This window comes from Toxorhynchites rutilus, chromosome 1 (assembly GCF_029784135.1).
Source record: "Toxorhynchites rutilus septentrionalis strain SRP chromosome 1, ASM2978413v1, whole genome shotgun sequence".
Classification (NCBI taxonomy): Eukaryota; Metazoa; Arthropoda; class Insecta; order Diptera; family Culicidae; genus Toxorhynchites; species Toxorhynchites rutilus.
The window spans coordinates 137680576-137736851 of NC_073744.1; the positions used below are offsets into that span (position 1 = coordinate 137680576).

The following is a 56276-nucleotide window of genomic DNA, read 5'->3' on the forward strand; positions in this document are numbered from 1 at the left end:
ATTTCGCGCAGTATATGAGACTCTGAATGTCTAGGAAAATGTTCGTTCAGTTTGTTCCGCTTATTAGTTTCAAACTAATCATGTTTACATTTTTGTAGCTAACTTTTAAAGGGTACAATTTGACCCGGTGAAATAATTTGCCTTCAATTCGTTGGTTGAAGTAATTTCATATGAAATGGAGATGGATTCTGTTGTGCACATTAGGTTTGATTCTGTTAGAATCGGAAATCACTGTTCAATTTATGACAGCGGTCTTAGTAGGCTTATCAGGAATCTTTTGACAGCAAATTGTTTGGAAAACCTGTATTTTTCGATGGTAGAAAATTTACGTTGATCCGTCTTGTTTTGAAAAAGTTGTGCAGGATGGAAGCCGGGAGAAGAAATTTATTTCCAAATCAAAATCATCACCCGGTGTGATCAGGCACTAAAATCACGAAATCTCTGAAGGTAGCTAAATCTGGATTTTTGAAAATGTACCAGATCTGATTTGCTTCAATTTCCAGAAAGCTGATTTCTCTGCATTACATCAAGCAATAGCTGTAGTAGACGAAGAATTCCTGGAGACCATCGAGGATATGGATGCTGCCTTTACCAGGCTTACCGGTGTCATGACTCGTCAGCCATTCCATGCCATACCGATATAGTGGTTCTTTGATTTTTGTTACAATTGGTAGTTTTATTCCTTACTAGCTGACCGGCAAACTTCGTCCCGCCCAAAATTTATTTTTCGTTATCACATTCACGTTTCTTACTAAGCGCTCGTTCATGGGTCCAATCGCAGAACTATTCATTGATTGATCTTCTAATTCACTCTTTCAAATAACCTTTCACTATAAAATTCCTAGTACCAAAACTCGTCGTTATAATATGAGATTATTTTCAGATGCAATTCTCGTTCAAGATTTTTCAACCACTTGCAAATAACATGTTTCTCCGTTACATGGAATAAATGTTTGATACAGAAAATATGATAGAATAAAGACAGCCCTAAATCGGACAATTCCTTTCTTGCGTTTTGCTCATATCAACACATTCGGTGATCCTTTTTTATTTATATAGATAGAAGAAGATACAGTCAACCCTCCTATAACGCGGTGGGTGCGTACCGCGCTATAAGAAACTCGGATTTTGCATACAAACCAGGCTAATCCTTAGCGCGTTGTAAGGAAACCATCTACCGTGTTGTATGGAAACCGCGCTATAAGAAACTCAGAATGTGTACAAATCACATCATTCGTACCGCGTAGTATGGAGACCAATAAGAGATCATAAAAGGAAATGATAAATAAATAAAACGAAAAGTAGATGGGTCTGAACCTAGGGGCACGGTCGGAAGTTTGACGTAGGACTCCAATTGTTTAGAACAGTTTTTTTTTTAAATGTAATTCTTTTCATTATTCATAAATCTGTTACTTTAATTCTTTTGAAACTCTATCCCTGAAAAGTAGCTTTTTCAGTGAAATAATGTTCGTTTGCAGACTCACAATCAACAAACTCACAATCAAGTCGTATTGGTTCTACTTCTTCAGCTGTCATAGAAGGAATTGATTCATTGAGAATTATGAATATGAGTCATGAAGATTAATATTTCATTTCGTTTCATTTTTGTGATGCGATGTAATGCCGATCTCAATAGGTCCTCGCATGATAATCGCTGCCATCCTCCTAGTATTGATATCATTTTTCGCTGTACAATTGCCCATGTTGCCGCAGCCCGGAAGACACTCGCTTATGGTGTCCATCACCCCGTCATATACAGAAGTCATTCCCTAACTGAACTTATCTATAACAGGGTATACGTGAACTGAGATGCAAAGCAGTTATGTTTCAATAATAGATGTTATCTTCAATTCGAAGTATTGCTTTTGCTGTTTTGCCGCCCAGTTAGCTAGTAAAATTCGATAAGTGTATTGATTTTTCGGCCCAACCAACGAATCTCTTTTTTTGTTAAATTGTACACTTGTTGAAGTCTCAGGCGAAAAAATTGCTGGATAAATTTGCTGTCAAATGGTATATATTATAACAAGAAAGATTCTGCGTAATATGCATTTGAAAACTCTTAATAAACGTTACATTTTTCGTAGAGTGACCCTCCTACATAGAAAACAAAGACGTAGTTCTACGTCAAAACTAAACTAAAAATTTTCATTTGAAATTTCAAAATAGCATTCGGGTGTTCTTCTCTGATAAAAACGTTGATGATGCTGAAGTTAAAGAAGTGGCTTCACACATTCAATCTGCATTTCTGTAACCATTTTTAAAGTATACCGATTTTTTGAGAACAAAACAAAATACGCTTGTGCACATTTGTGAACTCTACAACATATCTTCGAATAAAATACTAGTAGCAGCTGAATACTACTTAACTAATGAGAAAGTGCCGAATTCATTCAAACTCTTGTGATCATCCTGTCTCTTTAACAATTCAGATAAACCCTCTTCCGCTTTCTGCCTTACTGTTTTCTACCGCTCCTCTAACCCAGCTTAATAACCAAATGGGCGCACTTTTTCCATAGATCTGCCTTGAACTCACCGAGTAGTTCGATAGGTTTGGCAATGACAGCTAATTTTGCTGCACATCTTGACTTGCGAATCATATCCTCTAAGCCGGAGCTTGTCTGAAACCGATGTCGTAAATGGCTAAGGAATTATCTTGAATGTTCATATAAACATATTCAGTTAAAATCATACATTGGTTGCACGAAAAGAACAGATAAGACGTGGTTGAACGGAAACCGCGCTATAAGAGTACCGCGTTATAGGAGGGCTGTCGCAATTTCATCACCGCGTTATATGGAAACCGCGTTCTCAGAGTACCGCGTTATAAGAGGGTTGACTGTATAGGAGTGCGTTTTATCACATTAAAATCGAAACAAAATTAATTCAAACAAAGATCAATTTCGTTAGCGCAAAGATCAAATGGACTAACAACGCTTGTCACTATGAAATTGTAACACATATGGGAATTGAATTTATGCAAAATTTCCCATTTTTTCAGAGTTTTCTGAAAATTTTCAGTTGTCATGTTTGATTGGAATATGCTTGATTGAAATATGTGTATTATTTTTATGGGACCCCCCTTCCATTCCAGAGGAGGAAGGGGTGTCATACCATCATAGAAACATTTCTCGTACCCAAAAACCCTCACATCCCAAATTTGGTTCCATTTGCTTGATTAGTTCTTGAGTTATGCAGAAGTTTGTGTTTATGTGGCAGTAGAGAGAGGATAGGTGTGTCGAACCACCATAGAAACATTTATTGCCCCCTACAACCTCCATACACCGAAATCGGTTCCATTTGCTTGATTAGTTCTTGAGTTATGCAGAAACTTATGCTTCATCTGTATGGTAGCCCACACACCACCACGACCCTCCACCCTCCCCCTTAGAGAGAGAGGAGGAGTGTTGATTCACCATAGAAGCCTCCACATGCCAAATTTGGCTCGATTTGCTTTATTAGTTCTCGAGTTTTACAGAAATGTGTGTTTCATTTTTGTGGCAGCCTCCCCTTAGAGAGGGAAGAGGAGTGTCGAACCACTATAGAATCGTTTATTGATCCCCAAAACCTCTATATGCCAAGTTTGATTCCATTTTCTTGATTAGTTCTTGAGTTATGCAGAAATTTATGCTTCATTTGTATGGTAGATAAGGCGGGGTAAGAAGGACCACCCGCGGGGTAAAACGGACCATTACGAGATAAGACGGAGCGATGCTATTTTCAAACAGTTTAGTCTAATACCTGTTTGAAAATAGCTCCATACACCGAAATCGGTTCCATTTGCTTGATTAGTTCTTGAGTTATGCAGAAACTTATGCTTCATCTCTATGGTAGCCCACACACCACCACGACCCTCCACCCTCCCCCTTAGAGAGAGAGGAGGAGTGTTGATTCACCATAGAAGCCTCCACATGCCAAATTTGGCTCGATTTGCTTTATTAGTTCTCGAGTTTTACAGAAATGTGTGTTTCATTTGTGTGGCAGCCTTCCCTTAGAGAGGGAAGAGGAGTGTCGAACCACTATAGAATCGTTTATTGATCCCCAAAACCTCTATATGCCAAGTTTGATTCCATTTTCTTGATTAGTTCTTGAGTTATGCAGAAATTTATGCTTCATTTGTATGGTAGATAAGGCGGGGTAAGAAGGACCACCCGCGGGGTAAAACGGACCATTACGAGATAAGACGGAGCGATGCTATTTTCAAACAGTTTAGTCTAATAAAAATAACAGGAACAGTGTAGGGTTCTTCATAACCTACACACAAACTTCTGAAAAGGCCATCCATAACCCACATGCAGAGTTTTGAAAATATTCGTGAAAAAATTACCAAATTTTCGAAATCTATAAGGACGATTATCTACGTGGATCTAAAATCTCTCAAAATCTGTTCACGTGAAGTCTGAATGACCCCGAAGTAGGCATTTCTAGTTCCGATTCGATATGCTGTTTCGTTCAGCCAGCTCGAATGTCAGTTCCTTGACATCTCGCATCGATTCTCCAGCTGCAGCTAATGCTCCACCAGTTCTTGTTCCTGAGTAGTGGTAAAAACTGGATCAATGGATCCGAGCTTCATCGTAGGTGATTTATTGCTTTTGATTTGTTGTTGGTTCTAGGAATTCCAAAACTGACTGAAGCTGTCCCGATGGACATGCCGTTATCCACTGCCGCTGTAGCCATATTCAGCTTATCCAACGTCCATTGCATTCGTGACGACTTCTTCATGTACTTTCGAGGCATTTGTGTGTAAAGAGACGAGCGAAAAGATGGTATTTTATTTGATATGAAAATCATTCAATATCACATCGTGTGGCGCTTTCACCCCGTCGAAAATGGTGCGTCTTCCCCCCAGAGCACTTTTTGCTTTATTTTGCACTTTACACGCATTTTATATTACATTTTATATACCTTTTCACGCAGGCAGAACCGGAACTGAAGGACTGAAGGACTACTGGCAACTAACGGAATATACAGTTTTCGCTGGAGAAATCCTTATTTTGGTTACCTTGAAAATTAGATCGTTTGCAACCAATTGACGAACACTTTATTTTTTTTTATTTTATTTTATATGTCGTGCGCTCAAGTGTTACAAGGTGTTTCGAAATGACAAAAATATGCTATTAATGCTTCTTGCGTGGCATTATTGCCAAAATACTGAGGATCTATATATATATATATATATATATATATATATATATATATATATATATATATATATATATATATATATATATATATATATATATATATATAAATGGAGTGATGTCTGTCTGTCTTTCTATCTGTCTGATTCTTATGGACTCGAAAACTACTGAACCTATCGACATGAAAATTGGTATGTAGCGGTTTTTGGGGTCGGGGACGGTTCTTATGATAGTTTGAGAACTCTCCACCCTCTCTAAGGGGGGCTGCCATACAAATGATACACAAATTTCTGCATTACTTGAGAATTAATCAAGCAAACGAAACCAAATTTGGCATGTGAAGGTTCTAGGGGGCAGGAAACGTTTCTATGGTAGATAGACACTCATCTCCTCTCATCGTCGGATCAATTTTTTTAGACGAGTTCCCTCGGTTACCTTCTTAGGTTTCCCAATATTTTTCTCCACCGTCGCGATTTAATATATAAAGGTTTGAGCGGAACGAGTTAACTTATTGATAATAATTATATTACGGTATTTACATTTTTTTTTCATCAACTAACCAGTAGGCAAGCTAGATTGAAAAAAAAAACGGACTGGTTATCTCGCAGGCATAGATTACTAGTCGAAAGAACAATTTAAGCCATTATATGAACGTATTTATTCCATGGCATGTCGAGGGAATTTCCAACCCGGGAAGACCATAGACCGATCGGGAATTGAACCCAATACCTATGTCAGTATTAGCCAAGAATTTACAAGGGAATTCCCGCTTTATTAGATCCCCGGCCACGATGCGATCGTTTCCGAGTTCAAACAGCTGAGCAAACCCAAGCCCAACTCTAGCCGATACTTCAGGCCCATGTCAAGGCATGTCAAGGAAATTTCCTACCCGAAAAAATCCTTGACCGATCAGGAATTAAACCCAATACCTATGTCAGCATTAGCCTTGAATTTACAAAGGAATTCCCGCTTCACTAGATACCCGACAACATTCTGCAAATGTGATCGAAACCAGACAGTTGAGCAAACCTAAGCCTAATTCCAACCAATACTGGAGTATAAACTTATCAACCAACGTATCAATATATAGATGGTTCAATGAATTTTACGGGTTTTCCTTTTCAAGATACATAAAAATAATCTAAGCGGCAGTGATACAGGGTATTTTCGGATTTTCGTTCTGTCGAGAGGTTGATAGTTTGTATTTACATAATCACATCACTTACCACAGTGAATCCTGATTCTTAACCTGTCCCACTAACAACTACCCCATCCATGATAATCGTAAGCGAACCATGCTATAGAGGCGACGCTTCTGGCCGCGAATATCATACTAGTATTCCTTCCCTTCCCCTGGTGACTGTAAGGACGTGGCCGGCGTCGTTATTGACCATTTAAAGCTCAATTCACTGAAAATTGCACAACGAGAATGATTTGCTAGTCTCAAGCGTCATTATGTGTGTTCTTTGTGAATTGCAATTGGTTGGTTCAAGTCAATCACGGAGAGCAACTACGAAATATACAGTCTACTAGAGATGGGCAAACCGTTCACGAACGGTACGAACGAACTAGTTCGCCGAAAAGAGTGAACGAACGGTCGTTCTTTTTCAAAAAACGGTAATTCTCACCACGAACTGATTGCGAGCGAACGGTTTGTGAACGAACTGATTCCGAAAGAACGGTTTGCGAGTGAACTGTTTGAGAGTGAACTGATGGAGAGTAAACTGCTTGTGAACGAACTGTTTGGCGAGTGAACTGTATGGGAAAGAACTGGTTGAGAGTGAACTGTTTGGGAACGAACTGTTTGAGAACGAAGTGTTTGCGGGCGAACGAGTGCAGCTGGACTGATTTGCGCTGGACGGAATGGACAAATATAACGAGAACGTTTATAAGGAAAATAAAACGATATTGTCATGATGAGCAAAATGCATCTAACGCAGGGTTTGTTTTGTTAATGTATACTCAATTTTGTGTTAAGAATTAAATTAGATTTTCGTAGTTTTAAAAGCAAAACTATGTATTTCCTATTACATGTATTCTTTCAATTCCGCGTAACATTCATATATTTCCTGATTATCAGAAAAAAAAATCTGGGGGAAGCTGGGGCGATTCATGAATTAGGTAAACATAAAATCTCATAGTGAGGGCAAAGTTTTTTCGTTGCTTTCAATTCATTGTTTGGCCTATTGCGTATACGTGTTATCGTGATTGTTTGTATGATTTATTGTTAGTGAAAATCGCTGCTGATTTTTCCCCTGAATGAACATTATGAAATATGATCTTACATGGAACCTGTGTGTTGTCCAAAAAGAGAATATGAAAAATTGCACATATTTTGTGCACATCAAATTATTACATAAACTTTTGTCGACCGACAAACATATTTTCACATACAGTTTGCGACTTTTAAAGAAGAAGCAGCTTATCTTTCCCCACTAAATTTCAAAAATATAAATCCCATACGTACACTATCCAATCCAACGATATCAATTAATAGCTGTCTATTGATGTTGGGTTCCAGCTAACATTCTATGTTGTTCTTAATACCGCTCAAGGCGCTTATATCAATGTATAACAGGTGAAGCAACATCATCACTTCAATAAAAAGGGGATTGCGGTTTGTGGAGCGGGGGTTGTTTGTTTTGACGTAGGACTACGTCTAACCGGAAGATATAGGGGGTGAAATGGAAATCTAGGCACTGAACAAGTAGGAAAAAATGCAAGATTTGGAACGCTTATAACTCGAGCATTTCTCAATAGATCGCAAAGGTTTTTGCATCAATTGATAGGAAATATATCTACGCATCTATCATAACGAATAACATTTCATTTTTCTTGAGATAAATAATTGAATAATTGTGAAATATCAAGCATTGTCAAAATGCACTATGTGCCCATTTTTGATTGGTCCATTTTGTGCTCCTCAAATCGTACCGACCAAAACGGGCAACCAGAGCAACAGCGAAATAGAATGAAGCACGATTGGAAAGGAAAAAGAAAAAAATGAACGAAACATTGGTCGCAGTCTCACACATGCGTAATTCTCGAGCCAGCCAGTCAGCTTAAAAATCCCCGCTCCGCTGCCGTAACGATCATTCTCATTCAAACCGTACACCACATCGGTTCGCATCACAACACATCAACAAACCAACCCGAGCAGCCATGTCTGGACATGGTAAAGGAGGAAAAGTGAAGGGAAAGGCAAAATCCCGCTCGAACCGTGTTGATCTGGAGTTCCCCGCAAGGGTAGCTAGGGCGAGCACGTTAGTACCAGTGCACCAGTCCACCTAGCCGGCGTTATATAGTTTCTGCCGCCGAAGTGATCGAGTTAGCTGGCAAAGCTGCTCGCGACGATAAGAAAACCCACATTCGGAACAGAACACATTCGGTTCGGTGGACATCAAGACAACAACAGGCAGTTGCAGCGAGTGGCGAGTGGCAAACGCAATCTCAAAACGACAGCAGGTAGCGGAAGAAAAGAGTTTGTTCTTTATACAAACTGCTTTGGTGGCAAATCCAGAACAAGGCGGCATCGAGGGCGTTCGAAATGGTTTTTTTTTCAAAACCACGAGTACTAAGTTTTCTAAATTGGAACAACCATTCCATAAAACAAGGCGCTTTTCAGGGCCATTAAACCTTTCGTAAAAGAGTTAAGGAAATACAGTTCAATGCTTTCTAAAACAATATCCAAAATAATAATAAAACACAAATTGATTTTTTCATAATTTGTTTGCCAGGATATGATGAGTATGTGAATTTGGCAGTTGTTCTGAGCTTATTGATAGTTGGGGACTTTCCTGATTATTCAATTTTCACCAATTCTTAAATTGTTTCCAGATTGAAAGTAGAGTAATTTACACTTATCTCGACATTTAGCTAATTGGACGGACCTGTAATTCGACATATTTAGTTGGACGTTTTTGTAAACATAGAGTTCGGGGTCCAAATTATGACCCCACATTGAAAGTCGACACTGTACCACTGTCATCGCAAATGCAATCGAAAGGTTTAGCCGAACAAGATGGGGATATCGAGTGATAACAAAACAATAAACTCTTTAGATTGAAGATAATTTTGTGATCCTGAAAAGGACCCTTTTTAGCCTGCATGTGAATCCAACGAGCGAACAAATCGTAATGAATGTATTTTTTTGCAATCGCTCCCTTTTAACGCTCATTCGTTCGTCTCGTTGGACTCGCCCCTCTGGCTGAGTCTGCCGATTTGTCTCTATCCTGTGAGTGTGTACCGCTAGAGTATAAAACACGCGGTCCCCAAAAAAATATCTTATTTTCTTTCAAACCGTAAACCCGTGTGGTTGTACGGCATCGGCATCGTGGACGTAACAAAGGAGGACAAGTTAAGGGAAAGGCAAAGTCTCACTCGAACCGTGCAGGTCTCCAGTTCCCTGTTGGTCGCATTCACTGATTGCTCCGCAAGGGTAACTAGGCCGAACGGATTGGTGCCGGAGCACCAGTATACCTAACAGCGATTACAGAGTTTCGGCCATCGGAGTGCTCGAGTTGGCTTGCAAAGCTGCTCACAACAATCAGAAAACCCGCATCAAGAACAGAGCAGCTCCGGTTCGGCGCTCATCATGGCAACAATTAGTTTCAGTGAGTGGCAAAGTGTTTCTCCGGCACGTCGCATTAAATGTAATTTACTGAACAATATGTCACAAGCTGGATGGGAAGAACTGTGAAAGCTGTTGCGAGTGGCAAACGCAATAGCTAAACAGGAAGGTTTGACCGAACAAGATGGGAATATCGAGTGATAACAAAAACACAACACTAAAGGTTCTTTTCAGAACCATCAACATATTCATAAAGAGTAAACAGTAAACTAATCCATTTTTCAGGTAGATAGGTAGGTATTCACGTAGGAGAAGAAAATAAAACAATATATTTAAAATATATATTTAACAAAAGCTGTCCCCTTTGTATAGTCCTACGTCACTCCGGTTATGTCCCCGACATTACCCACCCGTCTTTTTATTATTGCTAGGATAAGCCATTTTGCATTTTCACATGCGAGAGTAGTGGAAATGAGAATGAAATTCTACAAAATCATCTCTTGTTTTTCACATAAATTCGCGAAAGCCGAATACAGTAGACATCATTCGAATAAGCGTCGTAGAGGTTTGTAGAGAGTCGCCTGCAGCGTTCTGTTGCTGTTTGTAAACAATGCCGACAGCAATTCCAATATGGCTGAAAGTGCATTTCATATGATTGTTTCACCTGGTATATATAGAGGCGCCTTGATACCGCTGAACGAAAGAGCGAAAGAACGATTCAAAAGAACTGATTCACTTAGATGAACGGTTAATGAGTGAACCGTTCATCGAAGTGAACTGTTTTGCCCATCTCTACAGTCTACCCAAGCTCAAGCTCAAGCTCAAGATAGACACTCCTCCCCTCTCTCTGACGGAGAGGGGGCTGATAGTGTGATAAAACACACTCCTATATCTTCTTCTATCTATATAAATAAAAATGGATCACCGAATGTGTTGATAAGAGCAAAACTCGAGAAAGAAATTGTCCGATTTAGGGCTGTCTTTGTTCTATCATATTTTCTGTATCAAACATTTATTTCATGTAACGGATAAACATATTATTTGCAAGTGGTTGAAAAATTTTAAACCGGAGTTCAGACCGGTAGTTGGTAGGTTCAGCGCCTATGCGCAAACCAACGAAAACGGCCTAAGACTTATCGACTTCGCTGCCTCCAAGTACATGGCCATACGTAGCACCTTCTTCCAGCAGAGCCTCCAATACCGATAATAGATTTTTTTTAAAATAATATTTTTTTTAAACCGTTACACCTGGAGATGACCTCAGCAAACAGGAACCCAAATTGACCACGTTTCAATCGACGGTCGGTACTTCCCAGAATCGTTAGAACCTATCGTGGCGCTAACATCGATTCAGACCACTACCTGGTGATGGTCAAACTGCGTTCTAAACTGTCAGTCGTCAATGACATAAGACACCAGCGCTCAACACGGTACCACCTACTTCGACTGCAGGAGCCGAACCTTTCTACAATATGGGCCCTATTCCAGAAAACGAGACGAGCGCTCGTCTCGTTTGTTTTCATATTCCAGAAGCAGAGCTCGACTAAAAACAGACGGGTAGCTCGTCTGGTTCGACGATCGTTTGGCCGCGCTCGTCGATGAATCAGTCGAATCGTCTAGTTTGTTTGATGTGTTTGTTCACCTTGTTGATTAAAAGCATCGGTATTCTTCTGCTCCGCCTTTATCTTCAAAAATTATTTCACGTCTAAACTAGTATTGCATAAGCAATGTATGTTTTCAACTGCAACCATCAAATTCAATTCAGTAATTGCAAGATTTTACAGATTTTCAAATGGGCCTCTTCCAAACAACACAACCAAATGTAAACATTGAACTCATATCCAGGGATGCTAGATGACTGTTTTGAATATATTAACACGGCTCTAAATGCGTCTTCACATATTGAACGAAAATAAGTAATTCATAACAACTACTTTATTGGAAATACATATATACAGTTGAAAATTTTCTTGATAAATCGTTGATTAGGTGAACAAACATTGCCCCCAATAAATCCATAATAACAAAACGTCTGAGTGTTGAAACCATACGCTCGAGGAAAAATATCGATGAAACCAAAAGATATATGAAACTAATTCCTTTTTGTTATGTTTTTTTTTTATATTTTGGCACTGAGAAAAGAGTATCGATTGATCAATTTTAAAACTGTTTGATGCTTTTCTCAAAACAAAAACATGTCTTCTCATCTGACATCACTGATCATAACGAGAAAAACTGACTGAAGTCTCTCCAGTCTACCAAATAAAACATTTCAATGAAACTCGTGTACTGGAATGGGATATTTTGCTCGTCTCGACAGTGACTGAAGCCAAGACGAGACGAGACGAATTGCTCGTCTCATTTTCTGGAATAGGGCCCTATATTCGCAGCGTTTTGAAGCTGCGTTACCGGAGATAGACGAACTGCATGCTGCTCCTCTCGATGAATGCTGGAACACCTTGAAAGCAGCAAATAGCAACACAGCAGAGACCGTAATCGGGTATGAACAACGTGGGCAACGAAACGAATGGTTTGACGACAAGTGCCGAGCGCTCCTGAACGAGAAGGATGTAGCACGCGCAGCCATACTGCAACGAGTGACTCGACAAAACGTGGGACGACACAGACTGGAGCGAAGGCAGCAAACACATCTATTTCGGGAAAAAAGCGCCGCCTGGAAGAGAAAAAGTGTGAGGAGATGGAGGTAATTTGTCATTCTCGACAAACGCGGGAACTCTTCAAGAAACTAAACGCCTTTGTGCCGCGGGACGAAATGTGTAGGAACAAGGAAGAGGCATCTTGACGAACGAACGCTAAGTGATCGAAAGGTGAAAGCAGCACTACGATGAACAACTGAACTGCGAGTAGACAGGAGGGCAAGACGACGTTGAGAAGAACTACAGCGGTTCAATGAACAACGACGACGTATCACTCCCGCCGATGGATGAAGTTAAGGTCGCCATTAGTCAACTAAAGAACCATAATGCAGCTGGTAAGGATGGTCCTGTAGCGGAGGGAGGTTCGGGAAAACTTGTAGAGTGTATGAACGGGTGATAGTCAAGATCTGGGACAAAGAAAATCTATATACCTAGCTGGATTGTGGGAACTATCGTCCCATAACAATCCTGAATGGTGCCTACAAAATTCTGTCTCAGATTCTCTTTCACTGTCTATCGCCGATAGTAAGTAGATTTGTGGGAAGTTATCAGGCCGGATTCATTGCTCGACGACGGACGAGATTTTTACATGGCGGCAGATCCCCCAAAAGTGCCGCGAGTATCACGTTCCTACGCACTACATCTGCGTTAACTTCAAGGCCACCTATGGTACAATCGATCGACGACAGTTATGGAGGATCATGGACGAACACGGCTTTCCCCGGAAGCTGACATGACTGATTCAGTCAACGATGAACGGTGTGCGGTGCAGTGTGCGAATCTCAGGTGAGCTGTCGGAATCTTTTGAGACTCACAGGGGACTTCGACAAGGCGATGGACTCTCCTGTCTGCTCTTCAACGTGGCGGTATTACGCGGCGATCGGGCTTCAACACGTGGGGCACGATTTTCAACAAATATAGTCAGTTTATCTGCTTCGTCGACGACGTGGAAATAGTCGGAAGAACACATGCGGCGGTAGCCGACTAGTATACCCGAATGAAACACGAAGCAGGGCTGATTAGGCTTGGGATCAATGCGTCCAAGACTAAATACATGCTAGCAGGAAGGACTGATCGCAACAGAATTCTTCTTGGTAGTAGTGTTGTGATCGATGGCGACGAGCTCGAGGTGGTAGAAGAGTTTGTCTACCTTAGCTCGTTGATAACAACTGACAACAACGACAAATCCTTAAGGTCCATCAAACTCCGACCCCGTACGAAGTGTACAATGTACAAATCCCTAATTAAATTTCAATTTCAATTTCAATTTATTTATACAAATGCTACAGTGTAAGGAAAAATCCTTTTAAATTACTGCAACGCGCGATATAATCAACATAATCTGTTCTGAATGCAAACTAAACATTTACTTACATATGAAAACTACTACTCAGATGTGCTAATTCCTCCCGTTGAACCACTCAATGCTGTCTTTGCGAAAACCGTTAGATGAAACATTAATGTCGATATAGTTAGGAAGTCGATTCCAAATTGCTATTCCCCTTACAAAAAAAGTATTACCATAATGGGACGTGCTGTGGTTCGGTAAAACATAATTCCGTACACGATTACTTTTGAAAGGTACAAGCTTTTCGTGTAAATATGTTGGTGTCGAAGAGTTAATTATTTTGTGTAATAAAAGACATGGTCTTAGCTTGAAAAACTCATAGAAAGGACAACCTAGTAATCGCTGTTAAAGATGTGTTACTCTAGAAAAGCGTGTTAGATTAAAAGCGAACAAACGAATTTAGAGCTACCCGTAGTCTATCTAATGCTCTAGTCGAAGCGTTTAGAAGCAAGACCGCTACGTACATAAAATGTGGTAGTAACAGACTTTTGAAAAGTTTAATTTTAGTATTCGAATTCAACATATTTGCTGTTAACCTTAGTTGACGAAGCCCGTTAAAAATGTTTGTACATTGAGAGCTTACATGTTTGTCCCACTCAAGATCGTTTTGAATGATAAATCCAAGAACAGTCGCTGACTGCACATATTCGATAGCATCTTGTCCAAGAACTAGCGGTGGTAGGATGTAGTCTACTCTAGATCTTGAAAGAAACATCGCCTTTGTTTTTCTAACATTAATCGGAAGCATATTTGTCTGAGTCCAATGAGCCTAGCCATTATATAAATAGGCAATGTAGAAGTACTCTAATAAAGTTGCACATTATCAGCAAACATGTGAATTTTACATGATTGCAAGATTGTGGGTAAATCATTTATAAATAGAGCAAATAATAGAGGACCAAGCACAGATTCTTGTGGTATTCCGGATAGGATATCGATTGACTGCGAATTGATGCCGTTGACTGATACTATCTGTTTTCGACCTCTTAGGTAAGTTTGGATTAACTTAACAGAGATCCTCGCGAGAATGAGAACAGCGAAAAGAGTGTCTCCAATAACCTCACATGCGATACCCGATCAAATGCCTTCGAAAAATCAATAAATAACAAAAACGCAACCCCCTTTTTGTCGATTTCCCTATGAATATCATCATGAACCTTCAAAATTGCACTTGTTGTTCTATGACCCGGTCTAAAACCTGATTGAAACTCACTCAGAAGATTGTTGAGGTTTAAGAAACTTTGAATCTAAGTTTGTAAAATATAAATTGTATCGTCATTATCCACAGCATGAGTTTCTGTAAAATGTCCGGAAGTTGATACTTATAATCTGTGTGCATTATCAAGCTTGAATTTGAATTTATGAATTTAAATAGAAATTAATTTTTATAATCACGATCGAATCTCGCTTTAAAGCGCGTAGAAATGCAAACATCATCACTTTTGTGGTTCTAAACTCAAATGTGTACTGATACAGCTTTGCTTTGCAGTCCTGAGAACCACGGGTAATCGGCCCCCTTAATACTAACATTTGTTGATCTATAGTAAAGAACATTGGTTACAGAAGAAAAGATGTTATAAAGTTTGAATTTAAAGACTTCACTGTATATTAGTCTACCCTAGTTGCGAAACTCATGAGCTACATCTCTTGTGTCAGTCCTGTCAAACATAAAATCATTCACGTGTAGAAACAGAAAGGAAAAGATGATTATTTTTCTCTAAATTTACATTGTTTCATCATTAGACAGTTTTTCGATTAAATTAATTGTCTCATTCCCAGATGAAGACCAAAGAAAAATTCAGCAAATCAATTAAGGGTGGACCCCGGTCTGGAAAGTCGAAAAAATAGAATTTTTGCTTTTTGCATTTTTGGGAAGTTGTGGCCGAAAAGAAGTGAAAGGCTGAACGAATTATTAAATGCGTTTTCTCAAAACCATGTTTTTCCAACTGGTGGTATCGTTATTTCAGGATTTACTCGACTGATTTGGCTGAAATCTTTGTCAGCATGTACAAATAATTTATCCAAGGCGTTCCATGACCGTTTTTTAATATCTCATTTTTATATTTTTATGAGCTTCTAAACAGCATTTTTTTTAATAAAAAATAACAATTTTTTGGAAATTTTTCGAAAACTCAAAAACCCCTATGTAACGCTCTAGGTATTATCTTAAAGTTTCAAAATATTCATTGGAATTCGTTGTGCGATACCCCGTTGCTTTAGAATCGATACCACCGGCAAGGTACCGATTTTAAGATGGTATCTACGCATCCACCTGCCAGCAGCGTAGTAATCATTATTCTAGCATTCAAAAAATGAAAAGATTGAACACTTCACTTTATTCTTAACATCCGAAAAATCATTATTTTTCGACCTTCCAGGCGAGGGGTCCCCCCTTAAACGGTTTGTCCTAAACTGTAACTCTATTCTAAACAACGATTATTCTCACCAAAACGAGCACTTGTGAACAATTCAAAAATATTATAATCGTCTATACACGACTGAATGTATAATGACTTCCATCAAATGAAAACCTGTCAGTTTTACGTTTCGGAACATGTTCTTTGCTTTTCATGTCAAGAATGGTGACAAAAGCACCATTTAGGAATAAAATTCGAAATTGTTACAATTTGTGTAAATGTATATGAACGGTAATTACTCTCAATTGTTGTGTAGGAAACAACATTCGACTATTAGTTTCAACTGAACAATATTACCACGTTCATAAACTTCGATCCTGAATCACAAATTCACAGAAATGATAATGAAAACAAAGACACAAAAATCACATTGGTTTAATCTACAATAGTTTGCACTTTATTATCACCTTATCACTAAAATGTCATGAATGTATGAGGGAATGTCGATGATGGATTCGAGATTCGCGCGAAAGGAACACATTACAACGAGTATTACAGCTAACGATAGAAGCGATGTCCTACACTCCTCCTCCTAGTAGGGACAAAACGGTGCTCCCGGAAATGGTATACTGCCCGGCAGTGCGTACGGTGTCGGATTCACCACCCGGCAGATGTCCTTGTACGAACGACCCTTTGGTTTCCTCTTCTGTGTCGGGGCATAGCTTCCCCCGCCGGTTCCATAGTATCCGTACTGATTTCCACCGTAACCACCCGGGTTCGCTGGCTGATAGGCGGCGAATCCGAACAATTTATCGAGCAACACTGGCGTCGCTGGAACCAGTTCCGTAAGTAGCAGCAGACTCAGTAGGACTGATAGCAGCAGCGAGAGCGACTTCATCTCGATCTAGTGTTTGGAGTGTTTATTTTTAGCACCAATCAATCGCTAATTGACAAACGTGTGCTCAAGCGAAGGCACACAACTCTTCGAGGGCTACCTTTAAATAGTCGTTCAAGATCACACACGCGTATGCGCCACCACAAACCGTACACAAAAGTTGCGCTAAGGCAAACTTTAATCTATTCGATCACTCATTAACAGTTATTCGGTAAGCTGTCGCTTTTCACACCATCCGGCGATCCTTATAGCTGAATACGGAGATAAAATGCGCGATTCACGTGTCTGGTTTGAATACTTCTTATTTTGCCCGCTAGTTTTGGGCTACAATTAACTTAGAAAAGAGCGCGAGCAAGTTTAGCTTCGATGCGTCCGATTGAGTGGCAAACGTTCGATGTTCTATTGGATGGACAAGCGCAAACCAATGCTTTTATAAGGACTTTTTGCAGCAGCCAATCTTTCGCGTCCGCTTGTCTTGTCGTTGAATGTTGCTTCGTGTTGGTAGCGTTCTCTGTGTGGCTTAGAACTTTACGGTCGTTCAGGCTTTCCACGAAATTCGGCGCGTATGAACTGTCAGCTGTGCGGGGGAAAAATGATAATCGGTTAGTCAGATCATTGGTTAAAAGTTATGCGAGCGGTAGAATGTATTTTGCGGTAATTAATTTTTAACAGCGTGCATGTGCCATGCATGTCACACGCGCGGCGGCACTTCTCTTATGGTACATACTCAAATCTGAAGCTTGGATAAAAATCCACATAAATTTAATTGGTTCTATTCTGTACAATAAGCAAGTGAGGCTTTGCTGATTCTTATCGACTCGTGGGATTCCCGATAACAACCAGGGATTGACAGGATTGAGTCTGGCTGTGCGGTGAGTGGCATCGTTGGGATTTTCTGAGAAGTCAGTCCATCTTCAGAAGAGAAGTGAAGTGTTCTACCCCGCACGTGTTTTGATACCTTATATGATACTAGCTGACCCGGCAAACTTCGTCCTGCCCAACATTTGTTTTTTGTTATCAATACCTTCAAACATTCACGTTTAGGGTAACACGGGGTGATTTGGACCACCCCTTTATCTAAAAAATTACGGCTCAACTTGGATTTTTTATAATGTCATTTCCTTCTATTGTTGAACTGTATGTACCTAAAGTAAAAAAACTTCAGTAAAACTTCACAAGTAGAGGGAAACGGTAGCATAAACACAGCAAGCACTTTGATCGTCAAGAAATGTGAGTTTTCCGACAGTAGTTTTAAGGTTTTTCCCGCTAATTAAACAAACTTTTCGTGTATTGTGCAGTAATTTTCTGTTCGCCTACAGAAGAGAAACAATTTGATGTAGCGAAACTGTAAGTTTGATAACAATAAATGAAATTAATTGCATTTTGATTTTTGCGTGTTGTGTGGGGTGACATGGACACGTTTCTGTGGGGTGAATTGGTCCTACAGGTTTGAGACTTTTCTTTGGTCTAATTGACTCCAGATGCCGCTGAATTACAAAAAGAGGAAGGGCTGACAACGTTGGAAGAAGGAGGAGCTTGAAAGAGCAACGCAGGCCATCGAGAACAGATTTTCTTTGACCAAGCATCAAAAGTGTTTGAAAATGCTCGACCAACAGTGAAAAGATTCATGCAGAATTCGAGATGGTGTCAATCCAACTTTTCTGGACTGGAATCTGGCGAAGACACCTGGTATCGATCCCAAAACATTGTTACTGATTGTAACATTATCCCAAAATACTTTACATAAACATAAGTATGTTTTTTTAGATGAAACACACACTGGACCAAATTACCCCGCATCAAATTTTAATGTCCAAAAATCATCTCTTTTATTTTATGATATATTTGGTAGATTGAAGCTTCATACAATGATTAAACATTATTTATTGAGAGAAAACAAGTGTAGCTCAGTATACAATGTGACATTTTTTATTTAGACCGTATTGGTTTGGAAATATTAGGCAATTCGCTTAAGTGGTCTAAATTCCCCCTTACTATGAGCAAGTTCATGGGTCCAATCGCAGAACTGTTCATTGATTGATCTTCTAATAGACCCCGTTGAATCTACCTTTAACTATAAAATTCCTAGTATTTTTAACAAAACTCCTCGTTATAATATCAAATTATTATCAGACACAATTCTCGTTCAAGATTTTACAACCATTTGCAAATAACATGTTTCTCCGTTACATGGAATAAATGTTTTATACAGGAAATATGATAGAATTAAGACAGCCATAAATCGGGCAATTCCTTCCTCGAGTTCTGCTCTTATCAATACATCCGGCGATCCTTTTTTGCTCCCTCCCCCCTTCTTCTTTGAGAGGGAGGGAGGGGGAGGGGGTTGTAGACTCTAAACCTCAACATGCTTACTTTGGTTTCAATTTATTTATTCATTTTCGTCAAACAAATGTAGACCACACACTTATACACTAATGTTACAATGTTTTCTTAGGTTAAATATTATTTTTGCGGTACATGTTTTTTTTAGCTGTTTTTTATTCATTGTTGTGTCAATTATTTCGCAGTGCTGATTGTATATACGCATCATGCGATTGATAGGGGCGTTATTTGCATAATTTGTTCTGGATGTTTTGGTTAGAAACAAATTTCGCGTTCTTAGTTGACGCCCAGGTACATAGAAATTTAGTTTTTCTAGTAATTCAGCTGACTGTACTCGTTGCGAAATTAGGTCATTAACAAAAGAAAGCATTGCAAATTCACGGCGTTCTTTTAGTGTTTGGATGTTTATGAGCATGCAACGTGCTTCATATGAAGGAAGTGGAAATGAGGTCCAGTTGAGTTTACGAAGTGCAAATAGAAGAAACTGTTTCTGGACAGACTCAATGCGTTCTTCATGTACGACCATATACGGGTTCCAAACGATGTTACAGTATTCCAGAATAGGCCTTACATATGTAATATATAAAAGCTTTATTGTGTATGGGTCCTGGAAGTTATGTGAGAAGCGTTTGACAAAACTTAACACACTATTCGCCTTATTTATTACAGAGTTGTAGTGTTCTATGAATGTGAGTTTACAGTCCAGGACGACGCCTAGATCTCTAACTATTTCACATTTTTCTACATTTTGATTTCCAAGACATATTACAATATTTGGTACATGTCTTTTTCTGCTAAATGTTATAGAGTTGCACTTTTTCACATTCAGTGTTAGTAGATTTTTATCACACCAAGTATGGAATACATGTATTTCGTTTCGAAATGCTTCGATGTCGTTTTCATTTCCAATTTCCGCGAAAAGCTTCATGTCGTCGGCATACACAAGTACATTGATACGCTTGAGAACGAAAGAGATGTCATTAACGTACAGAATGAAAAGAAGAGGACCAAGATGAGAGCCTTGTGGGACTCCCGATGTGACTTTTACTGGATTTGAAAGAGAATTTTGAAAATGAACAATTTGTTCACGGTTTGTTAGATAAGAATTGAGCCAGTTTAAGAGTCTTTGTTCCATTCCTATTTTCTGCAATTTGAAGAGTAGTAATGGAATGTCGATGCGGTCAAATGCTTTACTGAAGTCAGTGTAAAGAGTTTCTACGTGTTTGCCATTTTCCATTGCATTCAAAATAAAAGTCACAAAAGCCAACAGATTAGTTGCAGTTGAACGGCCTTTGAAGAAGCCATGTTGCATACACGTAATTCTATTCTTTACTTGTTGGAAGACTTTTTCGTTGACTATTGCTTCGAATAGTTTAGGAATGCAAGAGATAATGGCAATTCCACGATAATTACGTACGTCAGATTTAGCACCTGATTTAAAGATAGGTACCAAAAAAGATTGTTTCCATTTTTCTGGGAATATTCCAGTTTGTAGTGACATATTGAAAATGCAATGTAAGGGAAGGGTGAGTTCCTCAGCCAGGTTCTTTAGGAATATAGGTGCTATTCCGTCAGGTCCTGGTCCTTTTGTTCCGTCTAATTTTTTTAGTGCATGGCATATTTCCTGTTGTGAAAGATAGTTCACCGATATGTCATTTGGATAATCCGGTAAAAATGAAAAGTAGTTCCGATCGCGATTTTCTTCGGAAAATGTGGTATATACTTCCTGAAAGAAATTTGCAAAGAGATTACAAATTTCGTTCGAAGAATTCCTCACATCCTCATCGAGATGCATCTGGGATGGGAAGTTATTGCTTTTGAGCTTAGACTTTACGTAATTAAAGAATTTCTTCGGGCATGATTTGACTTCAGTTTCGACCTTTCTATTGTACTCTTCGTGTGCACTTTTAATTGCAAAATTGATTTCTTGGGAAATATTTTGATATTCAAGCAAATTTTGATGACTTTTGTCCATTTTGTATTTTTTATGTGCTTTTTGTTTTTTATTCTTTAGATTTCTTATTTGAACGTTAAACCAAATAGGATATTTGCTGGTTAAATTTCTTCGTCTTCTTTTCTTCGGCACAAGTTCTGATATTATGAATTTACTTGAATAATTCTCGAGTAATGCAAAAATTTGTGTTTCATTTGTATGGCAGAACCCCCCCCCCCCCCTCCCCGTCCCTCCTTAGAGAGGGGGGAGGAGAGTCTAACTATCATAGAAACATTTATTGTACCCTAAAATTTCAATATGCCTAAATTGGTTTCATCTGCTTTATTAATTTCTGTGTAATGCAGAAATTAGTGTTCATTTGTATGGCCATATTTGGTTTCATTTGCTTGATTAGTTCTCGAGTTGTGCAGAAAGTTGAGTTTCATTTCTATGGCAGACCCCCAGAGCGGTGTTGAACCACCTTAGAATTGTTTCTTGTCTCCTAAAAATTCCACATGCCAAATTTGGTTTCGTTTGCTTGATTAGTTCTTGAATTATGCAGTAATGTATGCTTCATTTGTATGGCAATTCCTTCCCCCTCTCAGAGAGAGGAGAGGAGTGTCTATTGACTATAGAAACGTTTCGTGTCCCCTAGAACCTTCGCATGCCAAATTTGGCCCCATTTGCATGACTAGTTTTCGAGTTATGTAGAAATTTGTATTTCATTTGTATGGCAGGTCCCCCTTATTGGAGTTGGATTGTCTAACCACCATATAAACATTTATTGCACCCTAACACCTCCATATGCCACATTTGGTCGTTTTCGTTGGGCACTGAACCTACCAACTACCGGTCTGAACTTCTCCTCTTGGCCGCCCTGAGAGTTCAAATCACCGTTGACGATTTTGATGTCGTGTTTTGGGCAGCCATCGTATTCACGCTCCAACTGCGCGTTGAATTGTTCTTTGTCGTCATCGGTGCTAGCTAGATGGGGGCTGTGGACGTTGATAATACTGATGTTGAAGAAGTAGCCTCGCATCCTCAGTCTGCATATTCTTTCGTTGATCGTCCACCGGCCAATGACCCGTTTCTGCATCTCTCCCATCACGATGACAGCTGTACCCAGCTCGTGTGTGATGCCGCTATTATTCTGGGTCTAGTCCGATTGTCCTGTCTCGAATTTCTTTCAGCATTTTCCCCGCTGGCACGAAGACAGTGATCAACCGCCCCTAACATGGAGAACAGACGCTGTTTTGAGCCGCATCTCCATGGTGAACAGATGCTCGGATAGACTGTCGGCAAACGACCAAAATCTCACCGGGGTTGATTACCCGATCTTCACTATGGGTACTCGTACCCCAGTCGGCACCGTGAGTAGGTAGGGATAGGAGTTATTGGACAAGAAGCTAAGAACCACGAATGGGATCTATTTTATGCCTGCAGGTACTCGAAGTGCCGATGGTACACTTAGTCCAGACGTTTACCAACCAGTATAATATACGGTTTCGCCGAAAAAATGTTAATTGTTACAATATTCTAACAAATGTGAAATTTTACATAAAACTTGGTAAAACAATTAGATTTAATTTTTTTTTCACTGATTTCACTGAAAAATGTCATATATTTAGAAAAATAATGTTTTATACAAACAAAAAATATTACATTAATTAATTAATTTTTAATTTTTAATTAATTTTTCAAAGAAAACATGAAAAAGTTGTTGTTTAAAAAACTCTTTCCCCGTAACAGTGCTTTTTTCCTTTATATGGGTAACTTGTTGGTAATAGAATGGACAATCTATATATTTTTCGTTTAGTTTTTAAAAAAATTGAGAAAAATTAATCTTGACTTTCAAGATATTTTTTTTTCAAATAAAAGCGTTCATTTATAAATATCAAACAATTTTTTTTGATAAAAATGTCACTAAAAAAAATATTTTGAAAATCAAACAATTTTCTACACTTCATTCTTTGACCAAAATTTAGCCGGTACTATAGTTTTTGAGCTAGAAATATTTGTGAAAAATTCGGAAAAACAAAAAGTAGTTTAATTTTTTTTTTTTAGTTTTTAAGCACATTTGCATACTGCTTGAATGACCAATTTCTTCACACCCACTAGAATCTGAGATGGTGCTGCCAATGGTCAGTTGGCATGAAGTTCTTCCATAGCCGAAGCAGGAGCGCGAAAGGTGTACTCTACACTGTTAACATAGATTTATTGCATAATGAACGATGAAACATATATCGAAGCGGATACACGCAGCTTATAGGTCAAGAGTTTTACACGGCTAAACTTAAGCAATAAATGCGTCAAAAATTCCCGAGAAAATATTTGGTTTGGCAGAATAAGGACACGAAATCACTCCAAACTCACCGGAGCTCCGCTCAATAGAAAAACATCGGACAATCATTAAGCGGAGCCTCAATGAAATTCAGAAAACAGCTGGTTATGGTGAAAAGTTTGGACTTTCAGCTTCAAATAAGGTGGGTACAACAGCGGTACAAAATCTGATGGAAAGTGTGGAAAATAAAGCCTCGCAATTCTCACTTAAAAAATATATAGCCTAATTAAGGGAACTTCCTGTATTTTGTAGTCATTGAACTTCAGAAACAAATACAGTTTGATCATTTATATAATAACAGATTCAGTGTGCAGTTGTGCAGTGTGCCTTTCACGGTCAACCTAATGCGACGAATTCGAATCATTGCGAATCCGGTGCCACATCCAAGTCTATTTTTGAATAGAACTTAATTAAAAAGGTTTGTATTGTATTATTATCATGTGTTGATCACCTTATTATCGGTATGACGATTTATAATGCTAGCACTCGTTTTCTATTGGCAGCCGCCAATTTTATAATTACGCAATTCAACTCTTTAAATAATTTGCTCTTCAAACATAAACGAGACTTACCATCGAATGATTAGCCGACAAACAATCGGAAAAGACTTTCCTCTTCACACGTATAACACGATATGCGGAGATCCGATGCACACGCATGGTAACGAAATAATGACCGTCGCGTTACAATTTCATGTTGGCGGATGCAAGACAATTTTGGATGGGGTTGTCTCATTATTGTTTGAATGTTTACGCACTCGTTTTCCGGGTTTAAATATGGGTAACAGAATAATTTGAACAATTAGCCGCATCCGTATTGAAATTTAGACAATAAGAGTTTGTCAAATAACTTTGAGACGAATTTTGTATTCTTATATACAGCCACAAAATAGGGTGAAGAATGAGGCTATATTTGGTGCTATCTACAGGATGTTTTTTAGAGGCATAAAACTATAAATTGAAACGAAACGCAGATAAATCAGATAAATGGCAGTTATTGATATTGATTTTGGCTTCTTTCGAAAAATAATTCTATACCATTTTTATTTCAATGTGATTTACGACTGGCTCGGAGGAAATCCAATATTCGATCAACTTGTTGAAGAAATTGACGCCGTATACGAGTGATAACGAAGCGAATATTTTCTTCTAAGGGCGTCGATTGCATGGGGCTTATCCAAAGACTTCATAAATCCCCACAAAAAATGCAACAGTATCAAATCGCATGATCTGCGTCGTTTTTTTAAATGCTATTTAAGAATATCGCTCATCATGCAGTACCAAATAATGTTGTATACATATAAACATAGTGGATGAGTAACCGCGGGACAGCTCAAATTGCTACTATCAACGTGCGATATTAGCCTAACAAGTGTTCACGGTTAATAGACGGGTTTTTGATAGTTTAACAGTATTTTTTTCATTGTTTGGTCTCCCGATACAGTATCGTCACCTTTAATTTCAACACAGCATCAAGAGTTCGGTAAACTGCATCATCACACCCATTCTGAAAATCATGCCTCTCTCTCTCTTGTTTTGACCTTTCGAAATACCTGTATTGCAACCTCCAAAATAGTTTCTAAAAAGGGTTCCACCCAACATAGGTATTTTTCATCGTCATGCGATACGAAATACGTTCACATGATTCTATGTTTATTTATGCGCACTACAGAGAAAGAAAAAAAAGGGGTTGCCGGTTGCCGCGTGGAATAAATGGCAGCGATTGTTCGATATGCTGCAGCATGCTAGCAGTTCAGTCTTAACGATTTCATTGAGCTTAATCTGTGCGGCTGATCGTAACATAATGCCTGCAGTTTAAACCACCTTCCAGCGATTGGAAGTTTGAATTATTGTGAGCACAATTCAGTTTTTTTTTTCGGTAGGAGTCGGCTGTTATTTAAAAGCGAACAGAGTTTATACTAATCACTGCACCCTGAGGAAAAGTTGAATGCATACCTACATCCTATAGGTACATTTTTTGTGTTACACTAGAACCAGTCTAGCCGGCAATAATCGATTTTAAGAAGAAAATGTATGGCGATGGATTGTTTCGTTACTGATATTTCTGGAAGTAATAGTCTACATAATAGATGTATCGATAACGAAAACATTGCATAAGGAATATTATAAGCGTCACCTGTCAATTTGATATACAGGTCGGGCTCGATTATCCGGAGTATTGATTTTTTTTCACTTCGGATAATCGAATCCTCCGGATAATCGAGTCAAATCATTTTTTTTTTTCTTTATTTGTTTTTTTTGCATGTATTTTTCGTGTTTTGAAAATAAAAGAGGAATTTGATTTTTGATTCATCCCTTTAAAGTCAGAAGGGATGAAAAAACACATGAAAAAAAAAATTATGCAGATTCTCTCAGGAGGTGATAGATGATCATATTTGATGAAAAAAATCCTCCTACGCATATGTCTGAATTTCAACAATGACAGAGTTACAGAACTTTTTTTTTGTTTCGGACTCTGTTGCTTCATACAGGCTCAACATTAAAAAATACGTTACGGAAGACGTTTCTGATACTTTCATTTGAAAGATGAGAAAAGTAAGTACTGGATATAGTAGTGGAACAACTAAATTAGTGAATTTTAATAACATTTTGGAAGTGAAACACTTAAAAGTTAATAATTTTTAATGTGTTCTTATTAATTTTATCCTAAAAATTTATATTAAACTAGATTGTTTCTATCAATTGAAATGAAGTTTTTTAACCGCTTCACAATTTGTTCTTTGACGCACAACTTCTATCTTTCTTAATTTGGCTGCAATATTCCTGGTGAAAATTCAAGTAAAATCTTCAAAAATCACGATTTTTACGCCACTGTACATGTAATAGCCACTTAAACTTCACCTCAACGTTGAAAGGTTACATTTCTTCATGCAGTAAGTCATATTTGAAATATAAAAAAAAAATTCCAAACTGAGTATAATCGAGTCTGTATATAATCAAGTCCGACATGTACTGTATTCTATTAGTCAAATCATTTTATTTGATACCAATATGAAGGGTATTGCAAAAAATACATAGTCGACCATTTGGCGGCGAACTTCTCGAATTTATGTTGTTCATAGTGTAGTGTATTCTTCAAATCAAGCCATTCAACCATTTTTTTTTTGCGGTGGCCAAATTGAATTTTTCAAGATCATGGAATACGCAGTTTTATAATGACAGTAGAATTAAATGTATGTTCCAAATTTCAGATCAATCATTCGACATGAACGGGGTCAATTTTCTATTAATGTGGGACAACCCAACAAACATTCAAACATACATAGAAACAGGTCAAGCTGAATGAAACCATTCAAAAAGTAATTAGTTTTTTGGGGGCTGCGGCCATCTTGAAATTGGATTTTTCATTATCTGCTATGTTCTTCTAGTCGAGAACTTTCTTTTGATACATTTTTGGGCATTTTTCATAATAAACTGTGTTCTACTAGTCAAGCCTTTTGATTTGATACCCATATTGATGGGGTTCTGAGAAAATAGGTAATCCGCCATTTTGTAGTGGCCACCATTTTAGATTTGCATTTTTCATAAATAACTGTTTTCTTTTTAGCCCTTTCATTTGATACCCATATTGATGAGGTTGTGAAAAAATATATATGGCGCCATATTGCGGTGGCGGGCATTTTGGATTTGCATTTTTCATGAATAACTGTGTTCTACTAGCTAAGCCCTTTCATTTGATACCCATATTGATGGGGTTCTGAGAAAATATGAAATCCACCATTTTGTAGTGGCCGCCATCTTGGATTGGCATTTTTCATAAATAACTGTATTCTACTAGTCAAGCCCTTTCGTTTGATACCCATATTGATGGGTTCTAAGAAAATATAAAATCCGCCATTTTGTAGTGGCCGCCATCATGGATTTGCATTTTTCATTAATAACTGCATTCTACTAAGCCCTTTCTTTTGATACCCATATTAGCTATTCAATATACAATTATTACACAAATTATTCAAAATTTCCGAAAATCAAAAATAAAATACTCCGGATAATCGAGTCTAAAATTCCGGATAATCGAATCCCGGATAATCGAGTCTTCGGATAATCGAGTCCGACCTGTATTACCAACGTCAAAATGACTTCAAAATACAAAATTCTCCGGCAGAGCTAGGGAACCGAATAAAAAACCGATATTCATAAATGCTGGGAAACCGATTACATACTCTTAACAGAAAATGTGAAAAGTGGATGAATATTATTTAATGGATCAACTCGCGTAAACGGATTGAAATGACCACACATAGCACATAGTTCCGGAAATCAGATTCTAACAGTATCTACAATCACATCAGTTCGATTGGTGATGTACTATCTCGACTAGAACAGAATGACTTAGCTCTGGTACTTGGTGATTACAATCAATCTGGGCTGATTTGGAACGTTTCTGCTAATGATCATCCTACCATTGATGTTATTCGGTCGAACATCCCAGCTTCCTGCTGTACACTCTTGGATGGTTTCAGCCTGCATAATTTAATGCAAATCAACAAAGTTACTAATATTAACTCACGGATCCTCGATTTTGTGCTGGTGAATGAAGCGGCAGTCACGGAATGTTCTGTTATAGAAGCTCTCGAATCCTTAATCGGTCTTGACAACTACCATCCTGCTTTGGAAATTCATATTAATCTGTCGATACCCGTCCGCTTCGACAATACCACTGAAGTGCGCGAGCTCGACTTCCGAAGAACCGACTTTGTTGCATTAAGGCTTTCACTCGCCCAGGCAGATTGGCAGTTCCTGGATACCTGTCCATCGATAGATGAAGCCGTTAACTACTTTAAGGAAGTCGTGAGCCGAGTAATTTCTGACTGTGTACCGTTGAGCAGACCTGCTCCGAAGCCTGCCTGGTCCAATGCTCGACTACGTCATTTGAAGCGATTGAGATCAAGAGCGCTTCGCAAGTATTGTAACACCCGTAATTCTATTGCCAAATATTTGCTGTCAGTAGCCAGCAAGGAATACCGAACGTACAATCGTTTCCTTTACAAAAGGTATACACGGCGCATTCAGGACAATCTACGGCGTAATCCAAGACAGTTCTGGTCGTTTGTGAAAACAAAACGGAAGGAGGATGGGCTACCATTGGAAATTCACCTGGGCAACAGAATTGCCTGCAGCTCATTTGAAAAATGCAAGCTCCTGGCTGAGCACTTCAGAAGTGTTTTTAACGATATCCAAGGCCAATAAGCTTTTCGGATTCATCTTCAAAATTTCGGATCAATTTCGCGATCCCATTTGCCTGAAAGCACTATTCTGTACGCTTGTTCGATCGGTGCTGGAATTCGGCGTGGTGGTTTGGTGCCCCTATCAAACATTGTGGGTGGAAAGAATCGAATCAATTCAAAGAAAATTCGTCCGTTATGCTCTACGTACTCTTCCATTAAATGATCCAATTAATCTCCCACCCTACGAGGCTCGCTGCCAATTACTGGGACTCGATACACTCCAGAATAGAAGGAAGGTAAGCCAGGCATTGTTTGCAGCCAAAGTGCTTTTGGGAGAAATTGATAGTCCTGGTATTCTTGCGGAGATATACATCTATGCACCTGAGAGAGCTCTTCGCACAAGAAGCTTCCTTCATCTTGGACCACGTTTGGCGAACTACAGCTTACACGACCCTATTCGCTTTATGTCAGCACGATTCAATGTGTTTTATGAATTCTTCGACTTCAACCAATCTGCCGAAGCTTTCCGTTGCCGGATTCAACATGGACCACTGAATCAATAATGAATACTGGACGAAGACGCTTCCAACGATGAGTTGTGCTAAATGATTATGTTTATATTAATGTTTATATTTTTACCATGATATGTTTTTATGTGATCCTTTCAATGTATGATGTAAAGATGTGGGGTTTTTACGCCATTTTGGCTTTTCCCCGCCAATTTTTCAATATGACAATATATAGTCATGTCGCCGCTAGCTGAAATCAGCTGTTAGCGTTCGTTCAATTTTCCTTCCACCAGCTGTAAAGCGACAATATGAGCGCGCTGCCGTGCCACTGACCGAGCGGGGGATCAGATTACAAAGAGCTGATTTATTACGCGCACGCGTTCGCGAGTATGGATATAGGTCAGTTGTGCTAGGATCAGCAATTAGATTTCGTCGCGGTTTAACCTAACCAGCGACTGGAAGAGAACATACTGTATAAAAAGTATAGCATGGACACATATTCCCGATTCGAAAGGGATACCGAATTTGAACGCCCTTTTCTTCCCGGGTGGCAAAATATTATTGAATGAAATTGTAACTCCTTTCACACTGGGAAGCAAGGGGCATCAAAATTGCTGACAATCCATTATCTTAGTATTTAAGAACCCACAAAGCATGTAAATAATCAGTATCAATAAGGTATCCAAAGAATATTCAAGTAGTACGTTCGGGTCCTCTACATCCGAAAAAGGTTTTCCTCCGGCGTGAGGAAGTTTACTAAGTTGCATCTTTCACTTCGCTACAAATCCTGAGTTACTCTGTTTCACTTGTGCTGCAAGTGGAACATAGAAACTTACAAACAAACTTGGAATTAGAATTGGCCTGTACTGCAGGACGGTTCTAACCAAACCTCTCCCTTGCAAGGAAGTTATCATTGGAGTTCTCGTTACGCGGGATTTTCATTGTCTAACTTCTGGTTAAGTCTTGGACGGTCTGTTCAGCAGAACGTCGAATACTGACCAGCAACCCAACTCGCGTCGTAAGGTCGCAGTGTATCGATCGCCGACAAGTCAGATGAAATAAATAAATAGTTGTGAATTGAGCTGCAACACGTTCTGTTATACATGTACCACATGTGATCAACTTCAAAGATTTATGTGGTTTAATCGATATTTCCAACGTCTGGTCTACCTATGATGGGTGCATCTTGAATGCACCCAGCATAGGTAGACCAGTCGTCGTTTAATGCAAATACATGAACAACATCGACGAAACCGAAATCGCACATAATTGGCTACTATTGTGTCGGAACCATAAACACTATCCATAGTTTTGGGCGCCAGATATTTTCGCCCATATTAACACGTTCACGCTGGCGCTGTAATTCATGCTCCTCGCCCACTTAATGCTTTTCGCTCTATCGGATGGAACCTATTCCAAGCAGTGTTTGCCGATTGAACGTTTTTCTGAATAATTCACTTTCATTTGTTCAAATATGTAGCTCTTAGGACTCGGGAATGGGGTATTCAGGGTCGCTTATTCCTTAGCCGGCTACCCTCAAATACCTTCTCTTTCGCAAACAGGAGCACTTCTGTATTTAAGCCCCCCTTCTGAACACGCTCAAAGGTCGTGCCGTGCTAACACACATCCTTCCGACCGATTGAGGACGAGGGCTGATGACTCCTTTAAAGTCCGGAGAACGATTGCAAAGTAGGGATAGTGGTAGTAGAAGAGCACAATTATAAAGGGTGTGTCACATCAAATTGCATCACGGAAAAAACGCTGTAGAAATTCGCCCAGTAGACCGATCCTTTTGAAAATTTTAGACAGTAAAATAAAAACTATTAAACAACTTTTGGCATTTTCTTTTTATTCATGCTTCGAGCCCAAGCCCGTATGCTCGCACCTTCCTCTTTACCCCGTCCATGAGGTTCTGTACAACGCCAGGTTGTAGTTTTTTTTTGAACAGAAATCCATTTTCTCTTGAAGTCCGCCTCCGATTTGACAACTTTTGGGTTCTTCCGGAGGGCCTGCTTCATAATCGCCCTATATTTCTGTATTGGGCGAAGCTCCGGCGCGTTGAGCGGGTTCATCTCCTTTGGCACGAAGGTGACCCCGTTGGCTTCGTACCACTCCAACACGTCCTTTGAATAGTGGCACGAAGCGAGATCCGGCCAGAAGATGGTCGGGCCCTCGTGCTGCTTCAATAGTGGTAGTAAGTGCTTCTGTAGGCACTCCTTAAGGTAAACCTGCCCGTTTACCGTGCCGGTCATCACGAAGGGGGCGCTCCGCTTTCCGCAAGAGCAGATCGCTTGCCACACCATGTACTTTTTGGCAAACTTGGATAGTTTCTGCTAGCGAATCTCCTCCGGAACGCTGAATTTGTCCTCTGCGGAGAAGAACAACAGGCCCGGCAGCTGACGAAAGTCCGCTTTGACGCTTCGGTGTACAGCTTCCGGGCTCGCGTCTTCCCCACTATGTTTTGCCTTTCGTCGCGGTTAGGAGCCTTCTGAACTTTGTATGTACGCAGGCCCTCCCGCTGCTTGGTCCGCTGGACTAATGAACTTGACAAGTTCAGCTTATTGGCGACATCCCGGACCGAATTTCTCGGATCACGTCTAAACTGCTTAACTACGCGCTTGTGATATTTTTCACTGACGGAGCATCCATTTTTGCCGTTCTTCACCTTCCGGTCGATGGTTAGGTTCTCGAAGTATCGTTTTAGTACTCTGCTGACCGTGGATTGGACGATTCCCAGCATCTTACTGATGTCCCGATGTGACAACTCCGAATTAATTCACGACGCTCTTTTTCGTTCGACGACATTTTTCCAAATTTACGAAAAATTGACAGTGAAGCATGGCCAACGTGATCTATACACCCATATCTGATTATAAGCGAAAGCTGAAGATATAATTCCTAAAAATTAAATTTCTACAGCGTTTTTTCCGTGATGCAATTTGATGTGACACACCCTTTATGTTCTTTTTGTTATTTACAATGTTTCTTTTCATTTTATTATTTCCACCTTCTCTTTCCTCTCCACCTGTCCCTATTTTCTCATTCCTATCCTTTCCTGTTCCTTTATCCTGTTTGCGACGTCACATATTTTCATGCATGTACTATACTTGCCGTAAAGGTTGTGTGGGCTTTTCTGTTTCTCTCTCCTTCCGTCACTAGGTCAATGGTTCCCAAATTGGACTATGCGGCTGTCTCGTGAACGGGTTACGCAAAGTTCACCCTTTGCAGACCTGTATCTACGTTGGCTCGCAATGGCGGCTGCTGTCGGAGCACAGCCCAATGAAGGTACCCGTGCTATAGTGTTCAAATGATTCTTCTAAACAGCTTGCTAAGCTGTGGGAAAACCACAAAGTTAATGTATGGACTAGGTTCAACCGGGAGATAAAACCACACGTTACCTTTTTCTGTTTCTTCTTTTTTTCACCTCTCTCTTTTGTCGACCTTTCTTTTCCTTTATAAACCTTTTCTTTTTCTTAATTTCTGTAAAATATGCTTATAAATAATAAAATCTTTCAGGGGGTCTTCGTAGCCACTTGGTTACGCGTTCGCTTACTAAGCGATCGGTCGTGAGTTCAAACTCAGGACCCTCAATTTGACTATCTTTGTGTTGTTATAGAATAACTACGTCCACGCAAACATCATCAGCGATGGAGATCGATCCACGGTCGAAATTACATCGATTCATCCAAACAACTGCTCTGCTCTGCAAGAAACATCGGGCTGCTGTTCTATAAATAACCCAACAATGATCAATATCAACTGTCTCCGCTGTCCGGTCTGCTGAACAATGGAAGAACAGAAAGAATACCCTTACGCCGAAATGGCTACTACTGTGTAATTTACCATAATGTAATGGAACAGAAAACTTAACGCCTAAATGGCTACTACTAACTACTATGTAATTTACAGTTTATAGAAACATAAACATATGTACATGTACACGATTAAAACTCGGCTCTTGTACAGCTAAAATGCTAATGAGCCTAATAAATAAATAAATGGGATAAAAAAAACAAAGTCTTTCATTTTTTTCATTGTGACTAACCTGTTATCTTCCTATTATTCTACCACCGCTATTCACAAATCTCTATACTTTTCAAATTTTTCAATTTAATTTGTTCCGGCGCGCACTTCTTACTTCCTTAATGGTTTGAAGTCGTTTGCCGGCACTGCCTTTTTACCGAGCTTTCTGTATTTTTTGTATGTGTGGGGAAACAATTATTTTTTTCTGCTCAGTTGGCAACACCCTTCGTTGACGGTTGGTACACTGAATAATGAATCGCGGTGGGCATTGTTACCCAGGACTCAAACCGTTTGTGACTTGTACAATATTATCCAGCAACCGGCGGCTAGGAATGAATTTATTTGAAAATTCATAAATCTTTATATATATATATTTTTTTAATTTGGGTGGAGCTCAAACTGCGCTTGGAACCAATGGTTATAAATATGATCTTGCAGAAGGCATTTCCCCCAGTGGCATTCGTTTGCAGTTGCACGCTACGAATCATTACACAATGACACAATAACGATTTTGATATCAGAACAGGGGCGTTGTACTGCCTTCATCTCAACTTTGCGAATGCATCTCTTGATTCTACCGATCAACTGTTAGGGAGGATTGTGTTTTTTTTTGCGCATGCGATGACGCTTTTCCGGCCAAAACGCATATTGTCCATCTACATGATGTTTTTTCTTCAACCATTCGTTTTGGTACATATCTTGATTGAAAGCTAAATTAGAGGGCTTGAACCATGACTTAGAAATACCTCTCTCGGAAATGGCAATGTACATCAGCACTTTCTGTTCAAACTTATATTTAAACTCATATTTTATGTTCGAAGATGCAATAGAATTATCTTGATTTGTCCACTTTTTGAATATTCTAGTTCAGCACACCTGTGTCAAATCAGGTATTCGAATGTTTCAAAACATATAAATAAAATTGTCTTTTTATTATTTACAGTAGTTTTATAGCATATTATTACGGATTCACATATTTTAACAATTTATAGAATCCACCTTCTATTGGTGTCACAATGCGCCCCCAGTTAACTTTAATCAACCACCAGATGATTATTTGGTACGTATTCAGACCTTTTCTGGATTATAACACTTACGAATAATGTAAACATCATTCTTGCATACCATTTGTATCAGATTTATATATCTGAATCATGTATGCATCTCAAAGACCTCAATTCTAATCATGATGTTGATATGTCCACATGATTACTATGGCAACCGCTTGGCGCGCTGTTTGTTTTGTTTTAATGTCCTTCACGCGAAGCAGAAATAATGTTGCTTTATGTTGAGTGCTGTTCACCTTTAAAATGTCCAAAAAAAGGCAATATTCTGGGAAAAAATCGTTTTTTTCATTCAAAAATGGTGATTTCTGAAACCGGGCGAACCATGATAATTTTTCGGACAGACCATGATCAGAGGTGGACAAATCATGATCATAATTTTGTTTTGAAGAAAATCGTTGAAAAACACAAAAAAATGAACTATTTGAACGCCTTATAGTATTATTAGCAACTAGAGATTTAGGGCTTCTCAATAAACCCAAACCCGTCTTGATAACATGTGATTTCCATGAAGAAAAATCGATTTGCATTTGCTAGTTGCGTGAATACACAGAAAATCCGACAAATCAACATCATTTACCTTATTATGTTGATCTTTCACAGCATGTGATTCAAAATAACACCACTTGGACAAAAAGCTTGAATCGTTTTTCAAACCCGTCGCAGGCGAAACGTACATCAGCACTTCGTCTCACATTCGGAGGATCACTACCTTGATTGGACCAAAGTAGATACCTTTTGCTCGTTTACCCTCGACAATATGTATGACCATACGAAGTAATCCAAAGGGTTTCGATCAGGTGAACCAGAAGACCATTCATCTTTGATCAGAAAGTCGGTCAAATTTCTCACCGAATTCGCAGTATGAGAAGGCGTTTCCATTCGAAAATCTTGTTCCCCGGCTAGATTCCGGGGAATGAGAAAGCAGGCTTCAGAAGTCACACTTTTGAAAGGCAAATTGCTTATAATGATTTTTTCGCTATTCCTCGTCAGCACACACTCGTAAGTTGGTAGTACGTCAACAGTGCGGTCGTGTTTTGAACATCAGCCTTCTAATTTTTGATAACAAACGTACGAGAGAATATATCTGGGGTAGCCTCCCAAGCAAATAGCTTAAATTACCATGCGACTAGCGAGTTCAAGTTAGTTATAACTGATGAATTCGTTAGAAAACTCTAAATCTGATTCTATTTAAAACTAGCTGACCCGGCGGACTTCGTCCCACCAACAATTGATGTTTTCATTTAAATAATTTCGAGCACTCAAGTCCCCACAGAAATTATTTTTCTGTACGTGATCTATATTCGTGGTATATAATTTCTTTTTAAGTATAGAAACCTGAGGCAGACTAAGACACATCAATCCTGATACGTTCTTGAGTTAAATCGTGAGCAACGAATACCAAATCATTTTTATTTGTACAGACTATCGAAACAAAAATGGCTAACCATGAGTCAGCTTTGTTTATAACAGTAGTTTTTATGGGTTATTGATCCAACAAGTGTAGCAAGGTTAATAACGATGTTTTCTTTCGATTAGGGGAAGACGAGGTAAGACGGCCACCCTAAGCATAGAGTACAATTAAACACTATGCATACAAAATTGAGGCATTTCATTATGTCAGCATCGATTTTTAGAATGTTTTCCGCAATCACGTTAACTTCCAAAAGTTTTTCTGTTTTATTTCATAATGTTATATGATAAATTAAAAAAGGTATGAAAAGTATGCTACTTAAATCATGACGGATCAAATTGGCCATCACTAAAGGTGGCCGTACACTGTTTGCCCGGAGGTCAAATATTTGATATTTTTTGGCAGATAAGGTTTGATTTGATATTTGTACAAACACTATTTTGTTTGCCACTCTTCAATTTTAAACAGTAGTAAACAATATCAAACACCGAACATGGAAAAAAAATCAACTGAAATATCCAAGGTAACCTAACCATGTACAGACAGGTTCGAAGAACAGACTGAAATAATATTTTAGGCATCCAATAATTGAATATTTGCTTGTCGTGTTGTTGTCACGTTGACCAAATTTTATCTGTCAAAAAGAGTCAAATATTTGGCTTCGGTCAAACAGTGTATGGGCACCCTAAGGGTGAGATTGCAAACAAGGCGCCGAGAAGTATACCCTAAGGTGGGCCAGCTTGCTAAAATTACTCTTCAGCCATCTTGGAAGTCTACTGTGTATTGTTTGTAAACAAAACACAATACGCTAATGCCGAAGCTCGCTCGTGATCAGTCTGTCTCTTTTACGCTTCAAGGAAATAATTCCCCTATTGCTTTCTTCCGTGTTGTTTTCATATACCGCTCCCCTAACCATCTTACTGACGAAACGGCCTCACCTTAGGATATACTTCTAGGCGCCTTGATGGCAACATGAAATGACTCGTGAATCTTGGCGTATATAGGATTATTGTATCCGGCAAAATTGTGCTACATATCAAGATCGTTGTATTTTAGATTAAGCGTATCAAGAGTGGGAGGTGTTATTTTTTCTGAAGTACCTATAACATGCTTAATGTGCAACCCTTGCGAAATTATCATAATTAAAAATTATTATATTTGGTATCTGAAAAAAACATCAAATTTATCCCGAATGCGCCTTGAGTTATTCAACCAACAATTCAAGTGGTGTGCTGTTCTCATTCAATTCGTCAATTAGGCTCATTCATAGGTGCGTTTATGGCAAATCACGGCTCTTACAATAGTGGCCACCTTGCCCCCGCTATGAGTCAAGCAAAAGTGTCTCAATAATTCTATGAAATGCTTTAAAAACATACCGTTTTCTATACAAACATATTAGGCTGTCAAAAAAGTCCTGCGGTATTTCCGCGAGGTGTCGTTGTAAGCGCGTAGTTCTAGTTGTATTCATTGTATCTAGTCGTACTATAGCTTGTTGGAAAGGTATTTTTGCGCGCTATAATATAGTCCTTGACAGTGTTTTGTTTGGTTAAGTCGTTCGTGAGTTATAGTGTCGCAAATATGGAGCAAAATAAAGAGAAAATCCGACATATTTTACAGTACTACTATGACAAAGGCAAAAATGCATCTCAAGCTGCCGATAAAATTTGTGCAGTTTATGTACCCGATACAGTTTTCATTTCTACCGCACAACGATGGTTTCAACGTTTTCGTTCTGGTGTAGAGGTCGTCGAAGATGCGCCACGCTCCGGAAGGCCTGTCGTCGAAAATTGCGACAAAATCGCTGAATTAGCCGAGAAAGACCGGCATAGTAGCAGCCGTAGCATCGGCCAAGAGCTGGGGATAAGTCATCAAACCGTTATTAACCACTTGAAGAAGCTTGGATTCACAAAGAAGCTCGATGTATGGGTGCCACACACGTTGACGCAAAAAAACATCTTTGACCGTATCGACGCATGTGAATCGCTGCTGAATCGCAACAAAATCGACCCGTTCCTGAAGCGGATGGTGACTGGCGATGAAAAGTGGGTCACTTACGACAACGTGAAGCGCAAACGGTCGTGGTCGAAGCCCGCTGAAGCGGCTCAGACGGTGGCCAAGCCCCCATTAACGGCCAGGAAGGTTCTGCTGTGTGTTTGGTGGGATTGTCAAGGAATAATCTATTATGAGCTGCTTCCCTATGGCCAAACGCTCAATTCGGACCTGTACTGGACCAACTGGACAACAACTGGACCGCTTGAAGGTAGCACTCACGAAGAAGAGGCCATCTTTGATAAACAGAGGCCGCTAGGTAGTCAGAAGTTAGCCACAAAAGAGGCCTGTGAAAATTGGCTATCCGAGTTTTTTGCCAATAAGGAAGCGAGCTTCTATAACAGGGGTATTATGAAGTTGGCATCTCGTTGGGAACAAGTCATCGAATAAAACGGCGCATATTTGACTTAAAACAGAAGATTGTAACTAATTTTATGAACAAATGAAAATTCAAAAAAAATACCGCAGGACTTTTTTGACAGCCTAATACTTAACAGGTCTGTGTGTTTTCTATTGTAACATTGGTTACACAGGACATGTCCATATACACCACTAAACACTAAATTTCTTGCATGCAAAATAACAAATCGGTGCTCGTCGCCATCTGAAAAGTTTATTTTTATTGTTTATCATGATGTTTCACCTATACACACACAAAAATGGGTATACATGATTGATTGTAATGCAATGCACCAAACTAATGTATTATAATTGTCCAATAGTTGATTGTTTCAATAATCTAGAGGGTGGCCATCTTACCCCGGGTGGCCGCCTTCCCCCGTCCTCCCCTACTACCAATTTTACGTTGACCCGCCAGCCGTGACTGCGTCGTAGACTAGCATTATCCCCAGTATACATGCCTATCTAAATTCACGCTTTTAATTTCAGTCTAATTATCGTCAACACAAGCATTAAAGAAAACTTGTTCTTCGAATCGTCTAATGAAATTACCGATATCACGTGTCCTGTACGCGATCTCTGAAATAGTTCATAAAAAGATCTAACCCTAGTTAGTATCAAAATAATAGCAACAGTATGAAGGTTAATCTCCAGCCACCAACCGCTCAAAAAATCGGGCGATTTAACCGAATTTTCTCAACACTCATGTTCGTTCAACATCTTCAAAAATCCGAACCAGCTATCAATGATCAATATCAAAAAATTACCAAACTATAAATCCTCTTCTTAGTTAGTGTCAAAATAATTGCAATGATATGAAGTTTGTCTGAAGGAAAATAGTTTCATTGACCAGCATCCACCGCCAAGAACAAACCGTTCGCCTTAGCTTTCGAATAAATCGAAATTTTTGTTTTGGCACTGAACTTTTTCGATCTCCCGATCTCCATTCTTCTCCATTCTTCGTCAAATTTCTAGAGCAATTAACCGGTGAAAGATAATCGAAAATGTCGATTGCTATGGAAATGAATTCACTTTTCCTGTTTCTGTTTTCCAATACTGTTATTGAAAAACAATGGCTAAAATGCAAATAGGAATTGAAACGGGTCCGCATCTGTTTTCCCATAGATTACAATCCGGACGACCTTGATGGGCAATGACTCGCTGGCGCGCACTTGTTCCCGCACAAGATCGTCATTACAACGAACAAAAATACATAGTGGCATATCTGGTATGGGAAGTAATTACGAGGGAGAACTTGAACTTCAACCGTCTTTACTTACGGATTCGATTCGCTCATTCGTAGCCAACCCGCCAGTGAACACACCTTCGATTGCGGCTGCGCTGATGACGCACTCGCCCCGTTATTGCATCTTTGAAGTCGCGTAATGAACGGTTCTTAGTGTTTCCCACAAAGAGACTGCATTGCCATATTTTTTGGCGGAGTTCACTGCAGTTGTCCTTGCTCGGGTCGAAGCACTGAACCCTGTGTGCGCTTCCCGGATGAACGGATGACTATCACGAAAAAGTTCTTGACTCGGGGTGCACCCTCACTATCAGCTTGTTTTTATTTTTTGTTTTCATTCATAATTATTATTATGATACCGCACACTTTCATCCACCACTCCGAACCAACCAAATCCAGACCGATCTATGCGGTTTGAATTTCGTGCGCCAACTGTTGGCGGTGCACGGAGTTCCACTGTGGTGCAGTGGAAAACCTGTCCGCGGGTTTGTTGATGCAATGCGGCACACCCGCCCGAATCAGTCGGGAAGGAACGATTATGGTTTGAGTTTTGGTAGAGTGCACACCGCCGCCCGAGACGACGCTTAGAGCCGCTGGAAACTGCGGAAACTGAAAGTGTGCGGTTTCGAAATAGGTTTCATGACTGAAAATATAGTTTTGTGGGTAAATAAAAACAAAACATGGGAGCACGAGGGCAGAGCAATTCAACCAGTAGTGCCATAGGGGATGCGGTACAACCGGTGGAACCATGTGGCAACCATTCGTTTGAAGATGCTATCATCGGTATGCGGACTATTGTATAGCGAGCACGTGTTCGTTTATTTTTATCTGCATAGAAACATATTAATGGCAGATTCTTGCGATATGTTATTACATAAGCGAAGCTGAGAACAATCGAGACATGAGATTATTGTTCGTGGCTATTATTTGATGATTTGATTGCCCGGCACGTAAATCTTTTTGGTTATTGGTTAATATAATCATGCAACGAAAAATTACATTCTTTGGAACCATTCCGTTGGGTCTACACTGGTGACTTAGACTTCTAGCTACGTTGGGATATATTCCTTTGGGCGTATGTACAGTATTCGACAAAACATTTGCAACTGAAATCGAAATTAACACTAAACCTGCCATCATTTTATATATACCAATTTCTTTAGTCGGCGGTCAAATGATCGCTTTTCGAATAAATGTTTTGTTTAATAAAGTGATTATGAATAATACAAAATTAAGCATAGACAATGAAACATAAAATAATTGTTGTGTAATAATATAAAAAAATATTTTTTCGGGTTTTATAAAATTCTTCTACAGATGAAGGGGAGAGGGAGGCAAGTTGGCGACGTTAAGTGTTTTTAATGTTGATGCTGATTCATATAGCCTGAAGTGTTTTCTATCATATGTAACCAGTGCCACAAATTAACAAAATTTATTCACGAATGAAGAAATTAGATTTTTCCCAGTATTGGATGAATTCTCTTCTGTTGAAACTCAACATCATATCTGTCATAATGAGTATAACACAAGAGTCGAGACGCATAAGCTTTGTCTGGTATATTGATCGAAAACAGCATGAACGAATTTCGAAAAGCCTGCATTCAGGCACTTCCATTACTGTCAATAATTTCAGATGATTATCACGAGCGTTAAGTTGATCTTCATCGCTTGCAGTGAATTTTCATTGAAAACGTGTCACCCATTGCACATATAAATGGTGGTGTATGCCATTTCCGGGCAATCGTGAGTAGATTCATAAAACGTAGCAAGAGTTATTCTATATATTCCATTGCCGAACTCGCCAAAAACAAGAATTTTGTGTGATGAATTGCCATCCTTTACCACTAATCGATTTTACTCTCAATTGGTGACGTTGAATTTTATGTTTTGATTTTCACTAACACGCAATGATCTTCATTTTCGATCTTACGAATACCATGACGAAAAAGAAGGTGCAAATGAAAAATGAACTTCATGGCAAGCTGATGTTGATGTTCATTCCACTGGGGTTCATTGACAGTGTTGTTTCATATTTATCGACTCTCGCTTGAGCAGTACGTTATCAATACAAGGAAGGCAGAAATTCGCCGAATTTGAATGTCGTGAACGTGAATATTTTCAGCACTGTATGTAACACAGGGCTTGCTACGCCCAGCTGCCCGCATGTACTCCTTCTTTTCCCTCCCAGGGTCGGCTCAATTCCAGCCAAATTAGGTTTCTCAGAAAAGGGAAAACACCGATTATAGTTTCCTAAAGAGACGGTCTTTATTCGGTTTATTGTCTGCCCTAATTCCCTAACTCCTACTCAGATTTATAAGTACTCACAGGTGTGTATTGTGTCGTGTCAGGGCCCGCCGCTGATACTACCTCGTTCCTGCGTTGACTCCACTTTCGGCGTAGATTGTGACTGCCGCTGATACTCCCTCGTTCCTGCGTTGGTTCTCCTGTTTGGCGGAGATTCGGATCGTTGCCGCCTTGTCCTCTCGTTCGTAGTTCAGGGTGCCGGTACGGATCCTCGGCCACGCCACACCGCGCTCTGGTTATATGACGGTAATCACCGATCTTGTAGTTCACTTCACGTTACTGCGCGACCGCTACAACCCGCTAGATGGGTTTTGTACGGAAGGTAACTCCTTCTTCGACTTCGTAAAAGAATGTCTTTCCGTTCCAATTTAACTCGATATTATATTATTCGCTCCAATCGAGAACACGTCTAGTCTCTGAAGCGTGGCTCGGACAAGTCCCGACTCGCTCCAACCGGAACCTCTACGACTCGCCAAATCCGGGTTGGTTTTCATCGCCTTCAGCACTACCAACCGCAGCGATGTTTTAATGTGTCGTGTAATGTTGTTTGTGCTGTATATAATCCTTAACTCGTGTTGTGTATGACTATGTGCCGTCTTTCTTTTAACCCTTAAATACATATTTTTTTAATCTGTCATTTCAATATTGTTTTAGGTTTTATTTATCTAAATATAGTTTAGGAAACAGGTATATGTTTTTTAATGTTATGCGAAGGACCCTATTTAGCTATTTTTTCTATAAATGTGTGTTTTATCCTTTTTTTTTGTTCTTAATAAATACCAAGGGCGGGGCAAGCTTCAACAGGCAGCAAGACCCAACAAGTGACTTGTCACACATATTATCTATTGGATGGGCAAAAAAACTAAAAAACTTGTCCACCCAAAAGCTTTGAACAAAAAGCGTCGAATTCACCATCTTGCCTCCACGTGGAAGCAACAAAATGTAAAACAATTATTTATTTATCCTTGGTTGGAGCAGTGGAAATGCCATTCTCATCAACACTGTAAATGTCACACGCAGGAAAACGATACTGAGCTCGTATATCTCCCAAAGTTCGAAAAAATAAGTCACCATTTTCTGTATTGAACGCCATGAATCGAGCCGCTGAGGTATTTTCTGGCTTTCTCAAAGATAGCTTATGAGCCTTCATAAACATTTCAACCCATGTCCGTCCAGCGCATGTTCCTTTGAAAGGGTGCTCTATGCCATTTTTAACCGCAAACGAATAGGCAGTTCTTCGAAGCTGGACCTAAATGTGGCTTTAGAGCGGCCTTTATTGGACGACGTATCCTGAAATTGATACAGATTTAATATTTCTTACATAAAGAACATGGAAACGCAAATGCTGAATTGAAAATCTAACCTCCATGTCTGGATATTTTCGTCAATAGCGTCTCAAAGTTGGTTCTGGCACACCGAACTGTTTTGAAGCACCCAGAACAGACAAACATTCTTCTACAGCTTTCTTAACATTCTTAACTCTTTTTCACTTATAAGTTCTAACCATCTGCAATAAAAAACCAAAAATTAACATAATGTTGCAGTTCGCCAACTTGCCCCCAAGCGACTTTTTCAATAAAAAAAAATTAGCTGAAAAAAAAATGATTGAAACTCGCCGGAAACAAACAGATTATGTACAATAGAGTACCTTTATCATGTATAAAATTATTTTGAAATTTTAACTTTTCTCATGAAATGGATAATGAGATTTGAAAAAACGTAAAAAAATAACAAAATCACGATATTTCTCATTTTTATTTTTCACTTTTTTGTGATACCGTTTTCGGCAGAGTTACCGAGTACAAAGTTTGGCCTTGTTATGATGCATCTTCAATAAAAAGTAGGTGGCGCTACCTTCATTACAACGGATCAAATTACCGATTCGTCATCTTGCCTCCCTCGCCAACTTGCCTCCCTCTCCCCTAAGGTTTTTCCCGTAAACATTTTTCAGAAACATAGTTTTTGCATGTAGAACATATGTTTATTATATACTTTTTGCAATACTCATTATGACATGTTTTCCGTCTCTCTGAAATTGTGCTTGATTCAACTGAAATTTTCTCCATAATTTTTCATTTCTCGTTCCTGAAAATCTTGGTGGCAAGTGCCTTCTGCCAACTGAAATAGAAATTCTAGTAGCGATATGTTTTCTCCGGTTGTTTGCTTGTATAAAATACAAGCATTTATGCCAGCCAAATCCAAAATGTTGAAAGACACATGGACAGGCCATCTTTGAGATTTTGATTTTGTGCTCTACTTTTTAGGCATTTGGACCGTCATATCAACACCATATTTAGTGTTGTTATAATATGAAATAGGGCCTGATCACGAACGTCACTTCATAGAGCCTGGGAAAATCGGCTTTGCAAATACAGGTCGGACTCGATTATCCGGAGTATTGATTTTTCACTCCGGATAATCGAGTCATAAAAAAAATAACTTTGTAACTTTGTATGAAGCGCTGTACCACATTAATAGAAATTTAACCCCCTTCCTGTTAACCGATTGATCTAAAATTCAGAACACATCTTTTTTTTATCCCATTTATTTTTTTATTAGGCCCATTAGCATTTTATTTGTAACAGAGCCGGGTTTTCATCGTGTACATGTACATATGTTTATATTTCTATAAATTGTAAATTACACACATGGCTACGAAGACCCCTAGAACACATCTTTATCTCTGGTGTCATTATAAAAGTGCGTATTCCATGGTCTTGAAAATCCAAGATTGCGGCCGCTACAAAATGGCGGATTACATATTTTCTCAGAACCGCTTCAATGTGGGTAGCAAATGAAGGGGCTTGACTAGTAGAACACAATTTTTTTTATGAAAAATGTAAATCCAATATTAACCTGTTTGTATGTATGTTTGAATGTTTGTAGGGTTGTCTCAAATTACCTCTTTTAATTCTACTGTCATCATCAAATTACGTATTCCATGATCTTGAAAAAATCAATTTGGCCATCGCTAAAAAATGGCTGAATGACTTGACATGGAGAACACGAAACATAATAAACAACATAAATGAGGGGCTTAGAATGCAAGGGGTGTAAATAACTTGATCGATTTCTTTTCATCAACATTTTCTTTAGTTAATAACTCAACTGCAAAAACGTTCCAATTTGAGTTTGCTATAGAATCCGATAAATCAGGCTCTGACCTGCCTTCCGCATTGTCAAATACAGCTGGGAATGTATTTGCAGCTAAGTTATGACCAAAAGAGAGAGTCGATGTAGAGAAATCGATGAAATCACTTACACCCCTTTCATTCTAAGCCCCTCAAATTCAAAAAGGTCTCCGCCATCAAATGGTCGACTATGTATTTTTTATAATTCCCTCAATATCGGTATCAAATGAAATGATTTGACTAATAGAATACAGTACATCATTAAAATATTCCGAAGACTATTAGGTAAGAAATAAACGTTGGATTTTCAATCAGTCAATCAGTCAACAGGAACGGTCAATTTTCTATTAACGTGGGATAACCCTACAAACATACATACAAACAGGGCAAGCTGAATGGAACCATTAAAAAGTATCATCTTGGATTTGGATTTTTCATGATCTACTGTGTCCTACCAGTCGAGCACTTTCGTTTGATACCCATATTGGTGGGTCTTTGAAAAAAAAGGGCGCCATTTTATGATGACGGCCATTTTGGATTTGCATTTTTCACAATTTTTCATAAACTACTGAAAATATGTAATCCACCATTTTGTAGTGGCCACCATCTTGAATTTGCATTTTTCATATATAAGTGTCAAATCCTTTCATTTGATGTCAGCTATTCAATATGGAATTATTATACAAATTATTCAAGGTTTCCGAAAATCAAAAATAAAATACTCCGGATAATTAAATCCCGGATAAACAAGTCTCCGGATAATCGAGTCCGACATATGTATATGCAAGTAGTGATCTCCGATTTTTAAAATTAATCGTTCATCAACTAATCGAATACTTTTCAGCAGTTTGTTATTCGATACGATTAATTGTCCCAAATAATCGATTAAGCGATTAATCGTCACGCTAAGAGAACTTAGATGAGCGTCAAAGATAATGATTGATTTTCAGGATAAAAGTGCACCGGCCGTTTTTGGCTCTGGATTTGAATCGATTAGTCGACGTAAGTTATTCGTTCACTTCGATTATTGGTTGCACAGTATTCGTTCGATTAATAATCGATTTCTGTAAGAGGTATTCGATTAATCGGTTAATCGACCGATTATCGGGGATCGCTATGTGCAAGCTGCGAGTATTTCAGTATTCGATTGCCTTTGTGCAGATATGTTCTGTAACTTCTAAATTGGGGAGCCTGGAAAAATCGGCACTTCAGACACTCTAAGTGAATAAAGTTTCAAGTTGACAGTTGTTGATTCATTATTCAAGAACTTCGTTTGCATTGGACGATATGCTTTCATATCTTCTGGTCACTGAATCTCTACGCATACCGTTTGATGATTAGGCAAAATATTGATAACGGTTTGCTGCGATAACGTCAAGAAAATTCGTGGTTCGAGAAGTACGCACACTCGAGATATCCAATAACTTCAGAGGGAAATGTAAAATACAATGATCGTTTGACAATGCTTCCATTCACATGCCTCATCATACCAAACGTTAAAGGACGGTAATCAAATTTGTTTGTTATGAAGAATATAATCTATCACAATGCATGAATTGATCTAACATGGTATTTTAGATTTATTAATAGTTTCATTCAATCAATAATTTCATCAATACACACAAATAACTACTAAGCCAATGGTAGTCCCACGTCAACATTGCGGTTATATCATAGATATAATTCACCCATTGTTTGTGCTTTTTATGCGATTCTTTTGTTTGCGGTATATGGAAAAGTACATACTTGACGAAGTTATCGACCGTTTAACTTTCTTCTATTCTTGATATGTATCTCAATGCACCACATACAGTATTGGACAAAACAATAAAACAACTTCAATGCAAAATATTCTAATTAACCGACAATTCAAATAAAGCATGTGCAACACCCAGCGGCGAACACTTGCACCAGCATGACAACATGTCACGCAAAGCTTGACACAGCAGAAGTAAACAGTTCTAGCAAGATGCACTGGACATTCGAGTTTTGCCGCTGATTGCGTTCGGACGAAATTTTGCTGGATATATACTATGAAGTGATTGTTGTGGTTTGTTAAGTGCGCGTCGAATTGAGTAACGTTCTTTTCTTTTGATTTTTTTTTCCATACTAATTTTTCAGTTCCAAAGGTTATTTAAATTAATATTCCAGGATTCAATTTAACGGTAAGCTGTAAATTGTTCCTTCAGGTTTACTTTTTTCAAAATAGGCTAGCGTTCATTTTTTTTTTTTGCAAATATAGTGAAAGTATCTAGGAAAACAAAAGATAGGTTAGGTCTTACACGCCGCTCCGTTGGAGCGAGGAGACGAAATATGAACGAAGACAGTGACGAGGACGTAAAAATGGTTGACGACTCGGACGATAGAAATATTTTGACGGACATTACACAAACAAAGACGGGACGGAAAATGATATACAGTAGCGAAGAGGAATCCCCGAATCGGAAAAAAAGTTAAACAACATACAGGTGCCACCCCAAAAAACATAAAAACAACAAACACTGAAACTATTACTCAAGAAAAAAAATAAAAAAGAACGAAAAAAGAAACAAACAACCAGAAAACTGGATTAAAAACAAAGTATATACAACGTTCTTTATAGAACCGGAAAAGCCCGACCTCGGAAAAAGTATCCATCCTATGATAATTGCGAAAACCTTAAATAATGCTGAAATCAAACAATACAAAGAACTGAAAAGAGCAGGGAAAGATAGATACAGAATTACCTTTGAAAAACCACAACATGCTGAAGATCTAATTAATTCTAAATTATTGAAAGAAGAATTTCATTACAAAATTTATGTTCCAAACATGTTCAAAGAATCGATCGGTGTGATTAGAAGTATCCCACCATGTATCACGGAGTCGGAAATAGTCAATAACATTAACTGCGGAAAGTTCAAGGTCACGAAGGTAGAAAGGATTAAAAGAAAAATAGAGGACAAACTGGTAGAAACATATTCGGTGAAAATCTACTTCGAGGGTGATAAATTGCCAGAACAAGTTTCGATTTATGGAATTCAAGCAAAATTAGAACATTACATCTTCCCGCTAAGGTTGTGTCAAAAGTGTTACAGGTTTGGTCACAAAACTGTAGCGTGCAAAGCTACCAAACCACGATGCGGAAATTGTAGTCTAGACCACATGACAGCAGAGTGTGTTCCTAATACTCCACCGAAATGTATCAACTGTTCACAAGAACATAATGCAAATGACAGTAAATGCCCTGAAAGGGAAAGACAATTCCAGATCCAAAAAGCCATAACAGTACAAAAATTAACATTTACCGAAGCAGCTGCTATGTTCCCAAAAAAAAGTAACACACAATTTAGACTAGATGTTTCACAATTCCCAAACCTCACACCGGTGAACACTGAAACAAAAAATAATCAAATTAGTGATGATCAGAACCATAACAAGAATAATCAAAACACTGAGAAACGAAACCAAAATAGAAACCAACAAAATACCAATCAAATAGACACGGTAACAATTCAAATTCCTAAGATGACACTTATTGAGAAAGAAAAACTTATTAGTCAAATCAGATCAGGATTCATTCATCATTTGATTCTCAAATTGAAATGTTTAACCAATAAAATCGATTCACAACTAAAAGCGACGACAGAAGGTAAAAACGAACAGTCAGCTGAAACCATACTCGAAACAATTAATTCAGAAATTAACAATATAATCATTTTAGGGGAAAAAAAAGGGCGGACACGCTCACTCATCTTCTAATTAATTATGGATATTACCAGAGACTAGATAATTTTGCAGAACAATATTACGAGTATTAGACCAACCGAAACCAAAAAAATATTATCTAAATTTTTGATTGAAGAAAAAGTAGACATTGCAATACTTTCTGAAATTTGGTTAAAACCGTATGAAATAGTAAACATTACAGGATATAAGTTCCCAAAGAAATGCCGCGAAGAAGGATATGGAGGAGTAGGTTTTCTCATTAAAAATGAAATTATGTTTGAAGAAATTAAACCACCTCAAATTGAACCGCTAGAAATAATTGCTGTGAAAACCCTAAATACAAAAAATAAAATATTATTCATTTCTATCTATATTCCACCTCAACACACGAACAGACAAATAAAAGAACCACTTTTAAAATTATTCGATTTCATCAAACAACAAAATACTCGTACTGTTCTAGCTGGAGACTTTAACGCCCATAATCCGCTTTGGAATATTCAAAACAATAGTTGTACAAGAGGAGAATTATTAGTTAATTTATAAGATGATACAAATCTAACAGTTATGAATAATGGATCGTCAACACTGATAAAACCTCCTAATACAATTCCATCAGCTATAGATTTAACATTAATTTCAGATGAACTAGCTCCCTTCGTGGAATGGGAAGTGATAGAAGAAGAAATATCAGGTAATCATAAAGTGATATTATTCAGAATAATAAATGGTGCAAATAAGACACAAAATCATAATGTATTCATAAATAAAAAGAAAGCGATTAGCAATCTAAATAGTATAAATTCAGATAATATAGAAAATGCCAAACAACTTTCAGAACAATTCCAAAAAAGTATAAATGAAGCTAAATATGAATTGACCAACTCTAAACAAAAACCTAAACATTGGTGGAATGAAGAAATCCAAACACTATATAACATAAAACAAAATCATCTTATTGAATATATGAACAACCTAACAATGGTTAATTTCCTAAATTTCAAAAAATCGAGAGCAAAACTGAAATCACTGATAAGAAAACACTGCAGGAGAAGCTTTCATAACCTAATTGCAGAAATCAAACCCGCGACCACTATTAAACAATCTTGGGATATTGTTAAAAGATTAAACGGAAATTTCCCTAAAAAGATTAATTAACACATAATGAATAATAAAAATCTGACTGATAATTTCATGAACATTAATTTTCAGAATATTGATAACAATTCACAACCCTTAGCAATAGACCCCACGGCTGAAATAAACATTAAAATATCTTATCAAGACTTATATTCAGTAATTGTAAACAAAAAAGATTCTTCAGCGCCAGGTAATGACGAAATATCCTACTACTTTCTGAAAAATATAAATCGTAAACTAATTGAAAAAATTGTGAAAATAATGAATTCAGTTCTCCATAACTTTGACATACCAGATAACTGGAAAATTATTAAAATTGTACCCATTCATAAAGCGGGAAAGAATGGTATGGAAGCTATAAATTATAGACCTATCAGTTTAATCCCGGTCTTTCTCAAAACTATTAATATTTTTATTAAAAAAGAAATTGTAAAATTCACGGAAGCAAATAACATAATTCCAAATAATTCATTTGGATTTAAAAAGTTTACGTCATCAATAAATTGTATTAATACGCTCATGTCAAAAATAGTCTGAGTCTAATAGAAACGGTTTCTGTGCGATAGTCACGTTCCTCGATTTATCTAAAGCATTTGACAATGTTGATACTCATGAATTATTGAAAATCCTACAGTATAAAAAATTTCCTGTCGGTATAACGAGATGGATTTATGAGTATCTAAGAGATCGAAAAGCACAACTGATACTGAACGATCGCACTGAAATAACCAAATCAACTAACAAGGGATTACCCCAAGGATGCCCATTATCTCCTATTTTATTTAATATTTATACTGCAGACATCCACAAAAATAATAAGACAGATACTATTCTATATCAGTTTGCGGACGATTTTGCCATCATTACAATAAGCTGCAATCCAACCATGGCCAGTGAAAATATGAATGCTTCATTGATTAATATATTACGAGATCTCAAAAATTTGAACATGGTTGTGAATCCTGAAAAATCAGCATGTTTATGTTTTGCTCAAAATATCCCAAGTTTAATTGACATCAAAATAGACAACATCATGATTCCTCGTGTTGAGACACATAAATACTTAGGTCTTTGGATAGATCAAAAATTAAATTTTAAAAAACACATCACCGAAACGGTAAGCAAAGTCAAGCAGAAAACTAATATCTTAAAAATGATATGTAAAAAAAACAGGAGGGGCTCACCCAAAAACTGCACTACAGGTAGAAAAAGCTTTAGTTAGATCGACAATAGACTATGGGATAACAGTATATGCGATAGCTTCGAAAACATATATAAACAAAATTCAAACTGCCAGGAATCAAGCACTTAGAACAGCGCTTCGAAATTTAAGATCAACACCAATAAACGTTATTCTCGCGGAAACGGGATAAATACCTATTATAAATAGGGCAGAGTATCTCACGCTAAAAGAAATAGTCAAAAACTTTTATTATAGAAATAGCCCTATATTGGAAACCTTAATACCTACCATTAACAAAAACACGAACAGAAATATTTCATTTTTAGAAAAAACAGCAATCGAATACAAACATATACTCGCTGATCTTTGTTCGATAAACTCGATTATCACAGAACCTGATAAAAACCTAAGAATTTCCCCTTACATAGTTGGAATTAAAAAATCAGCTCCTACGATGATAATAAGAACAATAGCAAATGAAATTATAAAGGAAAAATGCCCAAATTTTTACCATTTGTATACGGACGGTTCCAAAATGGACACTACGACTGGGTGTGGTTTTTACGACCCACAGATGAAAATATCAATAAGCAAGAAACTAAACCCTGATTTTTCTATAATGAATGCAGAACTGATAGGGATTTTAGAAGCATTGAAGCATGCGGTAAATCTTAATCAAAAGAAAATAATAATTTTCACGGACTCTAAAAGTAGCTGTCAAATTCTACAAAACTATTCAAAAACACTCGAAAACTATATTGTTATTGAAATTTATAACATTATAAACAGGAACGATTTAGAACAAGTAGCGCTTCAGTGGATACCGAGTCATGTAGGAATTTTAGGAAATGATAGGGCGGATACAGCTGCCAGGTCAGCGGAACACAGAAACACGGTAGAACCATATGGTCTTACCCTAGGTGACACCCTGAACAAGGCTAAAAATGAAATTAAAGACCAATGGAACACCAATTATAAAATTATTTCGCAGAATAAAGGAAGCAAACATTTTGAAATTATGAAGAATATTAGCCTAAAACCATGGTTTCAAAATGATCACTTTGGAACCAAAGACACAATTACACTTTCCAGAATAAGATCTTTCCATACAGCTACGAAAGAAAGAATGTTTCAGTGGAACCTAAATAACTCAAGTCTATGCGATACCTGCGACCAAGACGAAGATTTGGACCATGTTTTATATCATTGCTCCAAGTTAAACCAGACAAGAACAAAATATTACATACTTTATAATAAAGTCGATCTGAAAACATTACTTGCAAGGAAAAATCAGGTGGAATATGAACAGTTAGCCAGTTTTTTGAAAGAAGTAAAAACTGAGGTTTGAATTGATTTAGCAAGCGAAATATCTATTTGTTAAATAAAATTTAAAAGTCGAATTCATGAAAAATAGCAAACTAACCGGCCGAATTGCTTTACCTGTTCGCGTCGAATATCTTGACATTTCATTGACAACACCTGGCAATTATGGATCAGTAGGTCTGTGCCAAAGAGAAGAAAAAAAAAGATGCACTGATTCCTGCGAAAAGTAAAAAAAAAAGTTAAGACAAAACACAAAACCAGTTAATACCAGTTTGATACAAATTATAGTAAGTATTTATCATGTTAGTAATAAACTTATAAGATTTCAATTCGTGAATTTTAGTCAAAACATCGAAGCATGGGCCACTCCTTCTCATTATCGAAAAATAAACATAATTGATTCCTGGACGCCCCTAGAAAACAACAGCCAAGTATGATGCTGGTATCAAACAAGTTTCTAACAAAGATCCGTTCAAGCCTTCAAAGAAAATCAGCCACAAACTGAACTTGTCTGTAAGTTCCCGAACAATCCAGAGAGGGCTTGTGGAGCATCGACTCGGCGGTAATATATATTTTTTTTTTCAATATTTTTCAGGTAGTCCCATTCGTAAATTTGAGTTGACCATTTTGATTGCCACTCTAATGCACATCGTTACTCATGAATTTGTTTTTAAACTGAAATAAAATATATTTTGCCAAACAAGTTTTATTGGATTTGTTCTGCGATAAAATCGTAACACATGAACATGCTAATTAGATATCTTTTGAGAATTCAATAAATCAAAGGACTATCCAAACGGATTCAACGGTTCATTACTTATTTTGTATTCTTTTCAACAATCTCAATACTCCTACCCCAACTTTTCCTTTTCCTTACCACGTCCATGACTATTCGAACTCTTCGGTCTTCGGATAATCGAGTCTCCAAATAACCGAGTCCGACCTGTGTTAAGTTAATTTAAAAACATGAAACTCCGGACCATATGTCCATGAATCTGTCAAAAATTATCAGCATACTTTGAAAACAGTGGTAGAACGTTTTATGTTTCAAACAAATGTTTTTTTTCTGATCAAAAATCCGTACAGTCATCCTTGTACACCTAATACAATTTCATAAAGATTGTACTTCTAAATATTAGGAAATATCTTTCCAAAAATAGAGAGAAATTAGTTTCTGAATCAAAATCTATGAGTGTGGACGTAAATCGTAGTTTGCAAGACCATTCGTCTCAGAAATTCCATCGTCGTTCAACTCACGCAGCGAATCGGCGTGCATTAGAGAGAAATTTGCTACGTACTTATTATATAACAAAAACATTGATCTACAACTAGTTTTGCATTTCCTGACTTTGATGGATTCGATTATTGAAATTGCGAATTGAATCCAACAGTTACACTTTTTCCTGGTCCGAAATTTCGCATTCATTCCAAACGCTCCATAACAACACACACCACTAATAACGCCCTGCGGCTCAGCGTGAGAATAAGAAAAGTAAAAACGCAAATAAAATAAATGCAAGGAAATCGTATATTGTACGCCTCAACTTTGTGTAATGGGTCCAGCGGGGTAAAGGGGGACAACGATGTAAAAACTAAGTCAGACTAAACGAATAATGGTCAACTGTTATGTGATGGTTTGGCGCGCAAAGGTGTGAACCGAATCGCGCGGCGGCGGCAAAACTGGTGCAAATCGAGTGAGAGAACACACACGTGAAAATGTCAACAAAATCGCTGGATTCTGGTTGCTAGCATTAATGGACACGAGCTTGTGGGGTTTTGGTGTGGGATTTGTACGATAACTGAGATTCTAACAAAATGTATACATTTTCGAAATGGGGCCTTTTTTCAATCCCTGTCTGGCAGAAAACACACGAATGAATAATATTTGATTCCAAAAACTGTTACGGAATGAATCCACAGGAAGAGGGGATTTTGCGTAAATTACCGGTTCGGATCATCACCTATCAGGATTTTAGTCACGTGCTTCCTTTCCTCCATTACGGTGTGGGGAACAATAAGGGTTTTGTTTAGGTTTACCGGTATTTCTCGCATAAATTGACATGGTGAATATGATGTTCAATGAGGAGAAACAAATTCAATGCTTCCCATGTTATTTCGAATGGGTCATACTTTTCAAATTAATATTATTAATATCACGTTACTATGATTCTGCATTTCAAGTGCGAATATGTTCAGAGATTCTACATTTCAAGCGTAATTCATGTGATAAAAAACAGAGTATGTACGTACACTATTGAAGTACTTCGGTGGGCTTTTCCTGGCCAACAATGAGCCAACAAACTTTCACAAAATCCATCAGGAAAGGGGATTTTTGGGAATCTCAGTAATCCAAAATATAATCCACTGTGAATCAGTTTGAAGTATTTCAGTCACGTTCGCTGTTCGTTCTGTTCTTCCATAAACCTATCTATATTCCTCGTAGAAATTCGGCCGATGAATTTATCGACAAGAAAGGTAAGCTTTAGTGTTACACAACTTCCGTTGACAGTAAATACTCGAAGGCGTGTACGCAATCTACTTTTGTCAATAAAAATACTCTAAATAAAAAATTACTCAGACTCCGCAAAGCGCCAAGAACAAAATCGGATGTTCAGAGATAACGAGAATGCGTTCTTCGACCACATTAGCGACGAGAAGCCCGTTACAGCGAAGCTTTGCCAGATGTTGACGATGTGATGAACTGCTGCTGGGTACGTTTATGACAAGGTAACCTGGACTCGAATTGTTTAACGACACGATTCACTCATACACTCTCAACTATGACATCTTAGTTTTGACGGAAAGCAGCGATCGCAAAACAATTCATAACAAGTGTTTTTGTTGTTGTGAATATTACGTGTTTTGCTACTTTAAAAAAAATACGTCAATAATACGTGATTCAGAGGAGTAAGAGTAAGAGAACCATTAAAGTTAAAATAACAGAACTAGCACCCAGAATGTGTTGTTTCTGTGCTACTTTTTGAAACTGGTCTTTTTACGGTGGCTAAACTGCAAATTTATATATATATATATATATATATATATATATATATATATATATATATATATATATATATATATATATATATATATATATATATACTAGCTGACCCGGCAAACTTCGTCCCGCCCAAAATTTGTATCTGTTATCAATTCCTTCAAACATTCACGTTTTCTTACTATGAGCAAGTTCACGGGTCCAATCGCAGAACTGTTCATTGATTGATCTTCTATTCGACCCCGTTGAATTTACTTTTTACTATAAAATTCCTAGTATTTCTAACAAGACTCATCATTATAATATCAGATTATTTTCAGGCACAATTCTCGTTCAAGATTTTTTAACAACTTGCAAGTAACATGTTTCTCCGTTACATGAAACAAATGTTTTATACAGAAAAAATGATATAATAATGACAGCCCTAAATCGAACAATTCCTTCCTCGAGTTCTGCTCTTATCAACACATCCGGCGATCTTTTTGACGTAGGACTACGTCTAACCGGAAGATATAGGGGGTGAAATGGAAATCTAGGCACTGAACAAGTAGGAAAAAATGCAAGATTTGGAACGCTTATAACTCGAGCATTTCTCAATAGATCGCGAAGGTTTTTGCATCAATCGATAGGAAATATATCTACGCATCTATCATAACGAATAACAATTCATTTTTCTTGAGATAAATAATTGAATAATTGTTAAATATCAAGCATTGTCCAAATGCCCTATGTGCCCATTTTTGATTGGTCCATTTTGTGCTCCTCAAATCGTACCGACCAAAACGGGCAACCAGAGCAGCAGCGAAATAGAATGAAGCACGATTGGAAAGGAAAAAGAAAAAAAATGAACGAAACATTAGTCGCAGTATCACACATGCGTAATTCTCGAGCCAGCCAGTCAGCTTAAAAATCCCCGCTCCGCTGCAGTAACGATCATTCTTTGTGTGGACACCGACTGGACAACATCGTTGCTGGACGAGCTGGCCGGCGAGGGATCGACACATACACGCGCAGAATT

The 56276-nt window shown here is 38.2% G+C and overlaps 1 protein-coding gene across 3 annotated transcripts; it reads right to left on the reverse strand.

Moving 5' to 3' along the window:
- Positions 1 to 16495: 16495 nt before the first annotated feature.
- Positions 16496 to 39933, reverse strand: LOC129775052 (uncharacterized). Of its 3 annotated transcripts, XM_055779260.1 has the most exons (3): positions 39509 to 39933; positions 17066 to 17542; positions 16496 to 16974 (listed from the first exon to the last, which is right to left on the reverse strand). In XM_055779260.1, the coding sequence occupies exon 3, from the start codon at positions 16966 to 16968 to the stop codon at positions 16663 to 16665; it is 306 nt and encodes a 101-aa protein (XP_055635235.1). In that variant the 5' UTR covers positions 16969 to 16974; positions 17066 to 17542; positions 39509 to 39933; the 3' UTR covers positions 16496 to 16662. The 3 variants fall into 3 exon arrangements, with proteins under 3 accessions (XP_055635235.1, XP_055635225.1, XP_055635216.1); XM_055779250.1 differs by having other exon boundaries at positions 16496 to 17542; positions 39553 to 39931; XM_055779241.1 differs by having other exon boundaries at positions 16496 to 17542; positions 39509 to 39931.
- Between the last annotated feature and the right edge of the window lie 16343 nt (positions 39934 to 56276).

What these genes read in the sequence shown, in the direction of transcription:
- LOC129775052 (XM_055779260.1), bottom strand. Translation starts at nt 16,968, where the DNA reads ATGAAGTCGCTCTCGCTGCTGCTATCAGTCCTACTGAGTCTGCTGCTA.